General features: G+C 41.6%; 2 protein-coding genes across 3 annotated transcripts in view; both read left to right on the plus strand.

Moving 5' to 3' along the window:
* The window catches only part of LRRFIP1 (leucine rich repeat (in FLII) interacting protein 1), a 94,414-nt gene extending 82,148 nt beyond the window's left edge, over positions 1 to 12,266 (plus strand). For both annotated transcript variants that reach the window (XM_010862052.1, XM_010862053.1), the window contains 5 exons: positions 4,707 to 4,756; positions 6,877 to 6,994; positions 8,051 to 8,130; positions 9,648 to 9,752; positions 11,406 to 12,266. In XM_010862052.1, the coding sequence (XP_010860354.1) occupies positions 4,707 to 4,756; positions 6,877 to 6,994; positions 8,051 to 8,130; positions 9,648 to 9,752; positions 11,406 to 11,516 (464 nt within the window). In that variant the 3' untranslated portion in view covers positions 11,517 to 12,266. The remainder of the gene's footprint in view (positions 1 to 4,706; positions 4,757 to 6,876; positions 6,995 to 8,050; positions 8,131 to 9,647; positions 9,753 to 11,405) is intronic.
* Positions 12,267 to 23,190: 10,924 nt separating this feature from the next.
* Positions 23,191 to 47,555, plus strand: RBM44 (RNA binding motif protein 44). The gene is made up of 15 exons (XM_010862054.1): positions 23,191 to 23,263; positions 24,260 to 25,863; positions 26,148 to 26,203; positions 28,029 to 28,205; positions 28,828 to 29,011; positions 29,102 to 29,124; positions 29,257 to 29,338; positions 31,219 to 31,333; positions 32,220 to 32,348; positions 34,340 to 34,419; positions 34,519 to 34,592; positions 36,458 to 36,743; positions 42,913 to 43,058; positions 43,194 to 43,338; positions 47,493 to 47,555. The coding sequence occupies exons 1-14, from the start codon at positions 23,191 to 23,193 to the stop codon at positions 43,315 to 43,317; spliced, it is 3,153 nt and encodes a 1,050-aa protein (XP_010860356.1). The 3' UTR covers positions 43,318 to 43,338; positions 47,493 to 47,555.
* Positions 47,556 to 55,957: the final 8,402 nt, after the last annotated feature.

Raw genomic sequence — 55,957 nt, forward strand, 5'->3', positions numbered from 1 at the left:
AGACCATCAGGACCGAGGGCCGCCACAGACTTGCAAGTTGGTGTCTCTAACTTGAGCAAAGCTGCGCTCGGACTGGAATGCACTCTGTGAGGCAGCCCCCGTCCTGCCTTTTAAGGCCTCTGCGGAAGTGATTCAGGCGCTGAACTCACTCCGTGGTGAGCTCATAAAAGCCTTTTAAGGTGTTTCCTCTGTTTCCCATGTTCAACAGCACATTGAAGGGCACTGCAGTACACTTCCCATCCCTCAGCAGTCTCAACTGTTCACTCCTGCATTTAATCAATAAGCATGTAGATCATCTCCTACATGGAAGGTGCTGGGAGCAAGCACCTGCGACCAGCCTCTAGGGGTACAGGAGCTGAGAATCTGAAAGGGAGCGAAAGAGAAGACAAGGGTTCCAAAGGGTCAAACGATTCTTGATCATCTAAGAGCCTTCATTATGAACGAGGACGAGATGACATTACAGCCCTACCCAGTAATTACTGTGCAGGTGAAGGCCCCTGAATCACCAAGAAATGGTTGCCTCCGGTGTACTTGGTGTTGGAAGGCATGGCAGTATTGAGTTGGCCAAAAAGTTCATTCGAGTTTTTCTATACCATCTTATGGAAAAACTGGAATGAACTTTTTGCCCAACCTAATATATAAGGTAATTTGGAAAGATCTCAATGTCAAATGAGTCAGACTCAGAAAAGAATCCAAAGGTTACCCGCCAAACACATCCCCAGAGTAACCTGGACCGCTGAGGTTTCACTATAATGCAGACAGAGAAAAACATGGATCGATCACTGATTCTTTAAATCAAAAAGCTGGGATATTTTTCAGCCTCAAACCAGAACATAGCGACTGTGTGTAAAATGTTAATCTTCCCTTCAAAGTATAAGTAAGTATAATTATGAGTTTATTTTAAAAGAGAAAGGTACAGAGAATTTTGAATTATAGGGTATTTTCTCACATAAAAAGGTTAGGAAGCAGTAAAATTTTTGAAAAGCGTGTTTAAGAATTACTTTCTGTAACATTGAGTATTTCTAGTTAATGGAAAACCTAATGACCTCAGCATTTAAATTTCCAATGTCACTGGGACCCTGGAATGCTGCTTCTAGGGGTTTAGGTAGTTTAGGGTTTCCTGTTTTCTATTGATAGATTCCTTTCCCAGGAGACCCCTTTGTGCAACATGCCAGCGTGACCATTGAAACGAGATTCAAAACAACAGTAAGACTCATTCCGAGCGTTGGCTCCAAAAGGAAAGGAAGGGGTGTTTGTGAGTGTGTTACATTCGGAATACGTACTTATTCGGTGTGATGATCTTACATAGGGAAAACATCAGGAGAAAAACCCCTTTCACCCTTTCTGCCCCTCTTACTTCAAAGACGTGTGTATTTTTCAAGACATGAAAGGCTTCAGCCGTTCAGCTGACCTGAAACAGCGGCTGGTGCAAGGCATCTGTACAGACCTCTTTGGCCCCGTGCTGCTGCTGCTGCTGCTGCTAAGTCGCTCAGTCGTGTCCGACTCTGTGCAACCCCATGGACCACAGCCCACCAGGCTCCTCCATCCATGGGATTTTCCAGGCAAGAGTACTGGAGTGGGGTGCCATTGCCTTCTCCGTAAGCAGGAGGAAAAAAGAATCATCAGCAGCAGCCTGTCCTGTCCCAGTTCCCCCTTTTATAGGAAGGAGGGGTGGTCCTGGCGTGGGAGGCTAGGCCTGGGCAAGATGGAAACTGACCACCTGGATTAAGATCAAACTAAGTCAGTGCAAGAAGGAAGCAGAGAGAGGGCCACACTCAGTGGCTTTCTCGAGACCTGTCTTATGATCATTGTCTTCACGAACACGGGGGGAGCTGACTTTTCTCTGCAGTGGGGCGGGGAGGCCTAAGGATGGGAGAAATTAGCCTAAGGATGAAGATTATCATTATTAAAAGTAAGCTATTTACCCTCTCTGTGCCTCACTGGACTATCTGAAATCGGGGTTAGAACCTGCCTTTTGGAGTGGTGATGAGGATGAGATCCAAGTAACGCACGAGAGAGAGGCGTGCTTGTTGCTGGTGCTCGACCTTGCTGTAGGCCCTACAGCCGCAGTCACAGCACACGGGTCCCCCAGGGCAGGGCTGGGGGCCCTCTGCTTGCTTGCTGCTCCCTTGACTGTCTCTATGGTCTCGCCACTTTGTTCCTCATTTCACAGGTCTCTAAAGTTCACACCAGAAAGTGTGTTGGGATTTAATATATCGGGTGAGTGGGCCAAAAATCTCATTTGTGTTTTTCCATTCAATCTTATGGAAAACCCCAAGCGAACTTTTTGGCCAACGCAATATAAAAACCAGATTTGTTTAAAAAGATAAACTGTTGACAATATTACTAAAAATAACTTTAATTTCCAGTTATTTTTAACTTCCTAATATAAAGGAACACTCTGAGTCTTAGACTTTGTGACTTAATTTTCTTAAATGTTCATCTCTTGGGTGTCAGAGACCAGTGATGAGTAGGATTGCTTAGTGAGCATAAGTTTGAGACATCCTTGCTGAGTATCACAGTGATTACCAGTCAGGCCTCACTATTCACCTGACAAGTTAGACCTGTTGATTTTTAAAGCTGTAAAAAAGCGGTACTCCTTTTCTTTTTTTATTGAAGTACAGTTGAGTTACAATATTATATTAGTTCCAGATGTATAACATATATAAAAACATAGTTCAGTATTTTTATAGGTTACACTTTATTCCCTAACCTATACAATGTATCCTTTAGCCTTTTTATACCAAGTATTTCATACCTTTTCATCATCTTCTCCATCTTGCTTCTCTCCTTTCCCTCTCCCCAGTGATAACCACCTGTGAGTCTGTTTCCATTTTGTTAAATTCATTCGTTTGCTTTATTCTTGCAGTGTGTGTTATATGTGATAACACACACTGTTTTTCTTTCTCTGACTACTGTGCTCATTTTCTTTATATCAGACAATTTTGCTTCTTTCTCTCCTCCAGTTTCCTAAAACTGTCTAGTTTTAATCTTCTCCAGTTCTGCTTTAAAATTTCTCACATTTCTCTCTTTATTTTTCATGTTTCCACTGTAAGACTAAAGGTCACATTATCCTTGTTTTTTTATTGCTAGCACTGTTATTACATTTTAACATTTTTTACTTGATATTTGAAAACTTCTAATAGAAAAAATAATAATAAATTGTAAATGGACCCATGAGCCTCAAGTCCCTTTCTGTTATATTCAGTGTTTCTTATGCCTGTGGTTACTGTATATAGGAGTATTAAATATACAGGATAAAATGAAAAGCGATATTGCATATGAGAGCCAAGTTTTTAATTTTTTTTAATTTTTGTTTCAGTGTTGAGTGCATTTATGGAAAGGACAAAATAAAACATCTGTCAGAAGCAATTTGTATGTCAATTAAAATGGAACTCAGAAGGATGATAAATGTATCTTACACATAACTTTTTCTGCTTTCATTTATTTCATTGTTATGCCTTTCAAAATAGCAACTTAGGATGTTGGGAAAAGCCAATTGAGAAAGCATATAATTTGTATTAGGATAGATGACTTTGCAAGAATGAAAACGAAGGTGTGTCTTTTATGAATTTTCCATTTCACACATCTAATCAAAATCTGGGCAGTGTGAGAGCGCTGCCCCTTGGGAATAGGAGCCTCAGTTGGTCTGACTCAGACAGCCAGGTTTATGCAAACAGTGAGCGCAGTGGTCAGGGGTGCGGCCCGGGGCCTCAGGAAACCTGCTGGGCCGGGGTCCTCCCCTGTAGAGGGGAAGTGTAGCAGCAGCGCCCCCCGTGGGGCTTCGTGGGCGGTAGTGTGAGTCGCCGGGGCACACCACAGCACACACGGGCATCCGTCAGCATCAGCTCATCCTGATGTTGCCTGGAAAAACTGGGGAGGATGTTGCCCCTAAAGCCCTCCCCAGTCTTAGTTTCCCCCCTGTACTCTGGAGACCATATTCCTCAACGCCCCTTCACAGAGACGTTGGGGGGATTTCTGGGTGCTTCCGTTCAGCTTAGTCGCTCAGTCGTGTCGCACTCTTTGAGACCCCATGGACTGCAGCACGCCAGGCTTCCCTGTCTTCCACCATCTCCCGGAGCTTGCTCCAACTCTGGGTGCTTACGTACATGCAAACTTCTGTGTCTGGGGTGGGAGGAGTGACAGAAACCTGAGCTATTGCTTCGTTCTTCCTCAAAAGAAGAGCAGCTCCTCACAAGTGGGTTAGCCGGTGTGTCATCGGCACACTTAGGGTCCGTAAACAACTCTGACGTGGGTGAGTCTTTGAGAGAAATGAAGAAGATACACACGTCTGGGGTAGAAACTCGGAGAGTCAAGGCTAATGAAAACGCTGGTTATATCTGGTCGTGATACTCGGTGTGTTTGTAATACCTTGCTAATGATGTTAAACCATGAAGCCTGTGAGATCTTGTGTTGCAGTGTGGTTTGGCCTTAGAGCTCTTGCATGCTAACCCAAAGTAGAAGATTAGCCTGCTTGCATGCAGCCGGATACTGCCCTACGAGACAAGCATGTGTGGGAGGTTGACGCGGCTCAGCCCTCCCTTGGCTGAATTCCTCCCATCCTGTCTGTGGCCTCATTCACTGTGGTACGTGCGTAATACCATCGTCAGTTTCACTAACCCCAGTGCTCATTCTGCGGTTTAGCCATCTGCCGAAAGACGCATTCACCGAGTCACCTAAACCTGTTGTCTTTCTGATTTCTTTAGATATTAGGTTGAAAAAGCTTGTTGACGAACGGGAATGCTTATTGGAACAGGTAACAATCTTTTTTATTACTTTTCAAGTTCTGGAATGGGAAACCTGAAACTGGGACCCTCCCCACTCCAGCTTCTTGCTTCATCAGGAAACCCCTAATGCATCATGCCTGAAGATATCATCAAGCCAACCAGTGTTCTTAATGTTTTTATCCAAGTGAGACATCAGAAGTCATACTGGACTTAGGATGTCCCAGAGATTCAAGGCCATGTTCTGAATTTGGCACACTCTACATGAATTGCTGCTTAAATAAAAGATTTGGGTAAAAGACCTTGAATAAACATTGAGAGGCAAGGGTGTTCCTGAGACATTCCAACACCCTTCCTCATCTGCCTGCCCATAAAGGTCAGTTTTGGGGCTTCCCTGGTGGTCCAGTCGTTAAGAATCCACCTTCCAATGCAAGGGGTGCACTATGAATCCCGGGTCGGGGAATTAAGGTCCCACATGCAAAAAAAAAAAATTGTTTTTCTAAGTCGGTTTTGTAATCTCTCAGTGATCAGCACCCCTGTCCGGCAGATATTTCTTGCTTATAGCTGATCCAAGTTATTTTCACTGCTGTTTACCTACCTTGATCTCTTCTGCCTCAGGAAATCCGACACAGTTGTACGCTTTGGTCTTTTTCATAGTGGGATAGTGAAAGCTGCTCAGTCGTGTCCAACTCTTTGTGGCCCCATGGACTATACAGTCCATGGGATTCTCCAGGCCAGAATACTAGAGTGGGTAGCCTTCCTTTCTCCAGGGGATCTTCCCAACCCTGGGAAGACCTGGGTCAAGCCCAGGTCTCCCACATTCCAGACAGATTCTTTGTCAACTGAGCTACCAGGGAAACCCTTTTTCATATGCAAGGTAGTATTATTAAGAAATTATTCCACAATCACTTTCTTAGGAAACTCGATTCTCCTCATTTTCCCTCGTAAGCCTAATCAAAGGTATCTGCCTCACTTTTTTCAAGTTTTGAAGATTTCTCTCAAAATTGGGTAAACCACTAAATGTGGTGAGAGGATTCTCTTGAAGTGTCTGTGATCTTCTGTAAACCTGTGTCCATGGTAATTCTGTACTTGCTTTCCAGAGCAGTGTGCACCAATGGTCTGTATATCAATGTGGGTCTGTTCTGCTCCTGTCAATGGCAGTGGGGAGGACTTCCAACAAGTCCGCAGAGATTGGAGGCTAACAGGACCAGGGCTGGGAGACTCCCCATTGCACAACAGAAAATTCTACACACACACACACACACACAGAGCTGTTAATTGCAATCCCAACTGCTATGTGTGTGTCTGTCTCAGAGGGAAGAAAGCCATGTAGACACCAACCCCTTGCAGGTGGCAAACCTGCAACCTGATGGGGTTCTGCTGGGGACAGTGCTTCTGTGCCTGGAAGGCTCCTGGTGGCCTATCTGGCTTTTTAGTGAATAAAGCAAACATAATTGTGTACAGATTTATGAACTTGTAGATAAACACTTCGGCTTCCCCAGTGACTCAGCTGGTAAAGAATCTGCCTGGCAAAGCAGGAGATGCAGTTTCAATCCCTGGATCGGGAAGATCCCCTGGAGTAGAAAATGGCAATCTGCTCCAGTATTCTTGCCTGGGAAATCCCATGGACAGAGGAGCCTGGTGGGCTCCAGGCCAAAGTGTCACGAAGAGTCAGAGCATGACTGAGTGCATATGCATACATAGATAAACATTAAAACTATTTTATGGAAGAATCTCCTGAACTCAAGAGGAATTTCAGCCTTAGAGATAATTTTTCACCCAGAGTTACAAAATAATGCATGCCTGATACTGTAAATATAGTCTCATTTTCACCCATTATACTATTACTTTCAAAGAAGAGTGCTCACTGGCGGAAGGTTTTTCATTTGTTTATTATTTGGGTTTGTTCCTTGACAAATAAATCAGAAGAGAGACTCCCCATCTTCCCGGTGGGTGGTAACATTTTGCTGTATTTCTCTCCGGCTTCTTTATGTAACTCTTTACCTTAGAGAAATGCGAAGTGCTGGCAGGACAACATCAGATTGTACTTGTGGGGCGTGGGGTTTGACTTGACATGCTCCTTCCTTTCTGATAGGCTCTAGTCTCAATTAAAATAGAGAAATTAATGTACTTTTTTGGTGGATGTTTTCAGATTAAGAAACTCAAGGGGCAGCTGGAAGAGAGACAGAAGAATATCAGATTAGACACTCTGCACCCGGAAGACAGTGTCTTACAAAATGGGACGGACATGCACGCGACGGATCTACAGAGTAAATGTCAATCCTCGTGTAGAAGGAATCCCTTAGCCGTGTGTGGCTTTTATTGTACTAGTGCAGGCAGAGAAAACTATCATGGCAAGGAGTGGCCAGTGTTCCCCACGTTCTCCCAGGAGCCCTTGAGTACAGAAGCAGAAAGCTGTTTCTTCGTGGGCTAGGACAAGGATGGGCAGTGGGTAGGACAAGCATGTTTCTGTCTGAGCCTAGGAAACAGAACAGGTACCCCAGAATGAGCACCAGGGTACCACCAGATGAAACCACATTTGCTATGCTGGACACAGTCTTTGGATCTGCTGACTGTATGGGGAAGTCAGAAGGTATTTTTCAGTGCCAGTAAACTGAGTAGGAAATGGCAATCTGCTCCAGTATTCTTGCCTGGGAAATCCCATGGACAGAGGAGCCTGGCGGGCTACGGTCCAAAGTGTTGCAAAGAGTCGGACGTGACTGAGCACGCACGCTCCCACAGATAAACACTAAAACTATTTATGGAAAAATCTCCTGAACTCAAGAGGAATTTCAACCTTAGAGATAATTTTTCACCCAGAGTTACAAAATAATGCATGTCTGATACTGTAAATATATCAGTGAAGAGCTGACTCTTTGGAAAAGACCATAGTGCCGGGAAAGATTGAGGGCAGGAGGAAAAGGTGTGACAGGATGAGATGGTTGGATAGCATCACCGACTCAAAAAACACGAGCTTGAGCAAACTCCGGGAGACAGTGAAGGACAGGGAAGAATGGAGGGCCGCAGTCCATGAGGTCGCAAAGTCAGACACGACTTAGCGGCTGAACAACGGCAACAACAAAATGAGAAAGAGGCTTAAAGGGATAAAAGCGTGCCCAGTCTCTCTGCCTACTCCCCGTTCCCCCACCATTTCTTTGTCTTCTTTGCTCTAGGGTGCTCTCCCTGCGGGGTGAGAGCGCCTCCTGAGTTGTGGGACCACAGGCAAGAAGATTACATGGTTAAGGGCTTGGTTCCCAGTAACTATTGTTTTAACATTTTAAAAGCCCCGAGAGCTTAACAAATTTTCCTTCTCTTTCAACCTTTAGGGGATGCCAACAGACAGATCAGCGACCTCAAATTTAAACTTGCAAAATCTGAGCAAGAGATAACTGCATTAGAACAAAATGTACGTGCGCACTTTTAAGCCATCATGGGCAGCCCAGCCGATGATTTAACTGAAGTTTTTTATTTGCTAGAAAGAACTCACCCTTCAAAGGCTGAGGACAGAAAGAGGCAGAGAATTTTAGAACCAAAAAAGGTCCAAAGGAGGATAAACAAGGCAGCAAGTCTCTCCAAGCATTTCCCGCAAGGAGAGGACATAGGGAGGAAAGGCCACTGCTAGGATCTGGGCTGTTAGCGGGCCTTCCCTGTGGCTCCCACTGTAAAAAGTTGGCCTGCAGTGTGGGAGACCCCAGTTCCATCCCTGGGTCGGGAAGATCCCCTGGAGAAGGGAATGGCAACCCACTCCAGTAGTCTTGCCTGGAGAATCCCACAGATGGAGGAGCCTCGTGGGCTACAGCCCATGGGGTCACAGAGTCGGACACTCATAATCGATGCCAATCCTTTACAGGGCTTCCCTGGTAACTCAGAGGTAAAGAATCCACCTGCCAATGCAGGAGATGTGGATTTAATCCCAGGGTCACGACAATCCTCTGGAGAAGGAACTGGCAACCCACTCCTGTATTCTTGCCTGACAAATCCCATGGTCAGAGAAGCCTGGTGGGCTACAGTCCACAGGGTTGCAAGAGTCAGGCATTACTTAGTGACTAAACAACAACAATCCTTTATAAACAAGATTAGTTGAAGAAAGTACCTAATGTGGCTGGGGAGTTTTCTTGAAAGTTCTTTAAACAAACAAAAAAATGGTTAATCACCAAACACTTGATGCAGGTGTCTCCCTCTTGCCTGGGTTTTCCCTCTTTCCCTCCCAGCCCGGGGGCTCGCTCTGATCTCCTGATTTGGGGCACTCATACTTCTAGCATGCTGGGCCCTGGGACAGACTGTGTCCTAACAGAGGGGAGAAATAAAAACAGGTCCTCTTGCCCCCTCCATCATGGGTATATGTGGCTGGAACTTCTGAGAAATTTTGTAGAAACGAAAATGAGAAGCCCACCTCCAAAGCAATGTGTGTTTGGAAGCATGCCTTTGAGGGCAGCAGAATCTATCTCCAGCCCCAGATGCCACCCAAAGCCGCCTCCTGTACCCCCCCGCCCCCGGCACCCCGAGTCCCTTGTCTCTCTCCTACCTTCCTGCTTCCTCACCCCACCACCTCTGGAAGAGATCGGATGGGAGCTGAGGTCCTGAGGGAGCCGTTGCTTTGCCAGGCTGCTCTGCAGGATCGACCCTCATCAGAGAGGATGGTGTCCCAGGGTCAGCACGGTGGGAACCACACTTGGGACAAGGGTCAGAGAGGAAATGAGTCCCTGATAGGTGCCAGTACTGGGTTGCTCGTAAGTGTGAACAAACAGCTTGCGTGGCTAGAACCTATGGGACAGCTCCACATCCTAGATCATCATTCTTGCTGCAGTGTCTTCTCTCCTTTTATTACTTTACACCCTCGGATCACAAATATAAGCAAGCAGTCGGGGAGAGAAAACAGGCCTATCAATTTATACACGTGATTTTTTTTTCCTTTCCTTCCAGGTCATAAGGTTAGAAAGTCAAGTATCACGTTATAAACAGGCTGCTGAAAATGCTGAAAAAATAGAAGATGAACTTAAGGCTGAAAAACGGAAACTCCAAAGAGAGGTAAATTTTCTAGGCTATTTCTAGGAAAAGAATGGGTAATGATATTCCGGTTGGGAGAGCAGGGTGAGGATCTGCTGCCCGGAAGTCTGCCGATAAACCATTCATTGTTGGTCTTCCAGGCCACTCTGAGGAGCCTTGCTCACATCGTAAAGGAGGGGTTCCCCTAAAAAACCTGTCATTCTGTTTTTTGCTCATGCGTGTGCTTAGTCGTTCCCACTTTTTTGCGACCCCATGGACTATAGCCCACCAGGCTCCTCTGCCCATGTGATTTCCCCTGCAAGAATACTGGAGTGGGTTGCCATTTCCTTCTCTAGGGAATCTTCCCAACCCAGGGATCAAGCCCACGTCCCCTGCATTGCAGGTGGATTCTTTGTCACTGAGCCACTGAGGAAGATCAGGATTTTTTGGCTTTTTTTTCCACTCTAGCTGCTCTGCTGTTCTCTTTCCTTTGATTTTTCTACATCTCACACGAATACATGTGGGTTTACTGCTATTTATTCTGCTTGACATGTGTTGTGTTTCTTTGATCTGTGACGTCTCTTTTCTAAATAAATGTTGGAAAATTTTCAACCACGATCTCCTTAAGTGACTCCTCTTCCCGAGAGTCCACCTTCCCCCTGGGACTCTGATCAGAGGATACCAGACCTGTTCATGGACCCTCTGGTATTTCTCTGCCCATTTGTCACTTCCATTTCCTGTCTCCTTACTTCCCAATGTTGCAAAATGTACAGTTTTTAGAGATGTTCCAGTTCGCCTCCTTCTGTGTTCTGAAATAGACTCATTCCTGATAGTTCCTTTGTTGATCATAGCCTCATTTCGTGAAAGATTTCGTATGCAGCTGTTCTGTTTCCCACACTGATGACCAAAGCATGTTCAGTCTTTGAGGTCTGTTTCTGTTGTTTTGCTTCTGTTGACAAATGGTTCGTCCCATCCTGTCTTTGGTGTCTCATGAGGTTATGCTTGATTTAAATGTATAGGAATACTCCAGGCTTGCCTTGGGGGAATTTCCACTGAGGGGCTTGCTTCTGTGTCTGCTGGTGAAAGCCAGGGCATGGGAGTTTCACTTGTCTCAGAACCCCACCCAGCCACCTGGAGGGTTTTGGATCAGAACCAGAACCACAGACTCTATCCGGACGACGCATGTCTCCACAGTCACAGGGCTGTGAACCCCCACCTTGGGGCACCCCTACTCTGCATGCTCCTGCTAGTCCAGGCGGCTCCCTACTGATGTGTCTTCTGCTGTGTCTCCCAGGCTCTGTGGCCCTGGCTCCCCGGGTACCATCCTGGCCTCAGGCATTCTTGCTTTGGTTTCTGGCTGCAGAACCCAGAAACCCAGCTGCACAGGGCTGTGGGGAGCGCCTCTTCCGGCTGGGCTGGCTCAGCTCTTGATTGTGTGTTTGTTGGCCTCACCTTCTGTGAGACCACCAGGATCCCCAAGACTGTGCCACGTCTGGGTCTAGTTCCCAAGGGAGGGTCCCTAGTTACTCATGAAGCTAGAATCTCATGCCTTGTGTTACTTTTTAAATTAAGAAATATACATATACACACCTGGAGGTATGTGTGTATTTTCAGGATCTTGATGGGTCTGGGTCATCATTGTGATTTTCAGTGGGGTTAGAATCAAAGCTTGCTGACTTTCACCTTTGTTTTCAGCTTCGCTCTGCACTGGACAAAACAGAAGAGCTCGAGGTGAGCAACGGCCACTTAGTGAAGCGTCTGGAGAAGATGAAAGCCAACAGGAGCGTCCTCTTGTCCCAGCAGTGAAGGACAGTTCTGAACAGGACACGGATGGGTGGGTGCAGAGCACGGGTTCATAGGCTGGTCTGTGGCTGCCCAGGAGCGCTGCTTCTCCCCCTGCTTCTCAGAGGACACCCCGGGGAGCACCCTGCTTTTGCCTGGAGCCCTGGCAGCCATGAGACGCCTCTGTCTGCAGATTGAGACCCAGTCCAGGGCAGCTGCTCTGCACCAGCAGGCCATTTAGTAAGCACACTGGGCCATGGAGCTCTGTTTCCGACAGTGCAGTGGCCTCTTCACCCCGTTTAAAATGGTGTTTGGAGTAAAGACAAATGTGGGACTCGAGTTCTCTTTCCATGTGTCTTGCTGAACATTAAGGGGAAATGTTTCAGTGTTGGGACTTGCTTTCGTGGCAGAATCTGCAATTTGAGCGACTTCAGTAGTATCTCTTAGTCTATGCTTTTCATACACAAAACACTGTGGAACCACAAGCCATTACCAAGCAAAACTCTTTCACTAGAAACAAGTGGATGGTCTAGAAGTAAAAGTGACCTTAAGCAGACTCTTTCCAGGCAACAATGAAGCTTTTCTAAGGGGTTTTTGCATCAGTTCAATCAGAAGAATACTTTTTTCCAGGGTAATTAGGCAACAGCTTCACTGAAAAACAACAGCTTTTCATTCGCATTATTGAATCCTTATATTTGGGAAACTGAAGTTGTTAACTTCTTTTAAAAAATGTACTATTAGAAAAATTAAAAATTGAAATGTTGAAAGACTTCAGCAATGTGGTTTTTATTTTTCCCACTGAGAAAGAAGATCTTTAACTATTTTATACTAATTTTTCTGTATACTTTGGGATACTTTTTCATTTTCTCAGCATTATCAAATCAACCCATATTTCTTTCCCTCTTTAATAAAGAAGGTGTATTCACAGTGAATAGGAATAGAACACAGTAAGAATCAACACTCTTAGAATAAAAAGTAAACTGAAGAAGTTACAGACCAGAGTAGACACAATTCTAATATCTTCAAGGACAAAAGTAGAAGTCATTTCGATACTTGCTAATTTGGGGTTATTCTTTGTATATGTTGGATTTTAGATAATGCTGGTTTAGCAGGCCAGCTTTCAGGGTATTAGCAAGTGCAAACCAAGATAATATCATCTGTATGTATCCCTAGTGTTGACAGCTGGAGAGTGCTGAGGTAGGAGACATGAGTTGTGTGTATATAATTAAGAAAGCATTCCCAACAGGGTGCTAGAGGTCTGGGGTACACAAGGCTGCATTTCACTGGGTAAGAGGAATTTGGTCTCCTTGTGCCGAGAATATTTTACAGTGCTATCTGCATAAAATATTCAAATAAACACATTGAGGTATTATAGGAGAACGTAGAAAAAAATCATTTGAGCAGAATCAATCTGTTGACACCAAGCAGATGTGTTAATGTGTAGTAACAGAAATGACCCCCACGCCTGAGGTGCACACTACAACACAATGGTAAGATCTTGCCTGATGAAACAGGGAAAGTGAAATGCAGTCAAGACAGGAAGTCAAAGAGGAAGGCCAAGGAGTTCCATTTAGGCCTTGTCAATTTTGAGAAGCTAAAGAAACATAAAAACAGCTGTGTGATGGAGGAGTGAGTACTTCCTGACCACTCTGTTTAAAATTGCCAGCCTTCAACAATCCCTATTCCCTTTCCTGACTCATTTTTCTCAACTTACTGTCTAAGAAACAAGAGATCTTGTTTTATTTACCATCTCTCATTGGGCTTCCCTTGTGGCTCAGCTAGTAAAGAATCTGCCTGCAATACAGGAGACCTGGGTTTGATCCCTGGGTCGGGAAGATCCCCTGGAGAAGGGAAAGGCTACCCACTCCAGTATTCTGGCCTGGAGAATTCCATGGACTGATAGTCCACAGAATCGCAAAGAGTTGGACACGACTGAGCAACTTTCACCCCCCACTGGAATGTAAGCTCCAGGATGCCAGGGAACTGTGTGGAACTCAGGAAAGAGACCTGGGTGAAGGTATAGATTTAGGAGTCATCAGCAGAGAGGGGATTTTTCAAATCTTGGGACTAGACTTGCCTAGCTGTTATGTTCAGTTGCTAAGTCATATCCAACTCCTTGCAACCCCATGGACTGCAGCACTCCAGACTTCCCTATCCTTCACTATCTCCTGGAGTTTGCTCAAACTTGTAGACTGAGTCGATGATACTATCCAACCGTCTCATCCTCTCTTACCCCTTCTCCTCTTGCCCTCAATCTGTCCCAGCATCAGGATCTTTTCCAATGAGTCGACTCTTCAAATCAGGTGACCAAAGTATTGGAGCTTCAACTTCAGTATCAGTCCTTCCAATGAATATTCAAGGTTGATTTCCTTTACGACTGACTGGTTTGATCTCCTTGCAGTCCAAGGGACTCTCAAGAGTCTTCTCCAGCACCACAATCCGATAGCATCAATTCTTGGCGCTCAGCCTTCTTTATGGACATGCCTCGGGAAAGAGTGTAAATAATTAGAGGGCACAGGAAAAGCCAAGAACAATCTGATGGGCATTGAGGAGCATTTACTTGTGAATGTCATTGGGAGTTCTTAGAGAAATGCACGAGGTGCAGTTTCCCAAACTGTTTGATCATGGAACCCTGCTTTTTTCAGAACCTTCTGAGACAAGGACTCTGCGAAGCACAATTTAGAAAGTACTGCTGTAGCTACAAGACCAGGCACAAGCGTATGAATTCCTTGTCTGAGTCCTCTGCTCCAAGCCTGCATCCAGAAGCAGCCCAGTATCCCTTTCCATGATGTTCTTCAATATCTTGACCCTGCACAGTCCAGAGTACAAGATTCCATTCTTTTATCTTTACAGAAGGCCTTTCAAGTTGCAAATTTGGGTGTCTGAGGCTCATTTCTGCTTGAGGGGACTACCCTAGACCATCTCCAGGTGTTCTTCAACTGTGGTCACCACATTACGAGCCCATCAGCAAAACCATAGCTTAATTCATCAAACCACTCACTCCTCACCATCTTATTCATCAGAATCTTCTTGTTCCACTATTTTTCTTTCTTTCAGAGTCCTATGCTTAGTCACTTCATTGTGTCCAACTCTCTGTGGCACCACGGACTATATCCTGCCAGCCTCCTCTGAACATGGGGTTTTCCAGGCAAGATTACTGGAGTGGGTTGCCATTCCCTACTCCAGGGGATCTTCCCAATCCAGGGATCAACTCTCGTCTCACTGGCAGGCAGATTCTTTACCACTAGCACCATCTAGGAAGCCTAAGGGCCAGTTATCCAAATTTATGAAGATAATTTTCCCCACTTTTAAAAGGAGATTAACAAGACTGTTTCTAATCATAAATGAAAATAATATTCTCATTATGTTACTAACTTTGATCACAACCTTCATAATGCTTTTGACTATTCATTACAGTGCTTATGAGAACAGGGGGCAGAACAGAGAATACAATTTCATGCCTACTACGTGCTACAGTTCAATCTTATCTATCAGTATAGATGGAAAACTGTAAGTAAAATTTTAAAGTCAGATTCTACAACATGCTGCTGCGTCATTTCAGTCATGTCCGACTCTGTGCGACCCCATAGACGGCAGCCCACCAGGCTCCCCCATCCCTGGGATTCTCCAGGCAAGAACACTGGAGTGGGTTGCCATTTCCTTCTCCACTGCATGAAAGTGAAAAGTGAAAGTGAAGTCGCTCAGTCGTGTCCGACTCTAGCGACCCCATGGACTGCAGCCTACCAGGCTCCTCCGTCCATGGGATTTTCTAGGCAAAATTACTGGAGTGGGGTGCCATTGCCTTCTCCAATTCTACAACATAGTAAAAGACTATTCAACAAACAGGGTTTGTAGATGGCTTAATATTAGAAAAGCTAATACTTTTCTAACATTACACAGATTTCCCTGATGACTCAGTTGGTAAAGAATCTGCCTTAAATGTGGGAAACCTGGGTTCGATCCCTGGGTTAGGAAGATTCCTTGGAGAAGGGAACGGCTACCCACTCCAGTATTATGGCCTGGAGAATCCCATGGACTGTATAGTCGATGGGGTCACAAAGAGTTGGACATGACTGAGTGACTTTCACTTTCACTTTAATAATTAGAAAAGCTAATACTAGATCAATTAGGAAAAAACATTTGATCTCTCGTTAGATCCTATGAAGATTTCTAATGACAAAATTCTTAGACTGAAGAATAGGATAATTCCTTAGCATCATTAAAAATACTATTTCAAACAGTTAACATCACATTCTATAGTAAAACCACAAATAGAAGCATTTTCATTTAACAGAAAACAAAGATGCTTAGTCAGCAATGTTTAGGCAATACAGTAAAACATGAAGCACTAATAAGGTATATATGTTGGAAAAGAGGTAAAATATTATTTGTCCTCAGTTGCAAAACTATAGAATTTAATGAGTAGTTGCTGTTCAATCACCCAGTCATGTCCAACTCTTTGGGGCCCCATGGACTGCAGCACACCAGGCCTCCCTGTCCTTCACCATCTCCTGGAGTTTGCTCAAATTCATGTCCATTGAGTCAGTGATGCCATCCAACCATCTTATCTCATCCTCTGTCATCCCCTTCTCCTCCTGCCTTCAATCTTTCCCAGCATCAGGGTCTTTTCAAATGAGTCAGTTCTTCGAATCAGGTGGCCAAAGTATTGGAACTTCAGCTTCAGCATCAGTCCTTCCAATGAATATTCAGGGTTGATTTCCTTTAGGATTGATTGGTTGGATCTCCTTGCAGTCCAAGGGACTCTCAAGAGTCTTCTCCAACACCACAGTTCAAAAGCATCAATTCTTTGGTGCTCAGCTTTCTTTATGGTCCAACTCTCACATCCATACGTGACTACTGGGAAAACCATAGCTTTGACTAGACAGACCTTTGTCACCAAAGTAATGTCTCTGCTTTTTAATATGCTATCTACATTTGTCATAGTTTTTTGTTCAAAGAGCAAGCATGTTTTAATTTCATGGCTGCAGTCACCATTTGCAGTGATTTTGGAGCCCAAGAAAATTAAGTTCCTTAAAATATTAAGATATGCATGCACAGAAATCAATAGCTTTCCTATATATCAACATTGACTAGTGAGATTTAGATAATTTCATTGGGGATCTCATTCATAATGGTGAAAAGTAACTCTCCCCACAACAAAACAGTAATAACCTTAAAAATATAATGACCTATATTAAGGAAATCTGTGTGTGTGTGTGCTCTGCTGCTAAGTCGCTTCAGTTGTGTCTGACTCTGTTCGACCCCATAGACGGCAGCCCACCAGGATCCCCCATTCCTGGGATTCTCCAGGCAAGAATACTGGAGTGGGTTGCCATTTCCTTCTCCAATACATGAAAGTGAAAATGAAAGTGAAGTCGCTCAGTCGTGTCTGACTCATAGCAACCCCATGGACTGCAGCCTACCAGGCTCCTCCATCTATGGGAGTTTCCAAGCAAGAGTACTGGAGTGGGGTGCCATTGCCTTCTCCGGTGTGTGTGCTCAGTCATGTCCAACTCTTTTCAACCCCAAAGACTGTAGCCTGCTAGGCTCCTCTGTCCATTAAATTTTCCAGAGCAAGAATACTGGAGTGGGTTGCCATTTCCTACTCCAGGGGATCTTCCAACCCAGAGACTGAATTCATGTCTCCTGCATCTCCTGTATTGGCAGGAGGATTCTTTGCCACTGCACCACCTGGGAAGTCCAAGGAAATCTATACATTCTCCTCAGAAATGTAAGACATGAAAAACTACAAACATGTACAGTAAAAATAAATATCATAAAAAAGTAACTTTCTCCTAAATTTATAGATTTAATATGTTTGTTAGGAAAATCACCTTGAGTTTTTGGGAGGTACACTCACAAAATTATTCTAATTGTCATCTGTCATACTGCAAACCTAGATAATTTTGATAAAAGACAATTTGGGGCAGTGAGTAGCCTCTGCCAGGTGTTATGGATACAAAAGTGAAATGACAGACAGGTCCCTGGACAGCCAGCCTAACTCACAAGGGCACACACTGTTTTTCTCTGCCATATTTTCCCACTGCATTTCCTGAGAATTTCCAGAGTGTGGCTTCCATGCCATTAAAGGAGCTCTACAAATTGGCCCCACTCTTGTGCGTCTCAGTCTATTCCACACATTTCAGCTCCCAGTGACTTCTCTCTGGTATCAGCTGGACTATATAGTCCTTCAGAGGAATTGCCTTAAGTTTGTACTCCTTGGCCTGCCAGATACACAGTGAGACCTCAGCAGGTGTTTGTGGAATAAGAAAAAAAAAATGTTAGCAGCTCCTGAATACAGAGATAAATATGCGTAAGGACAGGAAAGTCCACATGGGAAAAGATTCCAATTATAACTTTCTATGTAGCACTCCCGAGAAACAATCAAAGGGAGGCTCTGGGAGAAGCAGGATTACAAGGAATTTCTATTCTCTTCTTTATATTTTTATGCATTAAATTCTTGCGACTTCAATAAGTTTAAGTGTTTCAGTTATAAGAAATGAAATGTTAAAGTAATCAAATCATAAAGGACAAATAAAAGCTATTGTGCAAATACCATTATTCTGTACTTGGAGAAGGAAATGGCAACCCACTCCAGCGTTCTTGCCTGGAGAATCCCAGGGACGGGGGAGCCTGGTGGGCTGCCGTCTATGGGGTCGCACCGAGTCGGACACGACTGAAGCGACTTAGCAGCAGTGGCAGCAGTACTTGGAATGGGGTAAAATCACATTAAATCACAAATGTATTGACAAATTTCATTAAAATGTAACACTTCACATCAAAATTATGGAAGCCCCAAATCGATTATATAAGAATTGCCTGACAGGAAAGGCAGTGCTGCAGGCTACACACACAGACACCAGAAACTACTAGGAGCAAGAATCCCGCTGCCCCAAGGCTAGGGGGGAATATCTGAAGATGGCATCAAAAAACTGATTTTAATGCAATCTATGTGTGTTGGGGGGGGCGGGGGCGGCAGTACGTACAGTCCTGTCCGACTCTTTGCAACCCCATGGACTGTAGCCCGCCAGGCTCCTCTGTCCATGTAATTTTCCAGGCAAGAATCCTGGAGTGGGTTGCCATTTCCTCATCCAGGGGATCTTCCTGACCCAGGGACCAAACCCACCTCTTTTTGGCGTCTCCTGCATAAGCAGGTAGATTCTTTAACACTAGCGCCACCCGAGAAGCCATTGCAACATCAAACGATTTTAAACGAAATGATCTAAGCAAAAGTCAAAATCAACACACACAAAATGATGGGAAAATGCTCATTTTAAAGACAGGATAACGATCCCTTGAGGAGCCATATTAGAGCTGGAGGCAAAAGGAAAAATTAGGAGTACTGATGTGGCTATTTCGTCCAATTTGGATTTTTCATTACGTTTGATTTCCTTAAACGACGCGTTAAAATATCATTTATCTTGATTACTGAGGGTTTTGATGCCCCCCCCTAAATTTTGAGCCCGAGGCCAAGTAAATGCCTCATTCTCTCACCCCAACCCTGTTCCTGCTAATAATAAAGACTGCCCGTAGGAGGACAGGTTGAATTAGACACGAAAGGACACGGGTCAGCGGTGACAGCTGCCCTAGGAGGGCGGTCAGGCGTGGTTGTCCCGATTCTGTGGGCGCGCGACTCGGACAGTACCGAGCCCAAACCAGGCGGCAGTGGGGCCTCTGCGCGAGGGTGTGGCGCCTTTGCACAGTCGCGCGGTCCACACGAGACTCAAGGGTCCCGGGCTACAGAGCAGTTAAGGTTCCGCTGGGCGTCGCTGCGAGCTGACCCCGTGGGCCGCACCTCTTCTCCCGCCGCCAGCCAGCGCACTATCACAGCAGGCGACCCCGTTCCCGCCTTCCTGCCCGCACGCCCGGCCAATCACGGCGCCGCCCCTGTGCACGCTGACCAATGGGAGCGCCCCACCAGGCGGCGGGCTGAGCCGCCGGCCGTTACCCGACGGGCCCCGCGGCTGCACGCGGAGCGCCACTTGCTCTGAAGCAGAGGCGCTCGCGACTGGAGGCTTCACGAGTGGCGGCGGCAACAGCGCGGTTCTGAGGTGCGACGGGAGTGGACGCGGCGGGCTGCTGTGGCTGGCCAGAGCGGAGGCCGGGGCTTGAGCAGACGGGGTAGCGAAGCCTAGTTGAGGCGGGTCCCCGCCTGGGGTGCGTCCCCGCCCAGGGTTGCGCCGTGTGAGGAGGCAGTCGAGGGCTCCTCCGGCGGGCCCTGAGGGGAAGCGGCTGGGGTCCGGGGGTGCCGCCGTGGTCCGCGGGGTTTGCGAGTCCGTCGGATGGCCTTGGAGTTCTAGAATCACCCAATTTGGTACCTTTGCATTCGGTTCCAAGTGAGCCCCCCAGCCTCGCTTCGCAGGCCCCGAGACGGGGTCTTGCGCTCCCAAAGCACTTTTAGAGCCGAGTGGCGGGGCCGGACGCTGATTTCTCCGGAAAAAGGTGAAAATTCACTCGTGTGTTTAACGTTGTGACAAACACGAGCGGAGTCTCTAGAGCGGGTGGGCAGAGTACGGCGGCAAGCGAGACACTGTCCAGAGCGAGAGATGGACGCTGGACGTTAACTAGTGTCCAAGATATGGAGGATGGACGGCAAAAGCATGGGGATGTTGTCCAAACTGACAAAAGTTCCTGATGCTGTGTGAAGGGCCAGGAAATTTTCCCTAAGAAACGGTTACTGGGAGTGAGATTGGAAGGTTGAGCAAGAATTGTAGGTGGTTGGGGTGGGGGCACAGCAGGAGAAGAACGCACTTGGCACAACCTGTGTGAGGAAGTGTGTCTGCTTGTGTGAAACCCACCAGTGCCAAGGTGAAAGCGCTTGGCGCAGCCTGTGTATCCCACAAGTGCCAAGGTGAATGCAGGGCCCAGGCCCATGGAGGGGCGTAGACGGTACTAAGATTTCAATCACTCTCCAAGGAATGATGCCAGTCTGTTGCTTGGCTTTCAGTAGGAGGGTCAACTGATCAGATCTGCATTTAGGAAAGATTATTCTGGCCGGCTAGAGGTTGTTGCCCAGATCCACGTTAAGAGTCAGCAGTCCCTGGACTAAAAGGTGTCAGGCTCTGGTAGGTCACTGACAGGACCTGGTATGGATAAGGGAAGTATCAAGGGAGAGCAATTTCTGGTTTGGTTCTGGGATTGAAAACACAGGAAGGAGGGAATGGTTTGGTAAATGAGAGCTGGGAGAGCAGAATAAAAAGGAGTATATGCCTAGGAGTGGAATTGCTGGATCACATAGTTATTCTTTTTTTTTTTTAAGAACTGCCGGTTTGTTTTCCAAAATGGCTGTACCATTTTACATTCTCACCAGCAATGTAAGAGGGTTCCAGGTTCTCCACTTCCTTGCCTGTGTGTGTGTGTGCACAGGCTCAGTTACTCAGTTCTGTCCACTCTTGTATCCCATGGACTGTAGCCCGCCAGGCTCTTCTGTCCGTGGGATTCTCCAGGCAAGAATACTGGAGTGGGTTGCTATTTCCTTCTCCAGGGGATCTTCCTGACCCAGGGATCAAACCTGCCTTGGATTGGCAGGTGGATTCTTTACCACTGAGCCATCTGAGAAGCCCCATTCCTTGCCAATACTTAACTCTCTCTCTCTCTTTTTTTTAACAGCCATCCTAGTAGGTGTAAAGTGTTATCTCATTGTGGTTTTGATTTGCCTTTCCCTAATGCATGGTGGTGGCTCAGCTTGTAAAGAATCTGCCTGCAATGCAGGAAACACAGGTTTGATCCCTGGGTTAGGAAGATCCCCTGGAGAAGGAAATGGCAACCCACCCCAGTATTCTTGCCTGGAGAATCCCATGAAGAGAGGAGCCTGGTGGGCTACAGTCCATGGGGTTGCAAACAGTCAGACACGACTGAGTTACTAACACTTTTACTTCAATGCATGGTGATAGATTGAGCATGTTTTCATAGGTTTATTAACCACTTGTAAATCTTTGGAGAAATGTTTATTCACAGCCTCTAATCATTCTAAAAATTGGGTCATGTGTCTTTTAGTTAGACCTGCAAGAGTTCTTTATATATTCTGGATGATAGACCCATATCAGATGTATGATTTACAAGTATTTTTGTTATACTAGAATTTTTCCTTTTTTCAAAGTTCTTGAACTTGCGTGTCTGTTACCATTTAAGAATGAAACAAAACATTGAACGTAGATCTGAGCGCAGAATCAGATGTGAATGAGAATCCAGCTTGTAAAGACAATAAGGAGATTTGCAAAATAAGTATGTTCTTCCTGATAATTTTTTAACATATACTTTTGTTTTTTAATCTAAAATGTTACTTATATTAAGTAGAGGGCTTCCCAGGTGGTGCTAGTGGTAAAGACCCTGCCTGCCAAAGCAGGAAACATAAATGGCTCCTGGGATCGATTCCTGGGTAGGGAAGATTCCCTGGAGGAGGAAATGGCAACCCACACCAGTATTCGTGCCTGGAGAATCCCATGGACAGAGGAGCCAGGTGGGCCACAGTCCATAGGGTCTTACAGAGTCAGATACCACTGAAGCAACTGAGCACACACTATATTAAGTAGTGGGTTGTTTATGGATAAATTTTAAGTATTTGAAATTTTGAAAGTTTTTGTTTTACTCTATAATATGATAAGTATTAATAAATATTACCCACATAAACAAATACTCCTTGGGATTCTCAGTACTTTTTAAGAATGTGAACAATTCCTGAGAATGCAAAGTAGGAAAAGAAATCACTTTTCTTTTTAATGTTAATTATTTTGATAAACTGGCTTTCTTTACATCTACTCTTTATTTTAAATATTTACCTGACATTCTTAGAGTCTTTACTGACTTAATTAAAATCCCTTAAGCCAGGAATTATAAACTTTCTGCTTTTAAATGTAGTATAGAAGTCCATAAATCCTTTAACTATATATGTATGTATGTGCATTTTCTCAAACTTTTATCAAATCTGCAGAAAGTCTGTAACCCCAAAATTTAATAACCGTTTCCTCAGTGTACTGTTACCCCAGAAGAAGCTATAGAGACCATTTAGGGAAGAGTATTTTTAGTAGCGTATTTGGGGTTCTTCCAGAAGACCCAGCCTCCCCTTCATTTAAGGGGTTGTAGGTCTCTACTCTGACACAAGTCTGGGAATTGATTGAGAAGTCATGACTATCTGTATGATTCAGGTAAGAGTTTTGTTCACTTGACCTAGAACTTTTCTGCTTTTGGTAGCCTAATACATTTTCCAAATGTTCCTTGGAAATCCTAAAAGAATATGTCTTATCTGTTTAAATAATGGGCTTGCAAGTTGGCTTCGTGGTAGAGAATCCACCTGCCAATGCAGGAGCTGCAGGAGACATGCATTTGATCCCTGGGTCGGGAAGATCTCCTAGGGGAGGAAATGGCAACCCACTCCAGTATTCTTGCTTGGGAAATCCAATGGACAGAGGAGCCTGGCGGGCTACAGTCCATGGGGGTCACAGAGTTAGAAACGACTGAGTGACTGATCATGCATGCACGCATGATATTTAAATGATATAATCTTTTATTGTAGTTCTCTGTTCATATCTTTAAAAAAAATTATTCAAATGTCTTACTGTTTTATTAGCCCTCTGATATTAGAATCTTTGACTATGATTACTACTCTGTCAAATTCTTGTTTTTCTAATAGTTTTTAAAATATGTGCTGAGTATCATAGTTCAATATTTATACCTCTTCTAGGATATACATCCTTGAGTGATGCAAGCCACTGCAGTGGTTGAGACAGCTTCTAATAAAGGCTACAACAATAATGGAAGAAACATTCAGAAAGGTAAGAGGCGTTACCTTTGGTTGGCTTTATTAATAGTTCCCTCCTCAGTGTTGCTATATGTTAAGCCTTCCTACAAGTAAGATGAGATTCAGCATGTTTTTAACTTGAAGGATCACTCAGGTGATTTCTGGCAAATGTGAGCAACCTAAACAGGATCTCTCAGGTAGATGGAAAATTTAAGAAATAGAAGTGAGCTAGAAGAGAGGATTTATGTCCAGCCAGGCTTTCAGGAACTACTGACAGGTACAGTTACCTTCAGGGTAATAAGTGGAAAGTGGACCCAAGGAAAGATTTTTTTCTTTATATCGATCTAAAATTTCTTTTTCTGTCGTAAAGGTAGAAGAGAAAATAACAAGGGCATATAAAGCAAGTTGATTAAGCTTTAAGTGTTTATGAATACATGTAGTTTTAACTGTTAAGAGGACTTATGATAAAAATTCTTTTTCAAGTCAGAAGGGAAATAGTGGATTTTTCAGCAAATAGTAACCTTAGTCATTCTACTTAGTCAGCTGAGTTCTTATAGCACAATACCATTGAGGTGCCTTTAACAACAGGTACTTATTTTTTCACACTTCTGGAAGCTAGAAGACCAAATCAGAGTGTCAGCATGGTCAGATCTGATAAGGGCTGTCTCCTGCCTTGTATCAGTGGACAACCACCTTCTTGCAATGTCCTCACATGGTGGAGAGAAAAAGAAAGCAAGCTGTCTGCTGTCTCTTCTCTCATATGTGCACATATCCCATTTTGAGGGTCATGACCTCATCTAGCCTAGTTACCTCCCAGTGTCCCATCTCTACATGGGGAGTTAGGGCTTGAACACATATGAAATTGAGGGAAACATAATTCAGTCCATAGTAGCAATTACTTAGGGATATTTGTCATGAATAATATAGAAAATATTCCTCCATTGGGAAGATCTTGGGCCAGACTATATCTAAGGTCTTATGTTTAAATTCTGTGATGTCGCTAACATTTTATCATTTTTTTTTTAATCAGATGAGCCTTCTCATCATAAGAAAGAAAATTTGTTATCTCCTAATGGTTGTAAAGAAGCCAAATTGACTTTTCTTAATGATTACTATGATTCCTTGGCATTAGAAAAAAGAGCTAATGATAAAGAAATCAGCAATATTGACAAAATAGATTTATTGGAGCCATCTTTTACCATGAGTCCAGATACTAACATAGAGAGTGCTCACTCTCAGTCAAGTGAATTTGAAGATAATATTGACTATGCTTTCCTGAATGAAACCTACACTATACATTATTCAGAGTCAAAACTAAAGAGTGAAAGTCTTATTCATTTAAATTCAGAGTTAGATTCTGAAATGCAGAAAAGAGAAGAGGTGTTTTTTGATATTTTGGAACATCAAGGTGATAAGATTACTGACTTGGAAAGAATCTACAAGATTTCATATGATGATTATAAAAAAACTGCTGAAGATGTGCAAAAGCCTGATATAGATGAAGACTCACAGCAGGAATATCACAGTGCAGAAGAACAAGAGTGTATAAATAACCATTTATCATTTGACCAGGCAAAAACATTAGACATACCTAATCTGGAAGTTTTGGGATTAAGAAATTCAGGCTGTGAAGTTAAATGTGTTAGCAATCTAGAAGACAGTCATGTTAAATTGGAAAGTAATTCCAGCATCTCTTTAGATTCAGTTGATGTTTATGGACAAGAAGATTCACCTAGTGTCTCCAAACTTCAGAATTCTGTTACGTTAAGAGCATTTCATGAACCTAAATATGAAAAGTGTAAGGAACAAGGGACTAGTTTAATGCTTCACACTGTATTGGATGAAATTATACTCAGGAGTAGTCATCTTGAACACAAGGAATCTGAATCTAAGGGTTTCCTAAACCCTCAAAAAGCATTAAAAACTAAAATTTATACTCACAAAGTGAACCCTCAATTAACTGAAAGTAAAGATTCTATTGGAAATGTAATTGTTGAGGACAAAATGTTACAGCACCTTGATAATCCAGGCACATTGCCTCAGGACAAACATTTAGAGACATTACTCCAGCCTTGTAAAGATTGTCAGACTTCCTCTGTTTTTGATGATTCAGTAATTTCTGCCTGTGGGTATTCACATTATGAAAGCCTACAAAGCACCCCTAACCCAGCCTTAGATGTTTCTATTACTCTACCAAGGTCTGCAATCAGAGGTAATCAGGCAGTAGAAGAAAGTGGCTCCCTAAAAGTCGCTAATGGCAATACCATCAGTAAAGCACACCTTCACAATATGGAAGGACCGTGTCCCAAATCAGAGACAGATGCAGCAGGTTGTACAGTCACAGTTGATCAGATGGTGGATGTTAGCACTGACTTTAGGGCTTGTTTCACAGCAAGCAGGGCGACAAGTGCAAGATCGTCTGTAGTATCCACATCAAGCAACACAGAGATAACAATGATGAATAAAAAACGGCCTAGTGAATGGCAAAGTGAGAAACAAAGAAGTGTGGCTTGTAACACAGATTGGTCATACATTCAAGATACTGAAGACCCACAGATGACTATGACAAAAGGGCCCACAGGGAAATCTCTCTCTGTTGACAATTTAAAACCTAATGGAAATGTCCTAAATAAGGTAAAACCAATATGATTAATAATAAAAAATGTATATATAGACTTCATAAAGCTACTGTATGCTAATGTAAACATTTTGGTTTATTGATTTATATCAGGGATTTCTGAGGCTTTGGTGAGAAAATGCTGGATGAAGGGAAAACATGACTAAGATTGTTACCAACTCTGTTCTTTGGGGGCAGTTATTACCACAAAATCACTTAGAAGTTGAATTTTACATCTTAACAGATACAATGTGTATTGTTTGTCATATATGTCTAATTTTATTTTAAATAATGTTTTCAGGATTCCCTGGAGTTAAAAACATTTGAGTTCACAGACTTAAAGAAACATTCTGAAAGGTAAGTCAGATGTATATACTTCCAGATTGTTGTTGTTCAGTCACTGAATTGTGTCTGACTCTTTGCAACCCCATGAACTGCAGCACACCAGGCTTTCTTCCTTCACTTATCTCCCAGAGTTTGCTCAAACTCCTGTCCATTGCGTCAGTGATGCCATCCAACCATCTCATCCTCTGTCGCCTCCATCTCTTGCCCTCATTCTTTGTCGGCATCAGGGTCTTTTCAACAAGTCATCTCTTTGCATCAGGTGGCCAAAGTATTGGAGCTTCAGGATCAGTCCTTCCAATGAATATATGTTGCAGATACATCAGTTTAGGTCATTCACTCAGTCGTGTCCAACTCTTTGCAACCCCATGAACTGCAGTATGCCAGGCTTCCCTGTCCATCATCAACTCCTGGAGCTTGCTCAGACTCATATCCATCGAGTTGATAATGCCATCCAACCATCTCATCTTCTGTCGTCCCCTTCTCCTGCCTTCAATCTTTCCCAGCAAAAGGGTCCTTTCCAATGAGTCAGTTCTTCACATCAGGTGGCCCCAAGATACACAGAAGGAAATAAAGTAGTAATTTGCTTTTTGTGTAGGGTACTTTCATGCTCACTCAGTTGTATTTGACTCTCTGACCCCATGGAGTATAGCCCGCCAAAATCCTCTGACCATGGAATTTTCCAGGCAAGAATACTGGAGCAGGTTGCCATTTCCTACTCCAGGGAATCTTCCCGACCCAAGGATCGAACCTGTGACTCTTTCATTGGGAGGCAGATTCTTTACCACTGTGCCACCTGGAAAGCCCAAAGGGTACTTAACCATATAGAAAAATAGCTGAGAAGGATCTGAAGAGATCATCCACTTCAGCCATTTGTCTTGAAACACATAAATATTAGAATAATATAGAACATTAAAGCTTTTCACTTACTGAAATTTAAGTCAGAATAATTCCTTCAGAAAGCTAATGTCATCTTTATCTAACTCAGACTCACACTGATTTAATTACTTTGTTTTCTTTCATTGGATCCCCTATAGACCAAAACAAGATAGCACATATGGATAAAAAACCATATATTGGATAAATAAATACTTGTACTTGAGTATTTTAGTCTTGATTTTAATTCAGTGTATAATTTACTTTGCATTCATGGAGAACTAGGTGGTTGGGAAGAGGAGAGAAAACGGGAGGTCTCAGAAGTCAAATAGTTTTCATGCTCTGAGGCCATTTACTTTTTCCTTCATTTATCCTTATTCTCCTAATGAGTTTAATCTGGTGTCCAGGCCTATAAAATTAAATAGTTGGTTTCAAGAGACAGAAGTATTTGAGAACAGTTAGAAGTGGCAGCTAGTAGGAAGGGAAGAGCTATTAACATTCAAAAGAAGTAGTGATTTTGGAGCTTTTTGATACGATAACAGCAAAATATTTACTTAACACAAGCATTATTATTTTTAAAATGTAAATTATATCTTCTGTTTAAACGGTAATGTGTAAAAACCATTTCCTCCAGAATATTTATCACTTTTAAAAACCAGTGCTTGATTTAAGTTGAAAATCTGTTGATTCTGGATATATAAGTTAGTACTTTATTTTAGAATTTTTTCCTTGGTTAAAAAAAGAAGTATGAATTTGAGAATTATTTACTCTCTTAACTTCTAAAAAGAATATATGTAGCTTTGACTCTTGACATCCTTGTTTTAAATCAGTTTCTTTAGTGGAAATTGATTTAAACTTAACAGAGAAATGTTAGAAATTTAAAATCTGTTTCTGGAGGCTTTCTTTGTCATTAACACAGAAAAATATTTGGAATCTTACCTAATCCCAATTTTTTATTTCAAAGGGAATCTCAGCTTCCTAAAGAGGTAGAGAAGAATTTGCCATCGAAGTGCTGTCAGCAGATAATGCAGAGAGCCATCCAGGCCGAGTCGCACCTTTTAAATGTTCACTATCAGTTGTGCCATCGCCACTGCAGCGATATTTACAGACTTGTGATGGAAGATAGGGAAGGACTAAACAGGTGACTGTTAGGGCTTTTTATTACCTGTTCTTTAAATTGAAGTATAGTTGATTTATAATATCATATGTTTCAGGGATATATCATAGTGATTCACAATTTTTAAAGATTATACTTCATTTATAGTTATAGGTGATTGTTAATTGTAAATCTGTATCTTCCTAGAAACCTATCATTATAAATTTATTCTAGAAAATTTCTTTAGTTTTCATTTTTGAAGGGCAAAAAGAGGGTAGATTGTAACTGGGTTTTTAACTAGCCTAAGGGTAATTAGAATGTAGTATATTTTAATTTCATGGACAGGCAACAGTGCATGTTGGGATAATGAATCCAGTAAAAAGACAGATTCAGTGTTTATAAAGTCCAAATATGGATGAAGTCAGTTGGAGTGTTTTTTATGACATTCTACCACATTCTTTCTGGGTTATTTGTATACTGAGGTTTGCTTTTACTGCCCCCAGAAAAACATATCTTCTGTGATTCACTTTCTGTTATTAAACATTTAAAAAAAATTTTTAGAGATCTATTAGAGTTAGAAGTAAATGTATATAGATGTGTAATTTGATATTAGTTTTAAATGGGTGGCTTGGGCCTAAATAGTTTTGTGAACTTAACTTTTGAACAGGAATTTATCAAGTAATTCTACTAGGAAGGAATTAGGATCAGCACTGCTGTCGGTTTTAGGAGACTTGAAAGTTAGATACATGAATTTGAAAGAGAAGATAAACAAGGGTATACCACTGGAAGAACTGCCTCCCTTGTCAATAGAATCAAGATTATTATCTGCCTTCTCTACTTTTGCTTCCAGGGTATGTATTTATGTTTTACAAATAAAATTTTTACTTCGTTTGGACAGGAAACACTTTAAAAGCTTTTTCTTCCCTTCTCTCTCTTTGCAGCTGATGAAAGAAGAGTCACATATGTAAGTTATGTATTCATCTAGTTTGAAATTTATTAAATTTTAAACATTGGTTAATTCAGTTAACTTTGTTTTCTGTTTTATTCTGTATTCAGAATATTGATAAATGCTTTAATGAAATATTAATCTGTTTAGCTTTTCAGGAGCAGATTCTGAACTAGATAATCAAAGTACACGTGATGTTGGTTCTTCTAGCCTAAAGAAGACACTCTCTCAAGTGAGATTTTTTTTAAGTAGTTCATCAAGTATAAGTCTTTAATTTTATGGCTTGCACAAAGTAAACTCATTTTTAGGAGCTCTCCCATCCTTCTTTTCACTCAGCTGGCTTTGGGGCTTCACTGGTGGCTCAGATAGTAAAGAATCATACTGCCATTTGAGGACTGTGACTGATTAGAAGGAACATAGTGTCCTGACCAAATGGATGTCAGTAGCATATGTTGAGTAAGATGACCACACAATTTGTCATCAAATCAGGAGACTTTGAGGATGAAAGGTAGTGATTTAATAATTCACCATGACAATTGATAATAAAACTTGACTGTCTCTGGCAGATCATAGTTTATGGTCCCCATCATGTTAATCCATTGTAGTGAAAACTAACATGCTATGCCTTTATCTCACGAGGTAGTATAATATCCAGTTCATTTTGGATGGAGCAAAGTTTCATTGCTTCTTTGCTAAAATGATGAAAATAGTTTTTAAATGCCTTTCATAGGTTTTCTTAATTGATGTTTGTCAGATGACAGTTTGTGTAAGAGTACTTTGAAAACTGAAGTGATAGAGAAACATGAGTTATATTCACTGTCAACAGAGTAAGAAAACTGAAGTTTGTTTCTGCTTTCTGACTTTGGTCTTAACCCTGTGGTTATATTATTATTTGGGTAGTTATAAACAGTAAGATGCATCCCAAAGCCAGAAGTGAAATAAATACTTGATTGGTTTGTATTCCTTTCTGTTAAGATAAATGATTAAAAATAAATTAGCAAATTAGTTATTCCATCATTCTGTTTTTTAAAAAAAGAAAGTCTCAATTATCCACAAAGAATTAACAGGTCTAAAATCAGATTTTTATAACTTACATAGTTTGCTTAAACAACTTGTCCATTTACTGATATATGATGTTCTGGAGGGGTTTTGTTTTTCATCGTTATAAAGGTAGCAATGGTGTAACCTGCTTATTTGGGCAGAACAATCTTTAAAAGTACAAGATGCAGATATAACATATTTATAATCTTGATTCTGAAACTATCTTCTTTAAGTTAGAATTACTTTTTAATACCTATCTCATTAAGTTACACATGAAAGTATGCAGTTTCTAAATTTCAGCTCCTTATGTACCTCTTCATAATTTTTCTTAGTCTTGTATTACCTATAATGTTTGCTTTGTATTTTTTTAAATGATTCTCCTTTTTTAAAAAGTGTATGTGAAAAGTAACTTATGTATGGGAAAGAAATATTAGACTCCCCATAAATAAAAGGTATAAATAAGCATACATTAAACATATAACTTAAATGTTAATGTGAAAAATACTTACATGCATACCTCCAAAAATCTTCTCAGGTACTTCTGGTGTGTGAATGTCACACTTTGCTAAATATTGATGGTGTTCACATACAGGGGATTCCCTGGTGTCTCAGTCAGTAAAGGATCTGCTTGCAATGCAAGAGACCACCTGCAATGCAGGAGGCCTGGGTTCGATCCCTGGGTCAGGAAGATCCCCTGGAGAAGGAAATGGCAACTCATTCCCGTACTCTTGCCTGGAAAATCCCATGGACAGAGGAGCCTGGCAGGGTTCGTGGGGTCACAAGCGTTGAGCACAACTTAGTGACTAAACCACTGCCACCTCGCATACAGTCACTGGATAGCTAGTTTCAAATCATAATTCTCATGTGTGACAGACATAAAACTAAATAAACAGATTACCTAGGTTCGGTTTGCTCATCTATAAACTGGGTTGGTAATGATTTTGTCTCATACATAGCCTTTGCTATTGTGAGGGATAAATAATGCCAGTAAAGCATACATGTCACATAGTAAGAGTACATAATAACTGTTAGTCCTTATTTATTATTTTTGTTCTTGTTATTAATCCTTAGACATCTCTGTTACTTGACAATGGTCATCCTAAACAAGATAAATCACCCGAAGAGGGTGGTTTAAAAAATGGTGATATAAATGTAGACTTGAGTCAACTAAAACTTGATGATAAAGGTTAGTATAAAAATATTTGTCTTGTGTTATTGCCAGAAAGTAAATAATAAAATTTAAAATATCCCTTCTGCCCATCTATAAGTTAAACTTTTTAATTAACTGAATGACACAATTCTGATTATGAATGTTAAGTATGTTCTTATTACATCTACTTGATACCTTTAAGGTTACTTAATGTATCTGATAATGCCAAATAATAATACAGATTATTTTCTTCTGGTTCATGTTTTCCAATTTAAAAAAATTCCTTCTTCTGTCCAGTTTATATCTCTGTAAACTGTGTGGTTTTTCTTTTTTTTTCTTTTTAGTTTTCTCTATGAAAAGATTATGATCATTCCAGGAAGATCATTAATTGAATTTTTAATGAAATAAAGACCTGTAGCACTGCTTAACCCCTTTTTTACAGATGTTTACTATTATTCTATCTATAAAGATGTTTCTTCTTCAGTAAAGGATAATTAAAAGTCAGAAAAATACGGAAATTTTCTGGTTGTCCAGTGGTTAAAAATCCGCCTGCCAATGCAGGGGACAGAGGTTTGCTTCCTGGTCTGGGAGGATCCCACATGCGGCAGAGCAGCTGAACCTGTGTGCCTCAACTCCCGAGACCCAGGCTCTAGGGCCCGTGCACCATGGCAGGAGAAGCCACCACAATGAGGAGCTCGCTCACCGCAGCAAGGAGGAGCCCTGCCCACTGCAGCTGGAAGAGCCCGCGTGCAGCAACAGGGGCCCAGTACAGCCAAACATAAATGAATGATGTGTTTAATCAAGATATAAGACTTTTAATAAGTTAGGAATCTGTGTTAATTAAAACCGGAGGCAGATCACACAGATAACATCTCAATGTTAAACGTACATAACTCATTGCTAATTCTGTTCAATTTCTCAGACTGCAAAAATTACCGAGAAGTAAGTGAAGACTGGTTTGATGCTAAAGAGAACCTGACTGGAGCAGACTTCTCAGGAATACAAGAAAATCAGATAGAACAAGACAAAGGGGACCCGAAGTTTACACTCGGTTGGTTCTTAAAAGTTTACTGAGAAACCCTAACCTAGCTCATTCATAAAATAGTGCTTACCTTCTTCTGTATTATTTGGATGGGCGGGGGGGAGGTGGTGGGGGAGCTGTACTGTTTTAACATTTTATTCCCATTTGCTTTCCCACAGTTAATAACTTAGTCTGCTTCAAGAATGTTTTCATCTTTAGATGGCATTTAATTGCTTATGAAGGTTGGAACTTCCTCTAATATCTGAGATTACTGCCCCTCTGTTGTTTCTAATGATATGCTATTTTCTCCTATTTCTTTCATATATTTCTATGGATTTTTGTTTTATTCAGCATAATAGGATACTTTTATTTTTTCCCTGCTTGATAAATAATGTTTAAGATTTTTAAGCAAAACATAAAAGTTAAAATTATCTGAAGTGTCTCCAACCTGCAATAACTACTAATATTCATTACCATTCTTCAATGTGTTTCTTTATACTTATGTTTAATATACATATATAGTTTAAAATAAATGGCATCATATTGTCTAGTTTTATTGTAACTACTTTTTTCTTTCTTTGCATTGTTTTTCTCTTATCACTTATCAAATGCTGTGTAGTTTGCTCACTCGATATTTTAACTGCCTTCCCACACTCAAAATATCAACTTAGCGAGGTTTTGTTCACTGCCTATGCCCAGTGCCAGGTATGGCATTCAACCCGTGGGGTATTTAGTAGAGATGCTAAACTTGTGAAGGTGAGGTGATGGGTACAATGTATGTCTCCTGATTTCTTATTTACTGCCTTTTCTACTAATATTGTAGCTCCTTGCTCCCTCCACACCCCAATGTAAAATTATAAAGACAAGTAATTCATTCTTTATATACATTATAAACATTATACATTATATATTTTCTCTCTGTACATTATAAACCAAAGAGATTATAACAAGTTAAATAAAGTAACCTGATGAAGAAGGTTAGGTATTAATTGCCTAGAGATGAAGGACTCTGCCTAAATTTCAGCACCACCGCTTATTGGACTGGTGGCGTAAACTCCAGACCTCAGTGTCCTTATCTGGAAAGTGGACAGGGCAGTGGTTGCAGCTTAACAGGGTAGCTGTGAGCATTGCAAGAGACGGTGCACACACAGAGTTAGCACATTGCATGAACATGGAGAGCACTCCAGAAGTGTTATGTTACTAGTATTATTTAATGAAAAAAAATTAAACTTACAGATACCCTATTTCATAAACAGGTATAAAACGTAAATAGAAGCACTCTAAGATGTTATTCCACAGATATTTATTGTTCGCCCTCCATGCGCCAGGTTTAGATTTTGGTGGTAACTTGAAAGAATCTCAGTTCACTAAATTCTTTTTGATTTCAGACCAGGTTTGCTTCAAAATTGAGATCATGAAAATGTCATCTTAATAATTTTGAATTTTTTCATCAAATGAGGAAAAAAATCTATATTTCTGATATTTATGGTTTTTAAAATAGTATTGAGGGTGTGTCCACCCTTTTTTTCTTATATGCAGTTACCATTACCACAAGCTGTATACCTGCTGTTGATATTTTTGTCTGATTTAAAGGTTTCCTTGGTATGTTTTCCTAGCAAAGGAGTGTATGTAAAGAGAGCCCTCACCAGCATGCACACAGAGCATCCTGGGTGCATCCAGCATCCTAGATAGCACTCTGAACCAGAGATAAATGGAGGATACTTTTTTTAGTGGTTGATGTAATTAATTAGATGTTATTGATCCATTTTTGAGCCATAAGGGACTAAATATCAACCAATCCAACCTCTTTATTTTTAACATGGTATGATTAAATCCCAGAAATTTTGAAACTATGCTTCAGGCTCTTACTCTCTAGCCTAGTACTGATATTTGCTAATAGCTTTATAATAATCTTTGTGATAATAAAAAATGAAATCTTTACCAATTTTTACATTCTCTCTTTAAAATATTGATACAATAATGATTATGTTCTGCTGTGTATCATGTTTATCTACAAGCAGAAATAAAGAATGTGGAACCCTTACGAAAAGATAAAGGTTACTTGATGCATGTTGGTGGCCTCTGCCCTTCAGTGTCTGAGGTATGCCAGGGTTTATTTTTTGAGCTTCACTTTCAGATCTATCAGTGTTCATATTTTGATTGTTCTGCCTCTCACAAACTTTTATTTATCTTCTTTTAGGCTGATTTAAGGTCTTATTTCCAGAAATACGAAATTTCTGACATTTCAATTTATGATTCTTCTCCTAATTACAGGTATGTTTCCCAAATTCAACAAATGTACCTTTGCTGGGTGTCTGCTGTGTGTAGGTCTAATTTTAGGGGCCCGCTCTGTACTGAATGTCAACAACTTTGGTGATTAAGCCAGGAATTTTGCAGCCTAGAGTAGGAAATGTCAGCCCACTCTGGTATTCTTGCCTGGAGAATTCCATGGACAGAGGAGCCTGGTGGGCTACAGTCCCTGGGCTCGCACAGAGTCGGACACAACCAAGCAATTAATGCTAACACTTTCATAGCCCAGAAGAGGAATACACATTGACAGATAGCTGCAGTCATTAATTGGTGCTGTTCTTAATCAAGTCTTTCTTTCATTATACTTTTTAACATGCTACTAATGAGGTATAGGAGAATTTCTGAGTTTTCTGCAGTTACCTTGTTTCATACCATTTCATGGGGGGCAGTAGAGTACATTAGTTAAGAGAACAAGCTCTACAGTTAGATGGCTTGGATTCACTTCCCAGCTCCATCAGCAACTTGGTGAATAAGTTTGGTCAAGTTACTGAACCTTTCTGTATCTCAGACTCTTTGTCGGTAAAGTGAGGATGATGATACCTACATAGCATTGCTGTTAAACTGTCATGAGGTAAATAAGTAAGCCTTTAGAAATGAAGCCTGGCATGCAGTGGGCACTCAGAAAATTATATTCAATTTTATTATTTTTTATTTTAATTACTTTTCAGTTGATACTTTATTTTTTAGGTAGATGGCTATGTTATCTACAGGTAGTCATTTCTAATACATATGTTGCTACTTCCTTTTTTGTGATATCATCAGAGCATTCAAAAGTATCAAATAAGAATGGTGATAGCTTAATGGAAATGCCTTCACTGTTTTAACACAAACAAGTATAGCTTTTTATTTCAGATATGAAAAATTAAAATACATTTTAAAAGGATCCCATTTGTAGTTGGGTTGAAATTTATTAAAAGTAAGTGTTTCATTTTGTCTTAAATGTATAGACTTAAGATCATATGCTTTTTTTGACCCATTAATATGTTAATATATTTCAGTATATTAAAAGTAGTGTTGTGTTCCTAGGCGTATTATCACTGTTACACTTGATGTGAAAGATTCTTTTAGTGTCTTACTGAATCCTTTGAAAAAGAGAAACTATGTATTTTTATTCCTTGAAGTATTATACATTCTGTGTGAAAATTTAGGAAATATAATTAAATACAAAAATATAAGGAGGTTACAAAGATTTATCATGGTCCCATCTTTTGAAGACATCTGCCCTTCAGAGTTGATATATTCTTCCATTTACACTGTCTAGAGCTGGCACTTTCAGAAGGAGGGCTCTTGCCCAGCCTTGTCACTTTTAAAGTTTAAATTCTGGTTATATTTTCCAACTCTTTTTGGACTATGTATTTTTTCAGTACAAGACCATAGGACATTCTCTTCTATTTTCTGCTAAATGTTTTGAAAGTTTTCCTTTTACATTTAAGCCTACAATGTATTCAATGTATCTTTCAGCTACATTTATGTATATAGGGATTAATTTTAATTTTTTAATGTGGATAACTAATTGTCCTGAGAACACTAATCTGTGTAATAACTCTGTCATGTATTGGCTTTGCAAATGTTTTACATTAAATTTTTATTTAAAATTAATAGATAATTCAGAAGAAATGCTGTCTTTTATTTCCCATCTTTGAGTTTGTTTTTTTTTTTAGTGTTCTTAAGTATTCTTTCTGATCCCAAGGTAAGTGTAGTGACTTTTTTGTTTTTAAGAGCAGTTATTCTTGTGAAAGATACATGCTAGCCAATAGTGACACAATGATGTTTAAGGCCATTTAAAGTCATTAACAAGAACCTTTTGATTTTCTGCTTTTATGTTTTAGATATGCATCTCTTGCTTTTAAAAAAAACAGTGATGCAAAGATGGCTGTGAAAGAAATGAATGGCATAGAAATAAAAGGGAAATCAGTAAATGTGCGGCTTGTCAAAACTCCTGGAGAATATACACCACTTTCCTCCAAAAATGGAAATAAAGTTAGTTTCAGTAATTTGGAAAAAAGCACCAGCAAAGAAATGAGCTCACCATCCTTTGTTTCTAGACTGCCCAGAACTCGGCCGAGACAGCCAGGGTCTGAGCAAGACAGTGAGTTCTTCCCTTTTGACCAAAAGGTTAGTTTTCTTGATCAAGCCCTTAAATGGTCTTCTCGTATGCTATGTTTCAATAAGCAGCTCTGTAGGACAAATAACTCTAGGACAGCATCATGAAATGGGAATAAGGACATTAATCTGAATAGTTTCTAACATTGACTCCAGAGTAGGCTGCTTCTGTACAACTCCAGTTGCTCCTGGAGGAAACAGATCTTTGCAGACCTTGCTTCAGAGAAACTCATTTCTCCTTAACTAGGCTCTTGGCCAATTCTGTGCAGTCTTTTTATCTCTTTATCTAGGACAGTATTACTCTGTAAGTGGCTACTTACACTTTCATCATTCTCTTTTTTTCACAGCTAACCTTATCTCATAATTATTAAAACCATAAAATACAGTCATCTTTATTATGTGTGCTCTCCTCTTTACCTCGTTGAGGTTTTAAATGGCACATGGAAGGTGATGAAGTTGACTTACTCGTTCTTATCTCTGTACTGCTCAACAAAAGAGCTGGCATCCTATAGGCTTGTCATACGGTTTTTTTTTTTAATTTACATGCAGTAAAATTCACTCTCTCTGCTGTGTTTAGACGTATGTACATAGGCATGTAACCAGCGCCACAACAAGGTATAGATCAGTTCCATCATTTCAAAACATTCTCTTGTGCTCTGCTGTTTCCTGTTTCTTTTAATATAATTTTACCTTTTATAGAATATCCTATGAATAGAATATTATATAGCCTTATTAGTCTGGCTTCTTTCACCTAGCTTAATGCATTTTATTACTGAGTTCTCAGAGGTTTTCATATTCTGAAGATAACTCTATCAGATAGATATGAAATTCTCAAATACTTTTCCCAGCCTGTACTTTGCATTCTTTTAATAGTGCATTCTCAGAGCAGGAGTTTTAAATGTTGACAAATTCCAATTATCAATTTTTTTAAAGTGTGTTTTTAGTGTTGTTTCTGCATTTCTACATAAACCTCTGCATAACCCATGGTCACAAAGATTTTGAGTTCATTTTTATATGATATGTGAGATATAAATTGAGGAGGCTTTTGGTTTGTGTTTTTGTTTTGTGTGTGGAATTGTTCTAGCATCATTGTTGAAAAGACTAGCCCGTCTCCACTGAATGATCTTTGTGCCTTCATCAAAAATCAATTGACCATATTTGTGTGGATCTATTTCTAGAGTGTTCTCCTATATCTCTTTCTCAAATTTTCCACCAGTACTACACATCTTGATTATTATAGCTTTCAGTGAGTCTTGAAATCAAGTAGAATTAATCCTCCAACTTTATTCTTTTCCAGAATTGTTTGGGCTATTCCACTTGTCTTTGCCCATAAATCTCATAATTCTGCTTGTCACCATCTCTTAAAAAATCCTGCTTGGATTTTTACTGGAGTTAGTTGGACTCTACAGATCAGAGAAAATCCCTTTTTAATAAATGGATGAAAGGAAAACATATTTGTTGAATAAATGAATTTAGTTTTTTTTCCCTTGAAAGTAAGATAAAGGGATCTCTTCTCCCTGTGTCCGTATCCCATCCTTTCCGCTAATTCCTCGAGTTATCCCATTGTTTTTCTGTACCATTAGGGACTCTGTTCTACTCTTTCTCCACTTAGAGTTATGCACAGCTCTTCCTAATCCTGCCAACATTTCCACTTGACTTTTCATTCTTTTGACATGACCGTCCTTATTTGTTCTGTGTTTTTCCTGTCAGACCTCCCAAACAAGTAGTTATATCCAATGTCTGGGTTTCTTTAATTGTTCCTTTTCTTCATCCTAATAATCTGACTTCAGTCTCTTAAAATTTTATCTCCAGTGCTCTTTCTATAGCCACTAGTGACATTAGCATTGGTCTTTCTCCCTGTCTCCCTTCATTTTGACCATTTAGCCCATTTGATGTTGGTCATTCCTTTCTTGCAACTCTTTTCCTTTCATCTCAGTGACACTTGTGTTTAGGATGGGTTTTTGGTGCATAACTTGAATCCATAATAGGAAGGAAGGAAACAAACTACAGTTGGGCTACGGGGACTTGACCTGGAGCTTTGGGAGCTGTGGCTCCTCCCTGCCCCTCACCTGGTCTGTTGCCTCTAAATCCCTGTAAGTACCTTTCTTCTGCTTCTCTCTCTGCACACTGGCTTTCTCTGCTGCTCATGACTTCTCTCACCCTCCAGGAGGCTTTATTTTGCTTAATTCTGACTCTACAGTATTTTTCAGTTCGAGCTCATCTGTTCCAGTTGCACATTCTTTAGATGGGAATCTGATCCAGCCTGGTTTTGGTGTTCATGGGTTCAGGCAGGAACAGCACTCTTGGTCCTGTCAGCAGAGGCAGCAGGCCATGGAGCTGGCAGAGGGAAGGTCATGTGTTGTAAACAGGGCACCGTGGGCTAGGCCAGGAGTCTGCTGTCCTCAAGTCTATGGACAGGGCAGCTCTTGTTGCATCTTTGTTAAATTGTACTCTTACTTTTCTAGCAGCTTCCTGTCACCTTTATTCTCAGATTCTTAACATTTTTTCATTATATTCATTCATTTATAAAATAGTTATTGTCTATAACAAGAGGTAGAGAGTGGTGATTAAGAAGAATAGATTCATAACCTGGCTTTACTACCTACTCATCAGGGGCTGGGCAAGTTACCACCCTCCGTGTCTGAATGTCCTTATTTTAAAATTGGGATAAGTGTTACTGCCTCACAAATGTTGTGAGCTTTCAGTGCAGTTCAGTTCAGTCGCTCAGTCGTGTCCAACTCTTTGCGACCCCATGAATCGCAGCACGCCAGGCCTCGCTGTCCATCACCAACTCCCGGAGTTCACTGAGACTCACGTCCTTTGAACTGGTGATGCCATCCAGCCATCTCATCCTCTGTCGTCCCCTTCTCCTCCTGCCCCCAATCCCTCCAAGCATCAGAGTCTTTTCCAATGAGTCAACTCTTCGCATCAGGTGGCCAAAGTATTGGAGTTTTAGCTTCAGCATCAGTCCTTCCAATGAACACCCAGGACCGATCTCCTTTAGAATGGACTGGTTGGATCTTCTTGCAAGGGACTCTCAAGAGTCTTCTCCAACACCACAGTTCAAAAGCATCAATTCTTTGGTGCTCAGCTTTCTTTCTAGTCCAACTCTCACATCCATACATGACTACTGGAAAAACCATAGCCTCAACTAGACGGACCTTTGTTGGCAAAGTAGTGTCTCTGCTTTTTAATATACTATCTGCCGCTGCTAAGTCACTTCAGTTGTGTCCGACTTTGTGCGACCCCATAGATGGCAGCCCACTAGGCTCCTCTGTCCCTGGGATTCTCCAGGGAAGAATACTGGAGTGGGTTGCCATTTCCTTCTCCAGTGCATGAAAGTGAAAAGTGAAAGGGAAGTTGCTCAGTCGTTCCCGACTCTTAGCAACCTCATGGACTGCAGCCTACCAGACTCTTCCGTCCATGGGATTTTCCAGGCAAGAGTACTGGAGTGGGTTGCCATTGCCTTCTCCGCCTATCTAGGTTGGTCATAATTTTGCTTCCAAGGAGTAAGCATCTTTTAATTTCATGGCTGCAGTCACTATCTGCAGTGATTTTGGAGCACAAAAAAATAAAGTCTGACACTGTTTCCACTGTTTACCCATCTATTTCCCATGAAGTGATGGGACCAGATGCCATGATCTTCATTTTCTGAATGTTGAGCTTTAAGCCAACTTTTTCACTCTCCTCTTTCACTTTCATCAAGAGGCTTTTGAGTTCCTCTTCACTTTCTGCCATTAAATGAGTTTAATACACAACACCTGTCATGGAGCGTGTACACTCAGTCAATAAGGAAATGGCAACCCACTCCTGTATTCTTGCCTGGAGAATCCCATGGACAGAGGCTACAGTCCATGGGTTCACAAAGAGTCGGACACGACATTGAATAACACACAACAGCAACACACACTGTTATTTACTAGTAACTTGGCTTTCTTGGAAAACCCATTTTCTCTGTGGTTTCAACTGCTACCTAAACTATTATATCAGAAGTATTTATTTATCAAATAGTATACCAACTGTGTACACTATTGTAGGCAGTGGGAAAGTAGCAATGAACAAAACAGACAAAAATCAGCTGTTAAAGAGCTTAAGGTGATTCCCTGGTGCCTCAGACAGTAAAGTGTCTGCCTGCAATGCGAGAGACACAGGTTCAATCCCTGGGTCGGGAAGATCCCCTGGAGAAGGAAATGGCAACCTGCTCCAGTATTCTTGCCTGGAAAATCTCATGGACAGAGGAGCCTGGTAGGCTACAGTCCATGGGGTCACAAAGAGTCGGACAGGACTGATCAACTTCACTTAAAGAGCTTAAATCTAATGAAGGCGATAAGGCAGTAGGCAAATGTTTAAAATATATAACATTCTGATTTGGGAGATCTAATATTATATATTATCTTACCATGAATTTTCTTCTAGATATGAAAGTGTCAGCTCTTTCCTTGTTGAACTTTTATGGGATGTACAGTGGTTTCATACAATTTATAGCCTACTTGCATTGTTGTTGTTCAGTCACTAAGGTGTGTCTGACTCTGCAACCCATGAACTGCAGCATGCCAGGCTTCCCTGTCTTTCAGTATCTCCCTGAGTTTCGTCAAACTCATGTCCGTTGTGTCAGTGATGCCATCCAGGCATCTCATCCTCTGTTGCCCGCTTTTCATGCTCTCGATTTTTCCCAGCATCAGGGTCCTTTCCAGTGAATTGGCTCTATGCATCAAGTGGCCAAAGTATTGGAGCTTCAGCTTCAGCATCAGTCTTTCCAGTGAATATTCAGGGTTGATTTCCTTTAGGATGGACTGATTGGATCTCCTTGCAGTCCAAGGGACTCTCAAGAGTCTTTTCTAGCACCACAGTTTGAAAGCGTCAGTTCTTCAGTTCTCAGCCTTCTTTATGATCCAGCTCTCACATCCATACATGACTACTGGAAAAACCATAGCTTTGACTATATGGACCTTTGTTGGCAACATGTCTAGAATTGACAAAGCTATTCTTCCCAGGAGTAAACGTCTTTTAATTTCGTGGCTGCAGTCACCATCCACATTGATTTTGGACCCAAGAAAATGAAATCTGACACTGTTTCCACATTTTCCCCATCTGTTTGCCGTGATGTAATAGGAACCAGATGCCATGATCTTAGTTTTTTGAATGTGGAGTTGTAAGCCAGCTTTTTCACTCTCTTTCACCCTTATCCAGAGGCTCTTTAGTTCTTCTTCACTTTTTGCATTAGGGTGGTATCATCTGCATATCTGAGGTTATTGATATTTCTCTGTGTAATCCTGATTCCAGCTTGTGATTCATCCAGCCCAACATTTTGCATGATGTACTCTGCATATAAGTTAAGGAGGGTGGCAGTATACAACCTTGACGTAGTCCTTTCCCAAGTTTGAACCCTTCTTGTTCCATGCCTGGTTCTCACTGTTGCTTCTTATCCTGCATACAGGTTTCTCAGGAGGCAGGTAAGGTGGTCTGGTATTCCCATCTCTTTAAGGATATTACACAGTTTGTTGTGATCCACACAGTCAAAGGCTTTAGCGTAGTCAGTGAAGCAGAAGTAGATGATATTTTGGATGGTTAATAGTAATTAACTGATCATTTTAGTTTTGTCTCTTCAGTTTAATTATAAGATATATAACTGATGGTTCTATTTTATAGCACTAGTTTCCCCCCTCGCCAGCATGTGCTGGGCATATAGGTTGTTCATTAAATGTTTAGTAAATAAGACATAGATTGTAAGATATGTATATATATAATTACCATGTAGACTAGCATTTCTCTGTCTGGTTGGGTAAAAGAATTAAGCCTTCATGCCCTAAGCCTAAGATATCCACTGTATGTAATGAATGAACCTCTCTCCTGTGCATCTAGAACTGGTTATGTCCTATCTTAGGGAAAATTGAGAAAATAGTTAACATTATTTTCTGAGTCCTGTGGATCAGATGAGCAATCCTTTTTGAGAAAGGCTAATTTCAACATAGCCCATATACTTGCCGTGTGTTTAGCATTTTTTAAAACAAGTTGCCCTGAATACATCTCAAGTAAATCTACTTGGTAGAAAAAAAAAATTATCTCGAAGTAAATGTTTAGAAATTTTAATTTTACTATTTGTAACTTTTTAATTTAGAATAGGCTGAATTGCCTCCGTAATCATCACTGATTTAAATAAAACTTTAAAATGTTTATTTAGGGTGTAAAGAAGAATTGTAAACAGATTGAGTCTACTAAATTATTACCTGATACACCTATTCAATTCATACCTCCGAAAACATTGAACCTGCGTAGTTTTACCAAGATCATAAAGAGACTGGCTGAACTACATCCAGAAGTTAGCAGGTAATGACTACAGTTATATTTTAACTGGCTTTAAAAGTTTGTATAAAAATACAGTTCCTTTCAATAACTTAGCCATATTTAGAATGTGCTACTTTGGAAAAGACAAATGCTCATGTATGTTTTCCTTTGGCATAGAGATCACATTATAGATGCTCTTCAGGAAGTAAGAGTAAATCATAAAGGTTTTCTGAATGGCTTATCTATTAATACTATTGTGGAAATGACTTCCTCTGTTTTGGAAAACTCTGCTTCCAGTTAGGAATAAAAGAAGCAATAAGAGGTAAGTCAGTCATATCTTTCATATTTAAATAGTAAACATTTTAAGCTGTGGATTCCATTTCCTTTTCAAGTAAAAATTATATTGAAAATAATAATATTACAAAATCTAAAGCAAGCATACTGATTTGGTTCACTGTTAATGCAAAACTAGTTACCCCAAAATTAATTGACTTAAGCAACCTTTATCATCACCTAGTTTGCAGGTCAGAATTCAGGAATGGCATAGCTGGGTGTTTTTAGCTTAGTGACTCGTGATGTTGCATCAGGGTGCTGGCATGGGCTGTGGTCGTCAGGAGGCTTGACTAAGACTGGAGGACCGCTCCTGAGACGGCTTCTCCCCACAGCTGTTGGCAGGGGCCTCTATTTCTCACCACATAGGCCTTGCTGTAGGGCTGCTTGAGTGTCTTTACAGCATGGCATCTGGCTTCTTCAGAGCAAGAGCCATCAGAGAGAGAGCAAGATGGAAGCTGCAGTGTCTTTTGTGACCCACCCTCAGGAGTCATACTCCATCATTTCTACCACATTCTGTCAGATGCAAGTCACTGTGTGAATTCACACTCTTGAAGAAAGGTGTTTCAAAGAATTTGTGTATGTATTTTAAATTACCACATACAAACATAGAATCCCTGTTTACAAAATAATGGATGAGGCCTTGTTCCTATTTATAGCTGTCTGGGTGAGTAAAGCCAACTTTCCACAGCAAATAGTTAGAAAAGCTGAATAAATATAAAGACTATGCCTGCTTGAAGACACAAGAGAGCTATCAAGATAGTATGAATTACTGGGCCAGGTAAGAGAAAATTGGGGCTTCCCTGGTGGTTCAGTGGTAAAGAATTCGCCTGCCAATGCAGGAGGCATAGGTTCGATTCCTGGGTCAGGAAGATCCCTAGAGAAAGAAATGGCAACCCACTGTGGTATCCTGCAGTCCATGGGGTCAAAAAGAGTCAGACACAACTGAGTGACTGAACCATAACAGCATGTGATAGATGGTTTGCAAAAACAGCCACAATCATTCCCTTCCCCATAACCATGCCCCCTTTGCAGTGTGACTTGGAAGCTCCTCTGATCAAGAAGTGGAGTCTCTTTTCCCACCGCTTGAATCTAGACTGACCTTTTCAGTTGCTTGTGCCATTTCCAAGCCTAGCCCTCAAGAGACCTTGATCACTCTCTCTGCTCTCTCGGAAATTTACTGCAGCCACATAGGGACACCCAGGATGCCTGCTAGAGGACAAGAGACTATAGTCACCCCTCAGCATCCATGGGAGATTGGTTCCAGGAACCCCCACAGATACCAAAATTAGAGGTCACCCAAATCTCTTATATAAAATAGCATTATTCAGTCATCAAGTCATGTCCAGCTCTTTGTGACCCCATGGACTGCAGCATGCTATGCCTCCCTGTCCCTCATGTCCATTGAATCAGTGATGCCATCCAAACATTTCGTCCCCCATTGCCCTCTTCTCCTCCTGCTTTTAATTTTTCCAAGCATCGCACTCTTTTCCAGTGAGTCGGCTGTTCACATCAGTGGCCAAGGTATTGGAGCTTCAACTTTAGCATCAGTCCTTCCATTGAGTATTCGGGGTTGATTTCCTTTAGGATTGACTGGTTTGCTCTCCTTGCTTTCCAAGGGACACACATATAACCTACACACATCCTCCTGTATACTTTAGATCATCACTAGATTATTTCTAATATGTAATACAATTGTAAATAACTATGAATAGTTGTAAATACAATATAAATGCTGTAAATAGTTGCCAGAGCACAGTAGCTTTCAAGTTTTGCTTTTAGGAGCCTCCTGGAATTTTTTTTCAAATATTTTCAGTCCGTTGTTGGTCGAATCTGCAAGTGCAGAACTCGAAGATATGCAGGGCCAGCTGTACATGGAGGCTGGCCGAGGCATTCCATTCTACATCCATTTTCCCCAGAACACGGGACAGAACCTAGCACAGATCGGCAGATCACCTACCAACCTGGCCGATGTCCACAGATGCATGAGTGAACCCAAGCAAGGGAAGCCGAGTCACCCAGAGGAGTCTAGCCCATTGCTAACTGCAGAATCAGAGGGTAAACAGATGCTCACTGTTTTAAGCTACTAAGCTGTGAAAGTTATTTGTTGCACAGCAAAAGCTAATTAATTCAGATGTATTATGTTCAAGGAGACAGAAAACAAGGTTAAGAATTTTAGTGTAGAACTGGAAATATTTTAAAGGAAATTCCATTAATGAAAAACAGAATAACTTAGATGAATAATTAATAAGTTCTACAACATATTAGACAATTGGAAAGGTCAGAAAAATTACGGAATGAAGCACAGAGATAAAGGGGTGAAAAACCCAAAAGAGAAGAAACAAAGATATACCAAGAAAACCTTTAATAATTTGTGTAACTGGAATTTTAACCAAAAAATAAAAAGGGAGGAAATAGAACAGATACAATATTTGAAAAAAATTTAAATGATAAAACATATCAGAAATTTCGTAAAACTTTCAAATGCCAAGCAGGAAAAATAGAGAGACCTCAGTGCATTAGAAAAACTGCCTGAATGTGATCCTGGTGACCACTGTGCAAAGCTGCTGAAAGTCAGTCAAACCATTTAATGAGCCTCAAAGCTTTATGAATAAGGGGATAAGCAAGAGAAATAAAAGCGCGGTACACACCTGCACCCAGACACCCACACACAGGAAAACTGAAAAACAAAAACGCTGTAAAGCAGCTAGAGGGGAAAAAGTGCAACAATCAAACTGACATCTGATTTTCAACAGAAGCTGTCAATACCAACCTAGGATTCTGTACTCACAAAAAGAGCCTTCAAGAGTAAATGTGAAATAAATTTATTTTTACTCAATTAAAAGCTAAGACAATTTGTTACTTAGAAGACCCATTGTAGTAAAGAAAATACTAGAGTGTTTTCTAGAAAGAAGGAAACATTTCAGATGAAAGGTCAGAGATGCAGACAAATTGAAGAATAAAATGTACAGATCAACTAATACTATATAAAACAAGAATAATGGTATTTTATAGGGTCTAATAATTAATGTATGACAATAATCGCATGTAAGTTGAGAGAGAATTAAGTACTGCAGCTGTTCTAAGCACCTTGTAACTTGGGAAGAGAGTAAAGTGTACTGTGTTGGCGGTCCCCAGCAACACCCCCAAGAGCGAGAAGTAAAATCTAAGAATAGAGGAGAAGCCTCACACTGTTGGATTTGGCAGTGATTTCTTGGATATGACACCAAAAACACAGACAAGAAAAGATAGACAACCTGCATCAGAATGTAAACCTTTGGTGCATCACCATCAGCGGTGAAGAGGCACCCTGCAGAACCGGGGGGAGTGTCTGTACATCGTTTCTCTGACAAGGACTCACATCCAAAACATAATAAAGAACGCCTGCAACTCCACAGCAGCCCAGTTTAAAAGCGCACAAAGGATTTGAATAGACTTCCTCTGTAGAGGATATGCAAATGGTCAATGAGGGTATGAAAATAGGCTCATTATCACTAATCATTAGGGAAATGCAACCAAAACCACATGGGGTATTCACTGCACACCCATTAGAATGACTGTTATCCTCCTGCCAAAACCAGAAGATAACAAGTGTTGGTGAGGATGTGGAGAAATTGGAATCTTTGTGCATTGCTGATGGGAGTGTAAAATAGTGCAGCCATTGTGGAAAATGGTATGACCATCCCTCCAAATATTAAAATAGAATTATATGATCCAGTATTCCACGTCTCAGTATTTACTGAGTTTAGTGATATGCCTAGTAGGGGGTAGAAATTAATGGCAAGTATGAAAAGTGAAAGTGTTAGTTGCTCAGTTGTGTCCCACTCTTTGTGACCCCATGGACTGTAGCCCACCAGGCTTCTCTGTCCATGGAATTCTCCAGGCAGGAAGACTGGAGTGGGTTGCCATTCTCTTCTCTGGAGGATCTTCCTGACCCAGGGATCGAACCCAGGTCTCCTGCCTTGCCAGTGGATTCTTTAACGCCTGAGCCACCAGGCAGGCATATATAAGCATATAAGTACGATAAATGAGTTAACTAACAATGATTGATTTAGTAATAGAGTGTACTGATAACTATGTACTTGTACGGAATTTTGGATTTAGTGTAACATTTTATTGTTGGTTTCTTCTTTTCTTGACCTCTAGAATTTCCTTGGAAAGCATGACTTCCTTTCTACAGAGAATGTTCTCCGGCACTTACAAAAAAATTGTGATAATAGCAAAACAATATAGTTAAATAGGCTCGATAAATGGGGTTAGCTGTTTGTAATATTCTACTTTATATAGCCATCTCTTAAAATCTAGCAACTGTTGTTTCGACAATATAAAGATCTCTATATAAATTAAAAGATACTTTTTAATGTTTATAGACTTTGTATTTCAAACTTGTCACTTAGAGACTTGAAGCTGCATGTTTTGGAGCAGAGACAAAAATGGTGTCAATTTCAAAAATCTGTGTTAAGTCAGTTTTAAAAATATTGACCAATAGAAAGTATGATTTTATATGTGAAAAATATAATTTACCTGAAGTTTAGTTTCAGTTTTCAGTTATCTTAAGACTTTTATATTGGGCCATAGCATAACAGATAAACTGGATCTACAGATACATATTTTGTAATGTTTTTAAGTTTCCAAAATAATTACTGTTGTGATGCATTAATAGGTTTAGATGTATGTTCCCTGTTTTCACTAGGAACAGTGAACCCATGTGTGCTCTGGTAAACTGTTTCCTTAAATGTGAAATGGTCCCTGTATTGATTATGTTCATTTTGTAAGAAGTTCTATTAGGTTAGAGTGTATATTGGAACACTTTTCAAGACCTATTCTTTGGCTTTATCTGATAACATAAATTACTTTAATTGCTTACTTTTAAAGGTAACATATTGTTTAAAGTTAGAGTCTTATTAATAGTAAGATGAACACTTAAATATGCATTTTCTTCAAATGTTTAAAATGTTTATAGCATTCAATATGTAGCTGGTATTGCTTGATTAAAAGTTACCTATTTAACATTTACATTTGGTGTATTATATTTAATAAAGGTAGAATCTGAAAGGTTGTTGTTGAATCACGCGAATACACCGGGATTCTTGGCCCCCGGAAGAGAAGAATTCAATCCAGGGCCAGAGACGAGGCTTAATCGCTCAGAGCTTTTGTGTAATAAAGTTTTATTAAAGTATAAAGGAGATAGAGAAAGCTTCTGACATAGGCATCAGAAGGGGGCAGAAAGAGTACCCCCCTGCTAGTCTTCAGCTGGATATTGTATAGTCACTAGCAGTCTGTTAATGAAAGAAAGGAATGTCTTAAAATTCAGAATGGCACCAGGCCCCTCACCCGTAAGATGCATTTTGGGATAATCTTGGCACCAAATGGCTTATCCTGGGCCATAAAATGATTAACTTGAATCTTGAAGAAGGGCAGACCACCATACAAATAGTTTCATTTACATAGATTAGGGGAACAATATCTGAGTATAACATACTGGTTTGTCAAGTAGGTTCTGGGCCAAGAGGCAGAACCGACTTGGAGACAGAGTTTGGGGTAAAGGCATAGTACATTAGCATAGCTTAAGACGGACATTTCCATAAGAAAAAGGCATTGGTTATCTCTAGGCTCGAGAATAGCCAACTTCAGGCGAAACCAGGTGTCATTATGGCAACACAGTATTTTAAGAGAAACCTCCCTTAAATTTGTATAGAGAAGGAAAAAATATTGCTAGTTTGTTTCCTCCTGCCGCTTAAGAGAGAGAAAAATGTCTGACACTTGCAGGCTATTTCCTCCATTTGGAGACCCCTCTCTCCTTGGGGACCCCTAGATTTCCTATCAACCTGCCTAGGAAATGACTCTCTCAAATCTATAGTAAACTTTAATACTTTCTGCATGTTTGATGGCATTCCAAGTGTAAATTAACCTACCAGTGTTTATATGAAATATACATGGACAGTAAGACTACAAATCAAACTATTGGGTTTCAAATTTTTTCTCTTCATGGAATTTTTGGGTTTATTTCATATATTTATCTCGTTATTACCAGATCCACTCCAAATGTTTACCAGAAATTGAGTTCCAGGATGTAGAAAGTAATAATGATTTAAAAGGACACTATTAACTGAAACTTGAGAATCATCAGGTTAGTGAGTGATTCTTTCCTTTGGGCCGTACATCAAGTTAGCAGAATCCTAGAATTACGCAAATTGCTTCCTATAATGATTATTTATATTAAAAGGCTACATTCAAAGTAACCTTTTTAAATACGATTGAAACCTGGATCAGTCATTATTTTTAACATACTAGTGGCAGTGAGGAGTGTACGCATGTGCTTGTGTGCTCAGTCGTGTCTGACTGTTTGCAGGCCACCCGGCTCCTCTCTGTCCGTGGAATGTTTGCCTCTAGTCATTTGTTTCTAAAAGGATTTAATGAAGTGGAATTCCCTTTTAAAAAACATACAGACCAAATTAATGAATTCATTTTGGGGGAAATATAGAAAGGATCACTTGAAATTCTAACTTTGAGATTTTTTTGGAATAAAGATATCCTCTTCAAAATGTAAAGGAAAGATCAGGCAACTTTTAGATCAACAGGTTTTTAACAATGACCATGTAAATTGATCCCTGTTATTAAACTTCCCAAGTAAAATATAGAAACTAGAATAATTCATGAATCTTTAGTCCTACAAGTGAAAAAGCAATATTTATTTTCTAAGATCTCTAATTTGATATTGGTTAATTATATAAAGTTGTTAGAGAATTTAAAAGACTGGTCAGATTATCCAAGTTTCTAAATATCTTCAGCAAAGTTTCAGACAATTTCAATATGATTAATTGTTGCTCAGAATCATTTTTTATTTCATACTGTATTACTGGGACACCAAAGAACACTTTAACTATATCAGCTACGATATACAGATAGTTATGTTTAGAGATAACCAGAGATCTAGAATATTGTAAAATACCCTGAGACTGTCCCCAAAAAAGTGGGACTAAAAATTCTAAATTGGCTCTGCCTAATGCCAGTGTTAATTTTGGTCAAAAGAGATAATATGTGTAACTGAGAAGCTCAATATTTCAGGTAGTTTCTTAAAAAAAAGTTCTTCAGCCAGAGTTCTGTATATGTTGACTTAACTTCTTTTTCATTATTGATCAGTTACTTATTACAAAGTATCTATCTGGCATAATAGTAAAATGTTTAATACTGTTAGCTCTTGTGGTCAGTAAAGTAATGGCCCTCCAAACTGACCAGTCTTCATGCCCAAACCTGTGAGTATGTCACATGGCAAAAGGGAATTAAGGTTACAGAAGCAAGTAAGATTGCTAATCAGCTGACCTTTAGATGGGGAGAGGATCCTGGATTATCTGGGCGGGCAGAAGAGAGAACCAGAGAAATGGCATCTGAAGAAGGGCTCCACCACTGTTACTGGCTTTGAAGATGGAGGAAGGTGGCTAGGAGCCAAGGGATTGCAAGTGGCTTCTGGAAGCTGGAAAGGGCTGGTCCACTAGAGCCACCAGCAGGAATGGTACCTTCGGACATCTTAATTTTAGCCTGGTGAAACCCATCTCCAACTTCTGACTTCTAGAAGTATAAGAAAATAGATCTGTATTGTTTAAGCCACCAAACTTGTGGTAGTGTGTGACATCAGCAATAGAAAACTAATACAGCTATAAGGGTTATCTCTCAAGAGCTGCTGGGAACAATATGAGATTCCTGCCTGAATTTTGATTCTTGGGGACAAAGCAGTTATGAGCTGTGAGTATTAAATAACCCCCTAGCTTTATTGTTCAGTTGCTAAGTCATGTCTGCCTATTTGCAACCCCATGGACTGCAGCACCCCAGATTTCCCTGTGCTGCACTATCTCCTGGAGTTTGCTCAAACTCGTGTCCGTTGAGTCAGTGATGCATCAAACCATCTCATCCTCTGTCACCACTTTCGCCTCCTGCCCTCAGCTTTCCCACCATCAGGGTCTTTTCCAGTGAGTCGGCTCTACACATCAGGTGGCCAAAGGATTGGAACTTCATCTTCAGCATCAGTCCTTCCAGTGAATATTCAGGATTGATTTCCTTTAGGATGGACTGGTTTGATCTCCTTGCAGTCCAAGGGGTTCTTAGTGGTCTTCTCCAACACCACAGTTCAAAAGCATATTTTCTTCAGTGCTCAGCCTTTATGGTTCACCTCTCACATCCATACATGACTACTGGAAAAACCATAACTTTGACTAGCTAGCTACTGCTTAGCTACTAGTGTTTATATAGAACTTAGATCTTAAGGTGGCTCAGATGGTAAAGAATCTGCCTGCAATGTGGGAGACCTGGGTTTGTTCCCTGGGTCCAGAGGATCCCCTGGAGAAGGGAATGGCTACGTACTCCCAATACTCTTCCTGGAGAATTCCATGGATAGAGGAGCCTGGTGGGCTATAGTTCATGCGGTCGCAAAGAATTGAACACGATTGAGTGACTAACGCTAACACTTTAGATCTTAATACTTAGGGTTGATAATAATAGTCCCCTGACACATGAGAGAATGTCGTTAATATGTATATTATGGACATTGATTGTTTAAAATGGCTTTGCTTTTCCTGCCAGCAAGCTGAGAGCCAAACTCCTGCATCACTTTTCCTGCCAGGAAGCTGAGAGCCAAACTCCTGCATCACTTGTAATTGTACTGTTAAAGAAGGCAGGCTCTGAAGCCAGATTCCCTTGATGCAGGTTCCTGGCCGAGCTTGTCAGCTGTGTTTAACCTTGGACAAGTTAGGTAACAGCCCTGGGCCTCAGCTGTCTGGTGTGTCAGGTGAAGATGGACGCACCTGCCCTCACAGGGATGGCGCAGAGCGCTTGCCTCAGTACTTGTCACAGTGGACGAGCCTTTCACGCTTTGCTGCTGCTGGAAGGGCCTCTGCAAGCAGTGTGCACTGGTGCGTCTTTCTGTGCAGCGACTGCCCGGACTCTCTTGTGCTGTCCTGCTGCTTTGCTTTCATTCTAGTTTCTTATCTTCTTTCTCTCTTCTATAAATGCCTATACCCTGCCTCTAAATTTCTTAGAATGAAGCAGGCCATAAGTTAGTATGTTACTCAGGGGGCAGTGGATTGCAAATGATAGAAATACTACTCAAACTAGCCAAAGCACACAAAAAAGTAAAATTTAACTCCCGTAATTGACACCTCCAGAAAAGAACTCAGATATAACTGGATCAAGAGCCTTCTGCTTTCTTCCTGTTGTCTCATCTTTTCTCTCATCCCTCCCTTCTTCCCCCACCCCTCCGCCTCCACACATACACACTCCTGAGTAAGCAGGAGTGGTTACAGTGCTCACTGAGAACTTGTAGGAAATAGGCACACAGCAGTGCTCAGGTTTGAATGCCGAAACAAGTTGAGTGCTCCCAAGACGCCGCTGGTTATGGCTCATGTTTGTCTGACAGTTGTGCTGTGTGAGCAAACCACAGAGCGGAGGTGTTACTGCTTACAAGTGCGTCTTTGGAACCACTCATTCGTTACTGATAAGGACTGAAGCATCGCCTCTGAACTGCTACCCTGGGAGTGGGGACTCCAGCAAAACTTTCCCCATTGTGTCAGCAGATGACTGAAAAGCTGTCTGTAGAGCATGGGATGTTCTTTCCTTCCGTGCTCACTAGCGTTGCTCCATCCCTGTCTGGTTCGCATTGTTTCCCATGAGAACCTTGCTGTCGCCGTTATCTCTGCTCCTCTGTATATAACATAGTTTTCCTCCCGTCGTTTTAATAGAGGTTTTCTCTTTATTACTGGTTGTAAGCAATTTCATCCTGGTGTGCCTTGATGTATTTTTCTTCATTCTTGTCCTTGGGGTTTGTTGATATTCTTGAATTTATAGATTTATCAAAACTTTTACACAGTACTTCACATATTTGTCTGACTGAACTCCAGCTCCACATACATTAAGCCACTTGAAGTTGTCTCATGGCTCTTTGCTGTTTTGTTCTTAAGTCTTTGTTCTGAGATGTAGTAGTTACTTAAGAGTTTATTAGATCTAGTCAATTCTTGCTTTGAAGCTTTATCAGGTGGCCCCAGGGCAGCCTTTATAGTTTTGTTTTGTTTTGTTTTTTTCTGACTCCAAAGGCAGTAATTCTCACTACTCTTCTGCTTATCTCAAGGTTTTTCACTATGGTTGGTGGAGCTGGAGCTTTTCAGGCCCCGCGTGAGCTCTGAGAAATTGTTCCAACCTGCTTCTGGCCAGGGCTTTGTTTTTCTGCCTCAGATACCGTCCTTACACGCATACTCTGATCACTATTCAGCTGCCGCTTTCTCTGTGCAGCTCTCTCCTCTCCGGTACTCTGGCACCCTGCTAGCGCCAGCTGCCTTGGCTCCCCAGCCTCCCAACCCTGGGAGCCCCCAGACTGTGTCTGGAAACTGCAGGCCGTGAGCAGTCATACGGCTCACCTCACTTGTTCCCCTGCTCTCAGGGCCTTTGTCTCGTGGTCCAGGGTGACAACTATTCCTTGATCTGTTTTGTCCAACGTTTTAGTTTAAGCGGGGCAGGTGCATCCAGTCCCTGTTACTTCATCATGGATGGAAGCTGAAGTCTTCTTTTAACTTTGAATTTTTTGTCATGTTGACCTGTCTAGATTGTGTCTTTAGCCCTGCTGTGCATGCGGTAAAGCATTTGGCCATCTTCTCAACTCTTCCATTGCTTAACCTAACATTCATGTAGATGGAGGTGCCCAGGGAGAGGACTGTCCATGCTGCCAGCAAGAAATACGGCTGGGGCAAAACTGGCAACTCTTATGATATCATAGGTATAAAGACATTAGAGTTTGTCCCACTTCCATACCTCTGCCAAAGGGAAAACCCATAATAATTACTGGGGGGTCTCTTGCCCAGACCCAAGGTGCAGATAAAACCATTAGGGGAGAAAGTGCCATGGTGGGTACACCCCCAACTATGGCATTCCCAAGAGAATTGTGAGCTTCCTGAGTCCACAGATTTGAGAAGTACACTCTGTCTTGTCAGGTACATGTATCTGTCAGGGTGGGCAGTGTGAGAAAATGGAGAGGAGAAAAGGCAAGAGGGCTTCCCACCCAGACCCTGCCAGCCCCAACAGTGGCAGGAGAGGGGTCCCCGGTGCCTTGGGGAATGAAAGAGCCCAGCCATAAGCAGGTGCAGAGAGGCCCACAAGCCATGGGGGAAAGGGTGAGTGGAGGGCGAGTCTGAGAGAGCAGAGATCCTGCGCTTCACGGGGAGGGGCTGGGACCTCACACCCCACCCCCACACACACACAGTTGTGCCTTGGCCAGTGGGCTCTTCACTCTGGCCTGCAGCCTCCTCATACACTCACCCGCCCAGCCCTCAAGGCTTCTCACACTGCAGCTGAGCCAGCTGCATCAGGCCCGGGCCTGTGGTTCCTGTGTTACTGAGATTTTTGCAGGCGCCTCACTGGATTACCAACTGAAGGGCAGAACACCTGCCTTGTTTACCCAGCATCTGTCTCTTAAATGAATAAAGAGAGGGAGGCCAGGCCACGCGCTGGGGTGTATCTTCCTACCGTTGGGGAAGAGGGGCTTAGCTTGAGCAAGCGCGTGCTCCCCCACCATGGGACCCCGGCCCCTCGGGCTCCAGTCTACAGGCACGCAGGTCCTCAGTGCCTCCTGCCCGCCTGGCTGTCAGCTGCTGCTGTTCGCAGAGCTGTCGGCAGAGGGATGTGTTGAGTCGGTCCACACGGACTGACCACGGAATTCTGCACCAGGCACTCTGCTAGGCGTCAGCAGCTTCGGTCACAAAGGTGTGATTGCTGCTCCTCCCAAAGGCAGTGGTTGATTCCTTAGCATGAGCATAAATGTACTCAATTGTTGAGAGTTCTCAGAATAGGCTGTTACAAGCAGAAACCTCTGCAGAGTGAAGCACAGCCACCAGCAGAGCTCAGAGAGCCCAGGTCAGCTTAGCTAGGCTGGGCTGATGCCTCCCAGGTCAGACCTAAGCATGCAGGTTACCTGCACTTGCCCAGATTCCCAGGGCTCTCATGTGTCCCCCCACCCCAGGGAGCCCTTCTCTTTCTACAAGTTCAGTCAGAAAGAGGCCCTCCCAGCCGCCTCTGCCTTTCGCCCCCCATGTCAGGCAAGAAGTGCACAAGGGCCACCTTTCTGTACCCCCAGGAGCCTCTTCCCTCTAGCCCAGGACCTACACCTACCTTCCAGGCACCTCCTCCCGTGCACCCGCACCCACCACTCCCGTCATTCCAGCTCCATTCCAGCTCCTCGCTGGACCTGTGGGTCCATTTTTTGGTTATTCTGAATGTGTCCAAGCGCCAGGGCTGTTTTTGTCCTCTCAGGAACCCCAGTGCCTGCACCTTGGGCGAGGCGGATGGGCGAGGGTGGCCTTGGTCTTCTACAACGTAGACCCCCGAGGTAGAGCGGTTGTAACCCACAGAGCGAAGGAGAGAGGGTACCCGGGTTGGCATCGAGAGGCCCTGTTTAGAAGAGCCTCCCCAGTTAAACAAGTGGCAAACACTTCAGGAGCACCCGAGCCTCGGTCGAGGTCGTCGCCGGAGTGTGCGGTCCCCCGGGCAGGGTCCTGCTGACACTGCGCGGCTCCCTCCTCTCGGGCGAAGCCTTCCCCATCCGGCCCCGCGCTCTCCTCGCTGGTGCAGCGTCT

Source organism: Bison bison, unplaced genomic scaffold (genome assembly GCF_000754665.1).
Source record: "Bison bison bison isolate TAMUID 2011002044 unplaced genomic scaffold, Bison_UMD1.0 scf7180017864475, whole genome shotgun sequence".
Taxonomy (NCBI): Eukaryota; Metazoa; Chordata; class Mammalia; order Artiodactyla; family Bovidae; genus Bison; species Bison bison.

Bases quoted from the DNA above. Each gene is read 5' to 3' on its own strand.
- RBM44 (XM_010862054.1), top strand. From the start codon at position 23,191: ATGCAAGCCACTGCAGTGGTTGAGACAGCTTCTAATAAAGGCTACAAC. The intron at 28,206-28,827 runs GTGACTGTTAGG...ACTTTTGAACAG, and splicing joins GATAGGGAAGGACTAAACAG to GAATTTATCAAGTAATTCTA. The intron at 43,059-43,193 runs GTAATGACTACA...CCTTTGGCATAG, and splicing joins CTACATCCAGAAGTTAGCAG to AGATCACATTATAGATGCTC.